The sequence below is a fragment of the Calliphora vicina genome, chromosome 1, assembly GCF_958450345.1.
Source record: "Calliphora vicina chromosome 1, idCalVici1.1, whole genome shotgun sequence".
Classification (NCBI taxonomy): Eukaryota; Metazoa; Arthropoda; class Insecta; order Diptera; family Calliphoridae; genus Calliphora; species Calliphora vicina.
This window is the reverse complement of record NC_088780.1, coordinates 122,178,967-122,251,055: the sequence shown is the minus strand read 5'-3', so window position 1 is coordinate 122,251,055 and position 72,089 is coordinate 122,178,967. Positions and strand designations below refer to the sequence as shown.

At 30.0% G+C, this 72,089-nt stretch overlaps 4 protein-coding genes across 7 annotated transcripts in view; 2 read left to right on the top strand and 2 right to left on the bottom strand.

Annotated features, from left to right (window-relative positions):
- Positions 1 to 13,498: 13,498 nt before the first annotated feature.
- Nmnat (nicotinamide mononucleotide adenylyltransferase) lies at positions 13,499 to 22,864 on the bottom strand. Of its 4 annotated transcripts, none has more exons than XM_065515688.1 (6): positions 22,636 to 22,864; positions 22,150 to 22,556; positions 19,260 to 19,361; positions 19,039 to 19,190; positions 13,899 to 14,307; positions 13,499 to 13,834 (listed from the first exon to the last, which is right to left on the bottom strand). In XM_065515688.1, the coding sequence occupies exons 1-6, from the start codon at positions 22,736 to 22,738 to the stop codon at positions 13,796 to 13,798; spliced, it is 1,212 nt and encodes a 403-aa protein (XP_065371760.1). In that variant the 5' UTR covers positions 22,739 to 22,864; the 3' UTR covers positions 13,499 to 13,795. The 4 variants fall into 4 exon arrangements, with proteins under 4 accessions (XP_065371760.1, XP_065371762.1, XP_065371764.1 ...); XM_065515690.1 differs by having other exon boundaries at positions 13,899 to 14,100; XM_065515692.1 differs by lacking the exon at positions 13,499 to 13,834 and having other exon boundaries at positions 14,071 to 14,089.
- A 2,223-nt stretch (positions 22,865 to 25,087) lies between these two features.
- Positions 25,088 to 42,729, top strand: ssh (Protein phosphatase Slingshot). Its single transcript, XM_065515687.1, has 8 exons — positions 25,088 to 25,702; positions 33,027 to 33,260; positions 33,320 to 33,960; positions 34,026 to 34,091; positions 34,153 to 34,347; positions 34,857 to 35,126; positions 35,186 to 37,903; positions 40,508 to 42,729. Exons 1-8 carry the CDS (start codon positions 25,640 to 25,642, stop codon positions 40,593 to 40,595), a joined length of 4,275 nt encoding a protein of 1,424 aa, XP_065371759.1. The 5' UTR covers positions 25,088 to 25,639; the 3' UTR covers positions 40,596 to 42,729.
- Positions 42,730 to 45,140: 2,411 nt separating this feature from the next.
- Positions 45,141 to 63,452, top strand: Osbp (oxysterol binding protein). The gene is made up of 2 exons (XM_065515686.1): positions 45,141 to 47,496; positions 62,650 to 63,452. The coding sequence occupies exons 1-2, from the start codon at positions 45,691 to 45,693 to the stop codon at positions 63,397 to 63,399; spliced, it is 2,556 nt and encodes an 851-aa protein (XP_065371758.1). The 5' UTR covers positions 45,141 to 45,690; the 3' UTR covers positions 63,400 to 63,452.
- Positions 63,453 to 71,932: 8,480 nt separating this feature from the next.
- Positions 71,933 to 72,089, bottom strand: part of LOC135963721 (uncharacterized) — a 2,394-nt gene continuing 2,237 nt past the window's right edge. The window contains exon 2 of the mRNA XM_065515685.1: positions 71,933 to 72,089. This exon is cut by the window's right edge and continues 2,009 nt beyond it. Within this exon, the coding sequence (XP_065371757.1) occupies positions 72,004 to 72,089 (86 nt within the window). The 3' untranslated portion in view covers positions 71,933 to 72,003.

Below are 72,089 nucleotides of genomic sequence, written 5' to 3'. Positions count from 1 at the left end.
ATAAATATTTGTCTCAGAGAAGATTCTCTAAAGGTCGGTTTCTATCCATTGGGTTTATTGTATTTACGATTTATATTCGTACTGCATGAAATAATTTTTCAGTTTGAGTTTGTGGTCAATACAAATTGCAACAAGTTTTAGTTTTCATGCATTTTTCTTTTTATTTAACTTGTAAGTAATTTAAAACGTAGTACAACGACAAATGACTGCTATTCCAGGGAAGCATAAATACACGATTTCCAAAAACAAAAAAATTGGAATTTAATTTTAAATTTTCATAATTAACCGGACCCTTTTATATCCCGAATTTTTAATACTAAACTAAGCAAATAAAAAAACATTTGTGTTATTATGTCATTAAATATTCGATTGGCATCAAACAAATCTATTTTATCTGCGCATAAATACTACTGCGACTTCAAGTAGAAAACTTATAAGGAAATTAACCACAAAAATGTTCCTGGAATTACCTACAAAAAGATTCCCGGGAAAATTTTTCCGATTTGGAACACTAGTATCGTCACTTTAAATGCAAACGGACGTAACTACACACAAATTCAAAATTGAGTTTTTGATTGATTATGGTTCTTTTTATCAAACTACATACATGCTCAAGCAAATTTTTAGACCCCTGCGATTAAAAACATGTATCCACACTATAAGTTTTTTGTCAAGAATACTTTATTATTATTGATTTTATAACGTGTTTTGGTTCATCTGTAAAAAAAATTTAAGTGTAGTTACGTCCGTTTGCATTTATGATGACGATATATTTGACAAAATATTGAATTACATTCATAAATACCATGTTCCTCATCTATTGGAAATGGTTTAATTCTGTTGTTGTTGTTTAGAAAAACTATATGCAACTAGGGAAGCCCTTGATTTACCTACAGACATAACACCAGAACAATTTACCTCGTACTCAGAACAGAAATATTCTTTTAGTTTAACTATAAAATAATATAAATTCATTGTGTTCTCGTACACAAGAAACCCAGAGCAATGTCAATAAACCCTATGAACTTTAAACAATATTATTTACTTAAATAAAAGTCAGTAAATGCAAAAAATAAAGAACAAATAAAGGAAAAGAAAAATGTTATACAAAAATTTAAAAAAATTACAAAATAATTTATAATAATAAAATAAAGCAGAGCACAATGGGACAGTGATCTGAAAATATGGTTAGGAAAAAAAATATTTTTTTATGAGATTTGCGCACCTGTTGTGGGTTTGTGGTACTATTTATAAGGATTCAAAAAACATCAATTGTATTAATTGTTGATGCAGAATCCATTGGTGACATTAGATTTGCAATATATTCAACCGTTTTTGTTCTACAGAAAAATGTGCTCAAAATCTACGTCTTTAGATGCGTTGAACCGCCACAAGGAGTGAAAATTTTCCAAAAAAAAGGACGCCATTATTTTTAATTACGCAAAAACCTTCAGTAAAATGATGATACTCCAAAAACAAATGAAATGAACTCTAATACATATGTATGTATGTATGTTAGAGTGTTGCTTAAGGTATTTATAGACGGCAATACTGAGTATTACTTTTCAAATTTAAAATATTATTGAAATCAGTCGGTATTTCAAAAAATCGTTTCGAAAAAACATTTACTGTTTACATGATACTATTACAAATATTTTATTTCTTTGTTGATATATACATAGAGAAAACACATAGAGCGGAAACTCTCCTGTCAAAGACCTAACTCAGTTGTCAAAAACCTAAGTGGTGAGAATGTATTAGTAAAAAAAACTATTTGAAAACAAAAACAACACTCGTATGTGTAACTTTTTTGAATAATTTTTTTGTTTGAGTTTTTTTCGAGTTTCCGCTCTATGTTCTCTATGGATATATATTTTTCTGAAAACTTTATTTTTATTTTATATTTTCTTGACATTTTTATTTGCCTTGACAAATATTAATACTGAGTATTGCCGTCTATAAATACCTTTAGAATTAAATGTTTGAAATGTTGAAACGGTACCCGCAGAATACTATCAAAAATTGTTTAGCTTAGAAGGGCAACCCGTGCAGCCGTCCTCAAAGTTTTGTGGAAAAAAATGCAATTTTTTCAGTTTTTGTAAAAATTCTGCTATTAAAGGTATTTATAGACGGCAATACTGAGTATTAACACTTTTCAAATTTAAAATATTATTGAAATCAGTCGGTATTTCAAAAAATCGTTTTGAAAAAACATTTATTGTTTACACGATAGTATTACAAATATTTTATATCTTTGTTGATTGATATTTTTCTGAAAATTTTATTTTTATTTTATATTTTCTTGACATTGTTATTTGCCTTATTTGTTTTTATAAATACATACCCGATACATATGAAAATAACAAGTTTTTGAATTGTTTTAAACAAATTTTCAATACCGACCGTAAATCAAAAAAATCATTTGTATTTTTTGAAAATCTAATAAATCTGATACTTGAGTTTTTGACAAATGGGGCATTTCATGTCAAGTGAACCAACTTTTGAAATCGATGTCTTCCGATCGGGATGAAATTTGCACCAAGGTTAGCTCTATTGGATAGTAACTCAGACACAATTTTTCAACAACATCGGTCGAGAACTCTCTGAGTTATAGGGGGTAAAATTTTGACAATTTGGTCAAACAGGGGTTTTTTCTTATCCATGTAACTTATTACCTATTGTTCTTAGCAAAATGTGTCCCAAATAGTATAGATAGCTATTTCTTCGATCTTTCGAAAAAAAATATTTAAAAAAAAAATAAAAAATTTTTAATATTTTTTTTCCGAAATCAAAAACTTTTTTGACTTTTTTTTAAAATACGCCCTTTTTTTTTTTTTTTTCTTAAAATAAAGTTTAGATATTTTCCTTGAACACCTACTTGGTCGCTTAGTGGGATGCGAGTGGGATATCTATCAAAATAAATATTTTGTAACTCAAAACATAAAATTTTTGACTTTTTTTGCAAAATCAAAAACTTTGTTGACTTTTTTTTTCAAAATGGACCCTTTTTTAATCTTTTTTTTTAGGTCAAACAAAAGCTTAGATATTATCCTTGAAGACACTTTTGGTCGCTTAGTGGGATGCGAGTGGGATATCTATCAAAATAAATATTTTTAACTCAAGACTTACAATTTTTGACTTTTTTTTTTGCAAATACGATTTTTTTCCAAATGGGCCCTTTTTTTAAAATTTTTTTGTAGTCAAAAGAAAGCTTAGGTCCATTCCTTTAAGATATTTTTAGTCCCTTAGTGGGATGCGAGTAGGATATCTATCAAAATAAATATTTTGTAACGCAAGACATACAATTTTTTAATTTTTTTTTGCAAAATCAAAATTTTTTCCAATATGGGCCCTTTTTTAATTTTTTTTTTTTTGCTCAAAAGAAAGCCTAGGTCCATTCCTTTAAGATATTTTTAGTCCCTTAGTGGGATGCGAGTGGGATATCTATCAAAATAAATATTTTGTAACAATTTTTTAATTTTTTTTTCAAAATCGAAATTTTTTTCCAATATGGGACTTTTTTTTAAAAATTTTTTTTTGCTCAAAAGAAAGCTTAGGTCTTTTCCTTTAAGACCTATTTTGTCACTTAGGAAGACACCTTGAAAGTATTAATAAATGTTATGAATTGAAATCTATGAAATCAAATCATAATATTTATGTTGAAACTTTTTTTTGTGTACAAATTGAGTTTTTTCTTCATTCAGTTATATTTAGCTTTTAATAATTTTCAAAATGAATTGAAAAAAAATACCTTAAGCCTTTTAGTAAAAGAAATGAATTCAATACATTTAACTGAATAGTTAAGATATAAAATTTATGTTGATCTCGAAAATTTCCAAATTATTGGATTCAAAGGTGAATTTTTATAATACAATATCTGCAAACCACACTCATTATAAAGATGTAATTTTTACCAAGGACTATTGCTGTATTTCCTTTCAATAAAATTGAAAATACCAAATGGTGTGCCGCCATCAAAAGTAGGGGCATATGTTCTACTAGTGTTTTCTGGAATAATTCGCACCGGTCAATCTTGGCATTAAAGATTATTCACCTTTATTTCTAGATCGTGCAGTTTTCCATAATATGCTGTTTTAAATGTTCATTCGAAAAACCCCAAATAAATAATAATAAGCGGTCTATTATTGCCGAGATATGAACAAAAAACTGTAAAAAAAACAACTTTTCACTTTTAAAAAGAAAAAATAAAGTTCTAACTTGTTTTCTTTGTAGTTTCGTCAGTTTTTAATTCCCGGGAATACCGACTAAAAATCCCGGGAATCGGGTAGTGAAAAATTGGCAAAATTCCCAGGAAATTAGTTCCGGCAATTCCCGGGTTAAAAACCCAAATGTATTTTGTTATTGTATAAGCCGTATATGTGAAAAGAAAGTAATTTTTTTCATTTATATTACTCTCTCATTTCCCTTCAAATGTGAATATCAACTGAAAAGGAAGCATAAAATGAAGTAACTTATATAATGAATAGCCCAACATATAGGCCATTACCATCCCTTTCTAGATCACAAGAACGTGATTAAACTGAGGTTAATCTCAGAGAGGATTGAAGAGGTGACAGAATACTGAAAGCAGTGGCCTAATTAGTATTTTTACAAACAATCAAGCAGAACATAACCAAGCCCACGGTGGTTTTTTTATGGACGCTGTCAAAAGCTTGAATGGGCATTTGATAGAAATTCCAAAAAAAAGTGGAAAAACGAGTATGAAATTTAAGAATGATCTCAAGTAATTGTCATTTGATGAAAATTCTGAACACTTGCAGAGAAAAACTATCGAGCAGAGAGCCAGCATGCTATGTATGCTAAATATTAATCTGCTTTAAGAAGACTACCTTAGGGGCAATTAAACGAAACACTGCGTTTAGTCACTTTGGGGCCAGCATGGACTCGGATAGGAAAGCCTTGAGGTGTTATATGGAGGATACAAGGCTCTTATCAAAGCTGGCATTGCTAAGGCGTATCGGAAACGGAGGATAGTTTTGGAAAGTTTCACAAATCTCACTTTTTTTGGAAGAAGTGAATTATTCTAAATTTAATCTCTACCAATCAGTCAGTATTGAAGTCCAAAATTACCTTTTAAAGCAATTTATTACCCATAGTGACCACTAAAACATCCAAATTAAATAAACTCTTTCAAAAAACGATGAAATTTAAAAGAAAGATGAGAAAATAATTAATTTATTTGACCAACAACAATAAACACCAGCAGCAGAAGCAGCAACAATAGAACAAAAAAGAACACAATTTAAATGACAACAATTAAACAACAATAAAACCAGCAACAAAATACTGCTTGTTGTTGGTGTTGTTTTTGGGGCAGTAGTAGAATGTTGCTGCCTGTTTGATTGTTTGGCATTAAATTTGGATGTTGCTGACTGACTGGCTGGCTGGCTGGTTAACAGTTTGGATGGTTTTGTCGTTTCCTTTTCAGATGATAACTATCTGTTTATTTGGTTTGAGCTCTGTTTTGTTTCTGTTGTCTTTTTAACACAGAAGAAGGGTTCATTGGCTCTTTCCACTCACACTGTGTTCATTTAATGGCTGTGAGGCAGGCAGGCGAGCAGCCACCACAGTCAAGTCTAATTTAAGAAATTGTTTTCAGAAAATTACCCATAAAAAAGCTAAATAAATAATCACCCCACTAAGAAACATATAAAAACTAAATTTAATTCAATTCAATTAAAAAAATAACGTTTCTTCTTCTTTTTAATGGTAGTGTGTGTGTGTGTGTTTGTCATATCTCTTACCTGTCACTTTTGTACAACTACAACAACTTAGTCTTGTTTTCTTTTCGCCTTTTCTTTCTAGAGGTAAAGAATCTTTGAAGTATGAACAAATTTAAAACCAAGTAATTGACCGACCTTCAGTGTTAACGGTTTAAAAAAATATTAAATGTTGGTTTTATTAATTTTGTTGCTGCTATTATTTATATTTTTAAAAACATTTTTGGACAACTAATACGAAAGATATTTGCAAAAAAACAAAATAAAATCTAGTTACAAATCGAAAATTTAAAATTGAAACTTAAATACGAGTAAAAGAAAATGGATTTTCTTTATTAATTCATTAGCTTAAGTTACGAATTTTACAAAGCTTTGCAAACTATAGTTCAATTTTAACACCTGTATCTCAACTTCCATTCTAATAGGATGGTCACAAATTTAATTTTCAGAAAGCTTATATCCTCTTGTACGATTGTTTTGTACATAATTTTTTAATCGGATCAGTAGTTTAGAATGGACAGATTTATTACCACTTTTCTTCCGGTCGACCGCACTATGCTGAATTTGAATAGTATTATTAAGGAGACTATAGTTGTAGTGTCTTGAATAAATACCTTGTAAACCTTTTTAATTAATGCATGAAATCTTTAAATAGATTCGAATAACATTTATTTAATGATGAACAAACATACTGTAAGTCATAGTCCCGCAAATAGAGGCATTAAATTTGTGTGCATGGATCAAGCAACAGATTGAAATATTTGTATTATTACTCTCTATCGTTTACATTCGGGTTGTGTACGTGTAAATTGACGAAAATCTTCGTATTCTGGACAAATTTTCTGAAAATGTTTATTTGATCTGAATAATATCAAATGAAATTCCACTTTGATATTCTCTAAATTATATAATGCTTGTTCAAATCAATATTTGAACATACATATCGCTGGCTTAACATGCAAAGGCTCTAAGTCCACTTTTTTAGAAATTGAGATCTTAATGCAGTAATGTACAATAAGTAAAAATACATTGATTACAAAGAAAAAAATTTGAGTTATCTCGCTTTTTGTTGTTGGTTTGTAGTGATGAGAAAAAGCGCTTAGTCCAATTTATCACAAGAAAAAGCTCTAAGTCCCTATAAAAAGTACAGTTTAACCTTTTCTGTCAAATTGTTCAATGACATATATTAAAACAAATAAGAAAAAAATGGTCGGTCAAGCCCAACACTAAGTAGATGAGCAAAATTATTTTTCTTTTAAAATTTCAATAATTTAATAGTTATCTAATTTTATTTGACCTTTTAAATTTATTTTAATATAATAATTATTTATGCTTAAGGTCTTTTTTATTAAAATATTTAATTTTTATTTCAATATTTCGCTACATCAATGTGTAGCATCTTCAGGAAAAAAATGTTGTTGAAGATGCTACACATTGATGTAGCGAAATATTGAAATAAAAATTAAATATTTTTATAAAAAAGACCTTAAGCATAAATAATTATTATATTAAAATTTCAATAATTTATTTTCGGAAGAGCGTCTTATTTGGGAGCTATGACTAATTATGGACCGATCGCCATGAAAGTTATTTACGTTGAATTTTATGTGTATACCACAATTTTTAAGATAATTATGCCCATTAAAGTGATTTTTGGAGGCGGGCCTTATATGGGAGCTATGACTAATTATAGACCAATCGGCATGAAATTAGGTGACATCATTTCCATAGTATAAAGTATTTCGGGAGGACATTTGTATGGGAGCTAGGGGAAATAATGGACCGATTTCAGCCAGTTTCAATAGGCTTCGTCCTTGGGCCTAAAAAAATGTATATACCACATTTTATCGAAATGTCTTCAAAATTAATCGACTCAGAAAGTGATTCTGAGTCTATCGGTATAATTTAAGGTGGGTGTTACACTAATATTTTTGGGCGTTACAAACATCTACACAAAGGCATTACAGCTATGTATATTCGGCTGTGCCGAATCTTATATATCCTTCATCAAATTGTACTTTAAAATACGAATTTTAAATATTTTATTAAAAATTGTTAATTAAAATTGTTTTTTTTATTTTTAAAAAATTATGGCGAAAAAATTTTTTGATGGAAAAGAAAATTCGGGTTAAAATATATACCCATTGTAGGTCCAACTTACTATAGCCTTATATACATCGTTACAATGGACTTTGAAATTTCTATCATTATATACCCATATTGTCTATATTAATCCAGATATAAAAACTAGTAAATAAGAAATGAAAGACAAGTTCTAAGAAAAAGACCTAAGTCCATCAAAAAATACCAACTAAGCAATAGAAAAAGCTCTAAGTCCAAAAAACCTTTTATCTCGGAAAATACTTATTTTGTCATTTTGCTTTTACGCACATAGAAAACAATGAAAAATACAAAAAAATTGCGTTTACAGAATTCAAAAATATTTACGCAAAAAAAAATTTTAATGTTTTTTGTCTCTCCTGTAAAATTTTAAAATATGGACTTAGAGCCTTTGCATGTTAAGCCAGCGATATATGTTAATATAAATTAAACCACTAAACTTACAGTTTTGAATCTTTTTTTATTTGATTGAAATTATTGTTACAATTTACAAAAAAAAATAGTTTTATAGTTCTAATCACTAATGATGAAATTTTGAACCTTTTTCGAAAACAATTCCATTATGGTTTTTATAGTGCTTTATGTCACTTTGTTCGAACAGGTTGTCCATCTCCGTTTAAAATCTAACACAAACTTTTGGACACCTTTTTTGTGCTCTTCAATTCTCTTTTAAAAATAGCCCAATATCTCTCCACTGGACTCAGCTCCAGGCAGTTTGGAGGAATTGCCTCCAAATACCACATTATTGTTCTTGTACCATTCATGACCTTTCTTACCATAGTGACAGATGCCAAATCAGGCCAAAAATAACAGTACACATTAAGAAGTCTTATGAATGGAAACATCCTTTTTTGTAAACATTCCTTGATGTAAATTTCGGTATTTATAGAGCGAAAAGTTTTCCATACGTACGTTTCGTCATCCATTATGCAGCAGGTATATTTTTTGTATAAAATATGACTTCAATTTCCGTGCTCTGTCTTTGGCGTCTAAATTTTTAGCAGAGTTCCTGTCAAGAACTGTTTGAGCCTTGTATGCTTTTAAACCAGCACACAGTGGTATGAGAATAAAAAAAGATGGAAATAAATCTGTAACTTCTAAACCCTTACGCCGATTTGAATGAAATTTCACATGCGCAAAGAGGAAGTGTAGTCGAATTTAAGTTTTGAATTTGGACCTCATGAGCCCACCAGGAGCGGGACCAGGGGTTCCCAAATTAGGACACCTCGGGTATGTTCAATTTTTAAAATGATCCTATTTCTTCGTTTGTGTTACGATTTAAAAAAAATTCAAAACTTAAACTCGACTAGACTAGACTTCCTCTTTGCGCATGTGAAATTTCATTCAATTCGTACCAAATAATCCGAGTACTGACCTAACCGAGCTGCTTTCCTACCGGAGGTGTTGGGAGCTCTTTTGAAAATGCTTTCTATTTTTTGGCTTTAGAAACGTCATGTGGACCATTCCTTCTACCTGAACCAGGTTTTATATCAACGGACAAGTTATCCCGGTACTGTTTAATAACCAGGGAAACCAAAATATGCAAATGCATGTTTTTTCTGGTGAGTCTAATGAGCACATGGATAATATATTTACACGTTTCAGAACTATTTAAGAATTTTGGCATAGATTTGTTAGTGCATATTTTTGCATATTTTACCCTTAAATGCATATTTTTGCATATATTTGTTTTAAGAGCATTTTTATGTCATATTTTTGCGTAAGCCTCTTTTAATAATAGCGCCATCTAAATATCAAATTTTAGTTCTAATTAAAACTTAACCGTTCTAAGTGTTAAAGAAATATTGTCTTTTAAATTTGCTCCTATAACATCAGTTGATGTCGAAAGAACATTTTCTATGTATAAAAATGTTTTCAGATCCAATAGACAACGATTTATGTTACCTTACCTTTTTAGAAATGAATTGTATTAGCGGTATTCACAATGTAGAGTACTTGGCCTAGTAAAAAAGCATAAGAGCTATTTATTGACAAACATTTCAATTTCTAATGTATTTTGTTTTTATTTTTTGGATATTGTTCTCATTTACTACATTGCCAGGCCAAGTATTCTACATTGTGAATACCGCTATTGATTTTTTTTAAATAAAAGTAAATTTTTTGGTTAAAAATTATATAAAAGTTTGTTTTTTTAAGAGCATATTTTTTAAATTTTAAGAGCATATTTTAAAGTTTTTACTGCATATTTAAAGCGCTTAAAACGCTTTTTTTAGAGCATATTTCCGGTTTCCCTGTTAATAACACTGTCCAACAAATTGAGACGTTTTGATTGGAACAGAATAGCGACCCTATAATTCTAAAAGGGCATGTTGAGTAGATCATTTTTGTAGAATAAACTTATAGTCCACCTGGTCGGAATTTTTTACAGTGGGTCAAAGTTTTCAATTTTTTATCGAAGGGAGCAGTATACTAACTGAAAAAAATTTTGTAAGTTAATGTCTAAGAGAATTCTTATTGTCAGAGTTATATTGTGGAATTTTGACCCTTTTTTCGAGAAAATATTCGACGAAAATTTTTGCCGGAAAATTTCAGTGGGGGTCACCAAAGATACCATAAAAAATACGGCCATTTTTACATGTTCCAACTTTGGATGCGTGTAAATTTTTATAGGGACGACATAACTGTTAACAAGTTATTTTTATAGTATTCGAAATTTTATCGGAAATATTGGTGATATTTTAAAAAACAATTTCGAACCACCGTAGGCCCGACATATCTAAAAAACTAAAAAAAATATGGAACAAATTTAAAAAAAATAAATAAATAAACATAAATAACTCTTGACCTAAAAGTGATAATTTACATATGTATATATATTTTTTGTAGATCTTCTCTAGGACTATTTATATTTTAAATATCAGCTCATTCGGATCATAACTAGATTTTTTGTGATTTTTTTTTAAAAATGTTGCGTGTAATCTTGCGAATTAAGCGTAAAGAGCTTTATTTACAACTTTGGTATCTTTGGTGACTGAATCCTTAAATGTCCTTTTTGAAAGGACTTTATTTGATTTTCTCCAAAAAAAAGGGTCAAATTGACCCCTAAAGAGAGATCTTCCACAAAAATTATCCCCTTAAAATTCCATAATATAACTCTGACCATAAGAATTCTCTCAGATATTAACTTACAACATTTTTTTCAGTTATACTGCTCCCTTCGATCAAAAAATGAGAACTTTGACCCACTGTAAAAAAAAATTAAGACCAGCTGGACTATAAGTTTATTTTACAAAAATGCTCTAACCAACATGCCCTTTCAGAATTATAGGGTCGCTATTCTGTTCCAAAAATGCTGTTGGACAGTGTAATTTTAGTACGCACTCTTTTCTGGTCACTCATTTTAATCATATTAACAACAAATGAACATAATTGATATTAAACCAGAGACCGAAAATAACTGGTTCACTTTCATTTCAATGGTAAATTCTCATTCGCAGCCATTTAAAAATAATTTTTTGTGATATATCACTGAGAGAGACGTTTTAGGTTTGGGGTTGAGAGAAACAGAAAAGAATCAAACACAAATAATCTGGATGAGTGATTTATAATTTATTTTTTTCGTAAAGGTCAGCTTGTGACTTTTATTTGCGAACATGAAAAATAAATCGCAGAAATGCATTTGATGCAAATCAAAGCTTAAATATATAAAATTTATCGAAAGATTAATAACAATTTAAAAAAAAATTATCATTTCTGTTGCTCAGACTTCATTACTTCATTACTTCATACTTATCATATTATTTCCATAATTTGTTAAAAATTACTAACAATATGTTATTGTATGTAAATAAAAGAGAAAGTAACAGTTATTAAGAACAAGAACAAATGAATTGCTTATCTCTCACCAAACCATTAAAAAACAACAAAAAAGAATAAAGGTCGTACCAAACCATTTAAATAAAAATAATTTTATAACTGTTATTTTCAGTGATTTATTTTTATCACAAAAATATAAATCACAATTTGGGTTTTTTGGTATATAGGCGAGTTATTTTCTATCTCTGCATTAAACATAATAACTGACAAACTTTACAAAGGTAAAAAAATCAAATATTACTTGAGTTAAAAGTTTTAATGAAAAATGTGTGTTAAGAATTTTACGATTTCAGTTAATTTTGACATTTTTTAAGACAACAGAAAGACGGAGGTTCCCCAATTATCGAAAGTTATATCGTACAGGGATCGTTTATTATGTTATAGGTCATGATATAGACCAGTAGCATAACCTTACAAATCACTACACAGTCTGTAAGTCAGAGATTAATCGCAGGGAAACCAGGAAAGTTAAGTAGCGATCAAAATGCTAAGTAGCGAGTAGCGACTTCGTTAAATGTCCTGGAATAATAGCAGATAAATAGCTGATAAGATGTAATCACTAAAGAGTATAACTGCTCGGAACAACATATTCCACTCTGCTAATTTATGACGGAGTTGAATTGAATCTCGGAACATGGTTTTGCACAGAATGTGCTGCAGGCGGTTCTGGGCTGGTGGGATATTGTTTGGTTTAGAGTCGCCTTAGCTACTGTTCCGGACTAAGTTATGAAAGAAATCAACTGCCAGTCTCCAAAGTTGCAACGATTACTAGAAAATAGCACTAGAAGCAAAGGCGGTTGCATCGCTTTCGGCATCACCAAACCGTGTAATTTGTCTTTGTCACTATTTGGATATGGAGACAAATACTTTGCGGCCAAAATGCTTATATAATGTAGTAACAAGCTGGCACACAAGCCTAATGAAAGACTAGGGGGACTGCCTGTGACGAAACAAAACGAAGAATTCAAATTCCGCATCCTGAATGATGATACCACCACACGGATTTTAGATAACTGCGATATTTCCCTTCATATTACTTGGCTTGGACTGTTTAAATGCACATTCTGACAAGCGATATTTTCTTTGTGATCAGACCACTTACCCACAAGCATTTGTCTGGACCGGCTTAACTATTTTATCATCTCTGAAAACCGAATTTACAGCCCCGAAAAGAAAAACAGTGATCATCTTCAGTGATCATCCGATCAGCCAGACTCGCGGAAGTGTGTGATCCAGGATCTGCAGATTGATAATGAGGACAAGTAGAAGAAATTTTTAAATCACTTAAATCACAGACAAGTTGTGACCAACAGCTCGATTTATTTCCAGCCCAATAAAGAAGGAAACTGTGTTTCAAACGAAAAATAAGATAATCTCTGATCACAATGATCAATTATGCACCGATAGTAATTTCTGTGCGATTTCTGCTTACATGGAACTTGTCCATGTATATGGATGGGTCCTTGGTGATTATAAGCCACTTAAATATGGTTGGAGCTTGGGCTAAATTTTATGGAATTATCCTCTAAACTACGAACTGTAGTCTGATTATAAGTTTAAACATATTCCTGCGACCAATATCGTTGAAACAACTTATTATAAAAAGCTCTAACGGAATAAATTATCATATTGTAGTTTATAATTTTTAATAGAATTGGTTTCCAGATGGAAATTTCTGATTTCTGTTGACTATTGGAATTGTACCCATTTAAAAAACCTGAAGCTCCACAATCATTCCAATGTTTAATATATTTCTGTATCTTCACTGGTGTATATTAAATAGTTAACAAATTAAAACATTATTTTCTATATGCATATTTTAGTTTAACATTTATTGATACTTTATACTTGAAATAATTAATAGTAGCAAACAGTTGTACGCCTTTGAAAACACATTAAAGTGCATAAATATGTTTAAATACAATTATATATTATTATATAGTATTTTCAATTCAATCACAATAATAGTAAAATTGATATTCGAATTGTTTATTGTAGCCATTACTTTGCAGTCCCTTTTTTAAGCCAGACCTAAGACATCTTTGGAATTCGATAAGTTATTTCGATTTTATGTTTAAAATACATGATTAATGGACTTAAACATTTTCAGCCATTTTTAGTTTTTTAGATTTCATCTGTTAGAAATTATTATAATTAATAAATTGTAGTGATTTAAATCAAATAGATCAAAAGTCTTACCTCATTATCATTCAATACAACTTCTGTAATGCCGCATTCATTGGTTATCACTTGCACTGCCTGGCCGGGCCCAGTGGTAGTAGTTTTCTTATTTTTATTATTGTGTCCCAACAATTTACCAATTACACCAGCACCATTTTTATCACCACAACAGAATACATTGGCTGCAGCACTCATTGTTTTACGATTATCTAAATTTTTGCTATTATTTATTATGGTTTTAACTAAAGAATAATCTGTTTCATCCATATGCTCTGCATCATCATCCTCGACATCATCGTCATCGTCTGAAGGTGTTGTCTCATTTGATGATGTTTGCATAATAACATTTTGTTGTTGTTGATTAATGTAAGCAATATTAAAGAGTTTATCTTGTTTTAAGGGTCGGGTTAATAATGTTATATACTTACTAATGATCCAACAATGTGTTAGCAATAGAGAGGGGAAAATGTTTAAAAAAGTTTGAAGAACATCTAATATTGTAATGATTTTAAATAGTTTTTCGAATTGAAATGTATGAACGGAATGTTTTAGTGTAATGAGAGGAAAAAATTAAAGTTATTTTATTCTAATTAGTGTTTAGTTGCAGGAAATTTATACTCTAAAAATTAAGTTTTGTAAATTCGAATATTTGTGGGCCATACATAGTTGAGATATCAACGAAAAAAGTTAAGAAGCAAGTTTACACATGAAATCGTTTTTCCAAAAAACCGATTATCAACAACAGGGTTTCACAATAAAGAAAAACGTTCAAGCAATTCACAGATACATATGAGGAGCCGCAGAACAAAAGGTACTTTTTTGAAAATTTAAAAATTTTGGGAAATTGATTTTTTCTAAAAGATTTCAACCCAAATATTATAAAAATACCAAAAAAAGGTACCTTTTGTTTCTGTAAATCAAGTGATTTCAAAAACAAGCGATTTACAGATCCGAATATTTGACAAATTGATGTCCTGCAAATCGCACATTTTGTACATTGAAATTGGACCCAGGTTTATTTACTCGAAAATAATGCTACGTTCAGACATACATACGTGTACCCTTCATCATGAGTGGCAAGAGTATACATAAGCCATGTCCGTCTGTTTGTTGAAATCAACTCTCCGAAGTCCTCAAATAACATCTGCGACTTTTTTAATTCCCCGGATATTAACTGAAACGGCAACACTGCTGCTGTGAACTGTATGTTGACTCCTGTCAAAATTTGTTCAAATTTGTGTTATTTAGTTGTGACAGCCATTGATATCAAACTACATACCTCGTGACTTGAGGAGAAATTGGAAAAAAGAGAATTTCGTCTGCACTGCGGAAAAAATTCATCACTTAAATAAATGCTAAGCTTGATAAATACTATGAGAACTCTGCAGCATCAATTTCAATTATAAAAAAAGTGATTTCCTGAATTTCGTTCTGGCCGTACAAGCATGAATGATGCCGAACGTTCTGGATGCCCAGTTGAGGTCTCTACACCCGAAACAATTGAAAAATTCACGAATAGACCAACAGATCGGACATTGAAAATTGAAGCCACACAAAATTGAAGAAACATTGAACAAAGTGCATAAAGCTCAAAGGAGACTATGTTGAAAAATAAAATAATTTTTATGCAAAAACCTGTGTTTCATTCAAAAAGGCTTGCCTTTGGCGAATAATGCACTTATTGATAAAACAAATACAATTTTGTAAATTATTTCTTTTATACTAAGCTTTATAATGTAATAAATTAAGAAAAACTTCTCAAAGAAAGAAAAACACAATAAATTAATATGTGAACGGTCATGTTTAAACACTGGGTGTTTTTTGAAAAACAAGCATTAAACACATACATATGTCCACTCGTAATTCAGCTCAGCCAATTTTTTCCATTTTTGTGCTGTTATTATAAATACTAGACTTAATGTTATATTTTTCGTAAGTTTCATCAAAATCGGCCCAAAAATATATAACATTTCGCTATCTTTCCATTAGAAATTCCAAATATTGAAAAATTTTACTTTTGACCTTCACGATTTAAGATTCACTTTCAGAGTATATTTAGAAACTTAAATCGCAGGTACGGAAAAACTATAGGATATATTTTTATAATTTATTCCCTATTATATTCTCAATAAATTCCAAATGAGATTCTGAAATTTGTTTAACAAAAATTTGAAAATGGAGTTTTGAAACTGCAGTTAAAAAAAATATTTTTTTTGTGAAAGGTTAAAGGAATTCTACTAAACCAAAAATTCATATACAAGTAAATATGGATATTTTTAAGTAAAAATTAGCTTTTATTTTAAGATTTCTCAAAATTTGTTAATTTTGTTCCCACTTTTATTGTTCTAGTGGCCTGAGCCACGTTAATGGCCTGCGACATTTTTAATAACTTCAAATTTTTTTAACCAATTTCTGTTTTTATGTCTCATTAGATTACGTACATACATACATACTATATTGCGCATTTTTATTCAATTATTGTTATTTTTTTAATTTTTTTCAAAACAAAATTCAAAGTTTTTTTAAAGTTTCATGAAGTTCTTTCGGTATTAGTTTGTGTTTTATAAAACTAGTCTACAACCAATGTGTAACTAGTTCTAGATTACAAATTCCTATTAAACTCTATGGAATTTTTAAGAATCACAAAATTGCACTTTGGTAAATTTGATTTATGTGGGCATAATTAATTACAGTCAAACGGCTGGACTGATTTGAAGAAAGACCCTTTATATGCTGCTGATATAATTGAGTATCGAAAGATAATAGGTCGGTCTAGACTAGAGATGCTAATCGGGACTGATTTTTGAAAATCCCGGGGATCGGGATTTGGTAAAGAATCCCGAAATCCCGACCCGGGAAATCTAAAATCCCGAAAATTATAAGAAAGAAACGTACATAATTATGTCTTTACAATAGAAAGTAAATTTTTTATTTAACAATTAATTTTTATTAGACACTAAAAATCATACTATTGCATCTATGGTTTCGTCTGCCATTCTGGAACGAATTTTGTTTCCGACATATGCTGCTGCCGAAAAACATCTTTCATATTGGCAAAACCGTTTGCAAATACTTATAACAAATCTGCAAGTATTTTCCTCTTGTTCCTTCAGAAATAGTGATCTATTTCTTTTGCAAGTTGCAAATCTACATTATAACTTGGTTTCGTTATCGTTATTTGGGTTTTTTACATTTATTAATAATATCTTTTATCCTTTGAGCAATCGAAATATTTTCATTTTGTTCGAGCTCCTCATCTGAGATAAAATCAATTTCGTTTGAAGAGGATTTAAATTGAGTTTTGTTAGATAACTTACAAAAAAATGTGAAGAATTGATTTTACAGAACTAAGGTCACTAGCATAGTCGTTCTAGAACTATTGATTTTTTATTATTTATTTGGTTTTTTACGATTACACTAACTTTACTGTCAAAAGTAAATACATTAATGGACGAAATGTAAAGATAGTGAGCTTCGACATATAAATTCAGTGTCATATGTTTCCAAAGGTCAAAGTAATAAGCTTTGAATAAGATTGGATTCTACAACCCGATATTAAGTTTACGTGTATCGGCGTTTTGATATGTCATTTTCACGTACTTACAGTGAAACATTTTAAATAAGTTGATAAAGATTGTATTGTTTACAAACATACATATTAATTTTAAGTTCTGTCGATGTCAATAAACTCAATTATGGAAAACAAAACTTTATGTTAATTAAAAATTTATAAAATAAGGGTAACGGTGGCTTAGCGGTAACCAAACTTGATTCTGGGATTATTACAAACAAAATTCATGGAGCAATGTGACGAATGGGCACATCAACAAACAAAATTGTCGAATTTGGGACTATACCAATCCAGATGCGATCCAAGACCGTCCAATGCACCCTAACAAAATCACTATTTGGTGTGGATTTTGGGCTGGCGGCGTCATCCGTCCATATTTCTTTGAGTACCGTCTCACCGTTAACTGCGAGCGCTATATGTCGATGATTGCCAACTTCTTCTGGCCTGAATTCAACAGAAGTGGAGTTAACAACGACAAAAAACTAGAGATAATAAAATGCTATCAATCTGGCAACATCAGCCGCTCAATATGAGCGGCTCATCTGCTCACGCCTGTGTATTTCTTATGGGAATGTTTGGTTGAAAGACCCGTCCAAATCTAGCTACGAAAAACTGCATATAAAAAATGGTTTAGCTGATGTCAGCACTTGTTAAGCAACATGCTTATGTGAATGAATAGATGTAAAATAAACGTTTAAAATAATACAGCATACTTTAAGGCGTAGTGCAAAATTGTAAAAAGCAGCCGTTAAATAAAAATTTTCAAATAAACGTACACTGAACAAATTAAAAAAAAACAAACCTTTTTTTAAATAACAACATATAATTGAAACTAAAATAAATGAAAATATCACAATAATATTATTTTAACAATTAGTTTGATCTTTTTTGGTTTCTTTTTGTATTTTTTTTTTTTGGTTAAATTTTGATTTTAGTTAATTAACTCACACTCCATATATAATTTCCAGGTAACATGTGTTAAATTATTGTGTTCAGGTGCTGATACAGAAGTATTGGAAGAGGTTGAAGAAGACAATAATAAATCGATGTTTAAATTTTGATTCTTATTATCTGAGTTTATTTTAACACTACCACTATTATTGGTAGCAGTAGTAGTAATAGTTGTTGTTGTGGTGGTGCTGGTGTTGCTATCAGTTGTTATGGTAGTAGTTGAAGTGCATTTTAAGGTGTTAGAGGGAGGAGGTCAGCTAGAATTGCTTTATAGTGTTTATAAAATATTAAAAATAAAATTAAAATATTGTAAATAAATGGGGAAAAAAGCAGACAAAAAATAAATAAAGACACACAAACAATAATAAAGATTATTTAAAGCTTAACAGAAATTAGTAAGAAGAATTACAACAGCAAATTAATGATGCACTGTAATAAAGATTTTGTTTGTTATAATTTGATAAAATGTTCAGTGTACGTACGTTTGATTTGAAATGTTTAATCAACAAATGAATATTGTACAAATGAAATGCTTTTGATGACTGCGTTGTGTTTTGTTTAAATGGGTTTTTATAAAGGATTTATTTAAATGAAAAATGTTAATGTTACCAAAAATAAAAGATAATATCCACTTACGTGTTTGACTGGTATAATCCAAATTGTTTTATATATTCCAAAACCATGTCATCTATAAGGTATTTGCAAGATTGACCACGACTTATCAGACGACGTATCATAGTCGAACTGACTTCATTCGACACCCAATTGGTAACCAATGTTATATTACGCTAAATTATTGAATAAAAATAAAGACTTTTAAGTTTAATTATTTTTACAATTAATATATTCAGACTTACTTGATATTTAGTTAAAGTATCTGAATCGAATATAAATTTTTCTGGATTTGAGCCACTGCGTGAAATGACTACCAAGCCATGATTGGAAATAATGTCTTCAATCTAAATAAAACAGTATATTAAGCAAATCATAAAAAAACAAGTAAGAAAGTATAGTATAGTACCCTACACCGAGTATGTATATATACAGTATAAATAGTATTTTTAAATTTATATGAGAGCTATGACTAATTATGAATCGATTGTCATAAAATCTTCTATATATATGTATAAAATTATTTGTATTGAATTTTAATTGGAAACCAACATTTTTAATCTGTGCTTGTTAAAATGATTATCGAAAGTGGGGCCTCTTTTACAATTTGGAGCCATGGCTTTTGTATATCGAGAGTTTGTATTCAAATAGTGCTATCAAACATTTTCTCGAAAATAAGTATAGCAACGTATTTCCTGACTAAATTGTCATCTGTCTTTTTAACTTACAAAAAAAAATATTCCCAATGCTTTTTTTTCATAAAATTTTGTATTATGCTATCTAACACACAAGTTATTTTGTTAGTAAAAAAGCGCTATCTACATAAGAAATATTTGTAAATATAATAAAATAATAAAAGTTGTTTTTTATAAAATATAAAATTGTATGACGACACTGGAAAACCTACATTTGAAACGTTTTGGGGTATGTCCTCAGAAAGTAAGCAAGTTTTTTTAAAGGCCCAAGTAGACAGATTTCTAAAAAAAAATTATGTGGAAAATTCTAGAAAGCAGATTAGCTATTAAAGCTCATTATTATTTTTGTTCAAATAGTCATATCTGCTTATTTCATTGTTAGAATCGATAAAACTTCAACTTGTAAAAACTGCTATCTAACATATAAGCGTAGTATTTAGACGTCGTTTTTAAATAACATTAGCTCTGTTCAATAATTAAAAGTTGTTACTAGTTAGTAACAATTCATTAACTCAAACGCTTTTCCAGAGAAAAAATCAAGAGCGTATAAATTTTAGAGAGTGCTCTCTCGTTGCAAACTATTACAAGTTCTATTTTGAACTCGTAACCCTCTCAATCAAAACCCTCTATCGAAAATTACTTTTTGATGGTAAAATACTCAGTAAAACATCTATGGTGTGAATTTCGTAACAAAAATATTTTTTTTAATGTTTTATTGCATTTTTGTTATTTCTCTATCTTATATAATAAATTTTTCCGAATGCAAAACCCTTTACTTTTTCAAATAATTAATTTTCCAAAAATTTTTTGGAATAATTTCATACTAATTTTTGCATTATGAACATGAATTTTACATTTTTCAATCTTTTATCAAAATAGCGAATGCCGATTCTGAATTGAATTACCATGAAAATATATTACCTTTTTGTTTTTGGAAAATAAAATGTCCATGGCATAAAAATAAATGGTTAAAGTTGGAGTTTGCTTAAAAAAGTGTCTACTATTACATTTCGATAATTTACACCAATCAAACTCCAAAAAAAAATTAAAAAAGCAAAAAAAAACATTTTGTTTAATATTGTTTATTGTTAATTTTGTATCTTATGTTGTATTATTAGATAAATCATCTTATCATTTTCATACATACACATTGAATATTTTGTGAAGAAAACTCCTCTATCTCTCATAAATTCCCCAATAATGCGAAATTTTAAAAACCAATGTGAGATTCAGTAGTTGCTTTAAAGAAATATTGTAGAATACCGAATTTTAATAACTCAAGTAATATGCGAAAAGAACAGTTTTTTGGCTCTTCTGAAAAGTTGTGTGTTTTAAGATAGAGGATTTTGAATATATAGTTATTGTTTATTTATTTACAATTTTATTTTTGTGGTGAAAAAATGTAAAAAAAAAGAATTTTCAATGAAATTGAAGAAAATGTGAGTATTAAAAGGAATAAAATAAGAAAATTGTGTGTATAAAACAATTGTTACTGGAAAAGCGTTAATTTACTTTTTACTATTTTTGAGAATTTAAGAGAGTAATTTTGTAAATTTTGATTTCATTCTCTAGTTGCAAGTATTAACTGGGAAAGTAAATGAAATGAACCTATTGTAAAATAAATTATAGTTATTACTACTGGAGTTAACTAAAAATCAGTTTTTTTGCTCTCTTTGAATATAAACACCCTCGATATATGAAACTTATATGTGTTGAATTTTATTTGGAACTGGTCCTATTATGGAAGCTATGACTAATAATGGACTGATTGTTATACAATTTGGTGGTTCAACCTCTAGTTCGATTACAAAGTTTACATAGACAGACGGACGAGCATGGCTAAGTCGACTGACAAATGATCCTAAGCAGATTTGTAAATTTTTGTATATTGGGATAATATTATAGCAAGGTACAAACATCAGCAACTCCCCACTATGGGGGTATAAATTTACCACACTTGAATCCCCGTCATTTTTGAAATTTCAAAGTAATTTCCTGATTCTAGATTTAATATTATAAAAAAAAACCAAAAAGTATAATTTTGAATAACGAAAAAGTACTCCTTAGTTTGCTTTAGTTCTTTTTTTTTGGTATCATAATACCATTGATCTCCCTATTCTTGATTATTTCTTTACTGAGATGTATATTAGCCAACTTTAATGTACATATATAAGCTAATATATTAAAAAATATCATTAAAATAACAAATTAACTTTTTTTCTTTATCCTCTTTGATAAATTTATAAACTGTTTATGCATATGGTGGTTAATTTTTATAGCATTTCCTATATTATCCACTGATTGTGTTTCTATAACACTAAATATTTAATAAATTATCACAAAACCGAAATAAACCGAAACCGATCGGTTTTCAATTTTTTAAAACCGAAACCGCGGTTTTGAAATACTTCGGTTTAAACTCTAGGTATAATAAACTTACATCTTCTTCCGCCCACAAGCCAGGCACAGCAAATGATTCTAATAAATCAGCACCACATAACAGTTTCAATTGTACTGGATCACGACGTTCCCTGAGACTGGTTGGCAACCAGCTGGGTATTACATTATCTCCGCCATTCATATTGTCCAAATCCGGTGAATTTATATAGTTATTCATAAAATTTTGATGGTACTGTAGCACAGATTGGGTGCGTGACCAGCCGTCCTGTTGCGTCTCCCATTCTGATAATCGTATCCATGGCGAAGTTTGCAATGCCAATTTTACCATAGAACAACGATGTTTACCCGGTGCCAAACCTTTTTTGCCATATGCATCATGTGTTGGCGAGACAATGCCACCAATTACCTTGTGGGTACCCTGCATTTCAAAATGATCTTTGGCAATTTCTATTTTTGGCAGAAACGTAAAGAAAATGTTTCAGTTCTACAAGACTTTTTTTCATTCATAAAAGTTATTGTTACTCACCAAACATTCGAAAATGCATTGGTGTTGGTGGACTAAATGATCCACATGCGATTAGTACGATTCGTGGTAATAATCGATTAGATTCTTCTATTAAAGCTGACATTTTCCACTTTATTTGTTTTTCAATATTTTCTATAATTATCTTCTACACTCTGTAAATAACTATAATTATTTTTTAAATAAATGTATGACTTTTGTTTCCGTTTGCGGCTACTGGTGAAATTCCATCAGTGGCTGAAAAAAAATATTATTGTTTATTATTTGGCACTTGCCAGTGATGATAATTTAACGATTTTCGGGAATTTTAGCGATTTGTTTAGTGTTGTCATTTTAGTATATTTACTGCTGTTAGAACGGGTCTTTTTGTTTTCCCATACAATTTTTCAAGTTGGTTAGACCACTTTTACACTAGGCAATGTAGTTTTGCGCAAGTCTCTTCCCCAACAACAAAACATAATGCTAAATATTCTTCTCCTTTACCCGACATTACTTACCTCTGGCATCTACAAACACAAGAGACTTGCGCAACTAAATTGCCTAGTGTGAAAGGGGTCTTACCGTTTCAAAACATTTAAAAGGTACATCGTTTTAGCTTATTTCGGTAATGATAACTTAGCGGTAACGGTATTTGCTGTTATTTCGCTAAGGGGAGCTTAGATGTAACGGTAATTTCTATCCGACTTAATGATACATACAATTAAAGCTAAGGTGACTTAAGTGAGTGACTACATTTTAAATTTTCTATACTGTAGTTACATAGGTAACGGTAGCTTAGCGATAACGTTGATCGAACATAGCCAACATAGCAACTTTTCAAGGTTGGCTTCCCAATTTTCTTAAATCAAAATTGCTGAATTGTCCAGTTTCATTAATACTCAAAACATTTTAAATATATTAGCTGTGATAAATTTTGTAATTCATTCATTCATTGTATAAAAATTGTACTCTAAAATCTTCTCCTAGTTAACATCACTGATTGAAGATAATATAAATTGTGGTATATGAAAGATCAATGTTATGAAATAGTAAAATACAGCTGATGCACTAAACATACTACATACACTTTGCAAAATAGCTTTTGCAATGGAAAGTGATATTAGAAGAACGCTTTTTAAAAATTTAAGCAACCAACTGCAAATTCCAGAACCCGAAAAACGAAAAATTTATTCTCGGTCACGCCTACTTTTGGGTGGGCGGGGCTATTAAGTTTCATAATATTTTGAACATTAAAGCCCAAAAAACCCAAAAAAAATTTCGTTGTTTGACTCAGAATCGAAAATTCTAATAACGGTGAAATTTTGGACGTGATAGGAAATGTTGCTAAACCCGACTTAAGTGATGTTGTTTTAATTTTTTTTAGTGTGAATTTATTTTTTTAACAAATATATTTCATTACTTTTAACTTACAAATATACAGCTTTCAACGAAAGAAATTTAATTTGAATTCCTGTATGTAGACTTTATTGGGCTACTTTATATGAAATATCAAAAATTGAATATGAAATATGAATATGTATACAAACAATAGTAATACATCACATTTTAAGTCGAATTAATATATAAATTCGCCTCGAGTGTAAGGTTGACTACCAAGGCGAATTTATATACAAGGTGGTGTTGATTCTACAACAAGTACAACATTTACAAAAACCACTTGGAATTTGTTTTTGTTTATGTGGTTTAATCTGTCAAAGTTTGTCTGTTGTTTTTGTTACTTTGATGTAAGTTAAGTTTGATGTAGCATTTGCCGCAACAAACACACGATAATTTGACAGCTCAAACATCTATACAACATTAATCAGCTGTGCCAAGGCTAATCTATAGAAGGTGACCTCAGAAGAACAGCTGATTATTTTTCATACTTCGTAAGTACGACAACATGATACACGTTACTAATTTCATACTTATACGATTTATCGTACGACTTATCGTAACGTGAATACACCTACATTACATATATGAATTATCGAAAGAAATTTATTTATAATTTGATAAAAACAGGCAAAATAACATTGCTTTAAATGCTATTATAACCATAGAGAACATAGAGCGGAAACTAGAAAAAAACTCAAACAAAAATATTATTACTCAAAATAATCACACATACAAGTGCTGTTTTTGTTTTCATATAGTTTTTTCTACTAATACATTCTCACCACTTAGATTTTTGACAAGTGAGTTAGGTCTTTGACAGGAGAGTTTCCGCTCTATGATTATAACTTTTAGTTATAATTTTATAAGAAAAGTCTAAAAATTATTTTTGTTTGTTTTTTGTTATTTAAGAGTGCTATTACTATTACGTAACGGAAAATATTTTATTTCTCTGAATTAGTTTTTATTCTATTATAAAAAACAAACGTTATGATACGGTTTTTACGCAATTAGGCTGTTCCATAAAGAAATACATTGCGTTTATATGTAGTGTTTGACGTGAGCCAAAAGTGTTTCTACTACCACTTTTTACAACCATATAGCTTGCAGTAGCAGCTGAATTCAAGAAGAAGAAGACGCGTCGTGTTAAATGTCTTCTATACGACCAGTGTGTGTGTGTTTGTGAAAAAAGGAAAAATTACGATATTTTCTTTTGTTAGAAGTTAAACAAGGAAAAAACAATATTTGCAATAGAATTTTGTAAATTTCTTAAAAATATATACATAAATAAAGTATTATCAATGAAATCAACAAGACGAAGTTAATATATTTTTATGGTAAAAACAAAAGAAATGAAAATGAATTTGTGCAACAAATGTAAAAGTTGAAGAGGGCCAGTGTGAAAAAATCTGTGCAAAAAAAAAAATTAAGGAAACGAAGACAAGAAAATAAGTGTATGTAAAAGGCAGTTGCTGAGGCCAACAACAGTTGTAGGAAACGACAGAAAATATAAAAAAAAATTACAGGGGCGACGACAACTTCAAGAAAATATATCATCGTGCAAGACGATAAAACATCACAAAAAAGGAAAAAACATCAAACCAACACCACGGACAAAGGATTTTTAGATAAAATGGCACTAGTGACAGTACAACGTTCACCAAGTGTCACTGGTTCACCACAATGTTCCAATTCGGTAAGACCTTTAAATAAAAATTCGATGCTTTGCATTTGTGCCATAAGCTTCTTAAATGTCATGGCAAAAACAAAAAACAATACAAATTAAGAAAAAAGTAATGAACTTTAAGATTCACTCGTAAATTGGTTAAATAGATTAATGCTAATTATATCAGGTTTCTTTTAAAGCTTGAAAGAAAAAAAATCATACATACATATATTTAAAAAAGGGTGTATTATTCATTCATATTTCCTTAAACAATGTAACTTTTATAGAACTAATAAAAAAAGTCCATACGTCGTTGTTTAAACGTTTTGGTATGATTTTCTTTATTGTATGTGCACAAATAAGGCAAAAAAGTGCGAGTTGCGCAAATATCCACAAAAAATTACTCATTTCTTGCATTTCTCTTGTATGTTATGGCTTTATTTTCATTTTTGTTTTGCTTTTGTTGTTGGTAATTTTTTTTATAGATGGATTAAGAAAATACAAAACAAAAATAATAAAAAAAAAAAAAATTGGAATATTGTCATCTTTGTAATATTACAAATTAATATGTATGTTCATGTTTGTCGAACCTTTGTAATATTTTGCCTTTTGGGTTACAATTTGTTTTTATTGTTTTTTTTATTGTTTCTTTAAACGTAAATAAGAAAACTGTGAAAAGGTATACATACAAATAAATTAAATAATTATTTTATCACATTAGTAATTTCCTGTTGTCAGGTATCGAGTTTGTGACAAAACTTCCTTTAGTTACCGTTATTAAAGCTATTTTCAGACGGCAATTTTGTGAACAATTATGTATGCATTTATTATAGAAATTCTTTAGTAAATTGTATAAAAATTATTTAAAAAAATGCATTATCTAATATTGATTTTTGTAAATTTTTCCAATAATTTACCACTTTCCTGTTAAATTAAAGTAGAATAGTAGAAACATCTGTATTAGTAAGATATACAGGTTTTAGTAAATATTTGCAGTAAAGCTTAACCGTACTCAAAACTCTTATGTACCTACATACATACATATGTTGTTGACTTTTGTCTCAAAAAACTATAAATACGAATATAAATCGAATTAATTAGTTATATTACAAGTCACATTTGTGAAGTATAACTGTAGTAATTTGCCCCCAAAACTTTCTGTAATTTTTAAGTAAAGATCAAACTTAAACTTTTAAAACATGATAACCCAATAATTCATACGTCATTACAGTGCAAGCTTGGTATTCGCGACTACTTATTATTACGACGGATTCATTTTTAACATTGCAGGTTCTATAATCGCGACAGTTTACGAAAAACGGGTTATATTTTCTCGACTTTTATCTGTTTTTTTTTATTAAATTTGATTACAAAGGGAAATTCCCATCTTTTGGTATATTAACCATTTTGGATGATTTTGAGTTTCAATTTTGACAGTTTATTAGTGTCATTTGTTGTGTAAATAAATCTCATAATATGGGAAAAGTTCAACATATTTTAAAGCCAACGATTTCTTAAAAACTTACACAAAACGTTGTGTAAGTCTTCGTTATACTGCAACAACACGGCCCTGGCAAATGTTGCACTTTTAAAAAAAGCAGAGTACCCAAGAATGGAAAAAATGCTTTATAAAAGGAAAATAAAATTCCAATATCAGCAACGATTTTACGGTCAAAAGGCAGTCGTCATTAGTATTCCAAAATTTATCAAACCAATTCAGGTTTCAATGCCAGTGATGGATGGTTGAAGAAATTTAAGCGGTGACATGGAAATAGATTTTTAAAAATTACATATGTTGACTCTTCACCAAATCTACAATGCCGACGAATCCGGTTTATATTATAAAATAAAATATATAAAGAGCGAATTCTGACATAAACAACTGGATTCAAGAAGAATTTCATGAGGAGCAAATGGAATTATCAGATACGGAATCAGAGGATGTATAACATCGATAAACATATGCATACAATGGGCTTTGGAAAATGATAAGCCGACAACACTATATACACTCAATTTAAGCTTAGAAACTTCAGCAACTTTCAGTTTGAGCTAGGAAATATTCTTAAAAAAACAAACAATGTTGTGTAAACTAATTATTTTTTTAATTGTTAATTATTATTCATAAGTTTATTGGACTCAAGAGGCTTTTGTTATTACTGTTTTAAATAAATACATTAAATAACTAAATCTTATAGAATACATGCCAAAACCATGTTATAAAAGCAAAATATATCATACGAATCATTTCGAACCAAATGTACTTTATACCTATCCCAAAAAATATTAAAAAAAAAACTAATTAAAATTATTAATTCTTCTTCAAATGAAAAATATTTTTACAGAATGCAGAATACTTGTATTAGGTAGATTTTTGGTTTAATCCGAAACATTTAAAAGGGCTTGAGATGACAATTAGATATACATAGTTAATTCTGTAAACTGGGCAACATTTTTTAAAATTTTAACGATTATCAAAAATTTTTCGAAATATTTTTTCGAGTTTTAACCTCCGTGGTTGTAAATTTTATTTTATCGATTGCGAATATTATTTATAGAATATATAGAAGGGATATAAGGTTCCCGTCAAAATTATAATGTCACATACTTTTTGTCTGTTTATCCAAAAATACGAATTCGTATTGAAGATACAAATGCAATTTTCAGATGTCGCAATACTTTTCGCCATACAATAATCGATTTTTAATTCGTAGTCTAAAGAAGACATTATTATCTTTCAAATGGATCTTACATCAATAAAATCCGATAACACAGCACATGTAAATTTTCTTCATTTTTTAATTTAAAATAATAAAAATAGGAATGTCCCAAATGTTTACCAAATATGGTAAAAATCGGAAGACTTGTGGATTTTTGTGCTATATGGTGAATTTAATGATATATGCGGTTATTTACCAGTTTTAGAAAAAGGTGTGACATAATAGCATTTTGAGAAGCGCTCCTTAAATAATTGTTAGTACTAAAATATTAAAATACGTAGTAAATAACTATCGATAGATAAGAGCTTTCATAAAATAAGTCAAATAATTTAAGCATTCAAAACGATTTTGGTGATTCATATCCATAATAGTTAATAATTTTATTCAATTATAATATTTTAGCGTAAAAGGAGGGCATTCGAATTTAAAAGGAACTTAATCGTAATGTAATAAATTTTGAAATGAAGTTTTTAAAGAAAGGAAACTTAATTTTCAGCAGGTAGCCGGTTACGTTTAAAATTTCTTTATTTGTTTGTGCTTCACTTTAAAGTTCTGTTTCACTGATGCCAATTAGGGGCTGCGCCTATTTTCTGCTACTTATTTATATTTTTCTTTGCCTTTAAATAGATTTATGCATAATTTGTAATATTTATTTCATTAGCCTTTTATAGTCATAACATAAACACTTTGAATAAACAAAACTCTCTCTTTTTGGTACGCTCTCTTACCATTTTTATTATATATATTTTTTTAATTTCTTTCATTTCCTCGCGCTCTTTGCTGATTGTCAAAATTTTGTTGACCTTGCCTCACTAATAATTTTTTGTATGTCTTTTATTTAATATTTTATGTATAAATTTTGTTTTGTGATTTTTGCCTTGAATATTATTTTGTAAACATTTACGTTTTAGTTGACGATTATTTTTTGCGTATTTTTTTTTGTCTATTTAAAAATAAATTCATCATATTCATATTAATGTGGTTTATTGATAAGATTTCAATGTTTTCATTTGAAATCTATTTAAGTTTTTTTTTTGTTAAAAAAACTTTTTTGTGCTGTAGTTGTTATTGTATTTTTATAAGCAAATAAATAATAACAATACAATTATTTTGATTTTTGTGTATAATAACTTCAAACAAATTAATGAACATCATTGTTTTTTTATTTCATTATTTAAGTTCACATTTCTTCCTCTTCTATCATTTCATTTGACATTTCTATTTGTAATCTAATATATCATAACAGTGTCAGTGGGTGATGATGACGGTGATGATTCACTAATATGTATTAACTCCCCCTATTTAAGTAGTTGTTGGTTGTTGTTGTTATTATATTGTTTTGTTTCGTCAATATTTGTATTTTATTTTTGCTAGACTATATCTCATCATCATTGATGGTGTGGCATTTTATTCCGTATTTTATTTGTTTATTTTTTGTTTTCTACTTGTAGTATTTAATACTTGAGGTGTATAGAAAGTAAACATTTATTTAATTCCCTTGATTATTATCAATATTAAATATGTATTAATGTTTAAATTCGACTCTGTATGAGATACATAGTTTGTTTATTTTTTTGCTTAAAAAAACACAATTTTATATTATTAGTTTATATTCTTCTGTGCTAAATTAAAATTCATATTGTTCTAATTCATATACGGTAATTATTGTTTATTACACAAATCGTGTATCTCTCCCAAAAATAAAATTAATAATTTGGCTTTGTATGCATTAATAATAAACAAGATAATTTTCTTGAGAATTGGTACAGGGAAGTGACACTACTTTTCTGGAAAGTTTTATCGAGTATAACAGAAATCTGTTAATCTGTAACAGGTTTTTCGTACCTTATGCACTTATAAGCTAGTAAATTGATTGTAGATAAACTGATTTTAAGTTTCTCAGCAGATTTAGAAAGAATAAACTGAGACCTTTGGATTTGTTTATTTGATATGTAAGTAACCTTGAGAAATCTGTGTGTATCTCTACAGTATGTTAGAGGATAGGAGAACTCTTGAACCGAAATAAATAGCCTGACAAGCCTAAAATTTACTTAAGGTATTTACAGACGGCAATACTTTTCAATTTTATATTTTCTTTAAATTTTTTGTTTTCGTTTTTATGTATTTATAAATGTGTACATTTCGAAGCGCCCAAATTTCAGAAATATTAAAAAAAAATTACTTTTATTTTTAGGGTTTTTTTTAGTAGGTGAACCCGGTCCGCATTGCTGGCCTTTAGAAATCATCTGTTTTATATTGCATTTCGATCTTGATTTTAATATACAGTGTCGGAAAAAGTCGGTAATCCAACCTTGAATGTTAATACATGTGGCGGCATTTCGGCTGGTTCCAATGAATTCAAAAATTCAGTAGGACAATTGACGACTTGTTCTTCGTTCAATACTGTGTCAATCGATTTGTATTTTATTGTTTCGCCAGACACTTTCAATTGTATTTGGTCATTGAGCTTGTTAACATCATCATTTTTTGATTAAAAGTTTATCACAGACCGAAAATCAAAAATCTGACTATACACTGTTACCCAAAAGGCTTTTCTGAAGATTCCGTGAAAATGTTATAAAAATCGGTCCAGCCATTTTTGAGTCACTACGGAACATACAACACACATCCATTTTTATGAAATATATGGCATTAGCGGTATAATGTAAAAAATTGGATTTTTACACGTCCCTCCGCCCACAGACCGAATATTAAAAATCTGACTATACAGTGTTACCCGCTGGGCTATTCTGAAGATTCCCTGAAAGTTTCATCAAATTCGGTCCAGCGGTTTTTTATATATGTATATATACAGTGTTACCCACTGGGCTATTCTGAAGATTCTCTGAAAATTTCATCAAAATCGGTCCAGCGGTTTTTTATATACATATATAGATAGCATTAGCGGTATAATGTAAAAATTTGATTTTGCCACACAGACCACAGACCGAAAATCAAAAATCTGACTTTAGAGTGTTACCGAATGGACCTAATGTACATAGTATTTTAGGTGTCTAAAACCATATTCAGAAAATTTCCTTTCCAATGATACCAGTTTGGAGCTAATCGGTTGGATGTTCTCAGAGTTTATAACGGACATAGGTAGAAACATTTTTTGTATTTTATATATGTATATAGAATAGATAAAAAAAAATCGGCTGATTTAATTTTTTTTTAATACATATTTAAAAAAATTAAATTAGCATAATCAAAGAACAATTAAAATTTAATTGGACCATAGAGGTTTCAATCAGATTCAAATCAGACTTTGAGGGTGACTAAAAACGCAATACAGTAATATTTTTCAAATCAGAAAAATTCCGATGGTTGGCTTGCTCATTTAAAGTAATATCATGCTATGTCAAAATTGCACATGAATACGAAAAAAAATTCAAGTGGAGAGAAATCAGAAACGCCAGGACATTTAATTTAATTACATTTCCAATAATGATATTTTTATTTACTGAGTTAAAAGTTTGAACTAATTCAAAAGAAACAACAAAACTAAATATCATGAAATATATCGAGGAGCTATATATTTTATGCCCTCTATCATAAGGCCCAACTATAATATGCATACACTAGCTTAAGTCAGCTTAAGCAACTGTGCGAATACATATGAAACATATGTGACAAACTATAATGTACTTAGGAGAGTTTCGTCAAGTTTCGTCAAATTTTATTTGCTTAAGCAAAGAGCGAAGCTGGTCGCACATTCCGTACGGAATCAGCTGTTTGTTTATTTTATACAGAGAAAAAAAAGAAATAATTGAAAAGGATGAAGAAAATTAATTTATTTTGATAAAATAATAAGAAATACATATTTTTTTAATTGCATGTTGCACATAAATGGTGCTAAACTGTTTTGAATACACGTAAGTACATTATAGCCACCTAAAAGTTTCTTCGGATTTCCTTAAGCATTTGACAGACTTTTCGTTCGGTTTTGGCATTAACTTAAGCTAGCTTATGCATATTATAGTTGGGCCTTTAGATTTTCATGAAAATTTGTTTTTGATGGTAAAATATTCAGTAAACAAACCCCCATCTGGTATAAATTTAAATATTTTTCCTTTTTCCAATTTTATTGAACAAATTTAAAATTTCTCTATTTTAAACAAAGCAAAACTATCTATCTTTTTAAATAATTTATTTTTAATGTAGTTAGTTTGAATGATTTCTACTTGTAAAATATATTTTCTTACTAATTTGAGCCTGCTGGTCACGACAAAATCTGACAAAATATTTTAAATTGACTAAACTATTTTATGTTTATATACAAATACATATTTGATCGGGAATAAATTCTCACTCCACCTCATGTTAAGAATGATGCCAAGGTATCATTACCATGATCACTTTTAAAACTTCCAAATTGTATTTCAGTTAACCCATATGTTTAAGGTGCCCGTAAAAATTATAAGGTCACACGAAGTAATTCCGTTATGGACTAATTCCGCAATTTTAGATTCTATTCAAATGAATTTGTTATGTTGGGTATGATTTTAGAGAAAAATTTACTGAAATTTTAAATTCTGAAATAAGATTTCAGTGAATTATGCTAAGATTAACATAATCATTCGCATTATTGTCCCGCAATCATGTTATTAATTTGTTATTATATTTATTTATAGGACAGTGAAGCCGACGAAGATGAGGGCAGCAAAAATGAAAAGAGCGAATGTTTCTTTGCTGGCAAAGGTACCGCATTAGTATTAGCGCTCAAAGATATTCCACAACATGCTGAACGTCGCTTGAGCACCGACTCAATCAGATCAACAAATAGCACACAAAGTAACAATTCCGATATACAACAACATTTGCAATCCATGTTCTATTTGATTAGACATGAGGAAACATTAAAAATGGTAAGAAACCTTTTTTTATTACAAAACATTTTTGATCGTTAATGTATTTTTGTTATTAGGCTGTTAAACTGGAATCACAACGTGCTAATCGCACACGTTATTTAGTAATTGCATCTCGTTGTTGTTATCGCTCTACAACCACCGAAAGGCGTAGTAAGATTATGCGTCATAATTCAGCTAGAATAGCGTCAACATCGTCATCATCAACATTATCATCATCATCTGCATCTGCATCTACAGTTGTGGGTAATAATCCCGTGGCGACAACAATGGGTACAGCACGTCAGTTATCAGTTGATAGTAATAAACCATCGTCGCAACATTTGCAGCAGCTTCAGCAGCAACTTCAACAAATCGATGATAATTGGGTGGAATTGCGTGATAAACGTTTTTCGTCTAATTCCTCCGCTGCATCGAATCGTCAAAGTCTTAAATGTGATGCAGCAGATAAAACTAGTGCTTCGGGTGATAGTAGCAAAAATAGCACCGCCACAATAACACAAACAACTGCCAATTCTAACATTACGGCTTGTTCCTCTACTACTTACTCAAACATGGCCGCCAATGCCACCTCCAGTAGTCAAGATTGTGTGGGCGTTGAAGAATCCTGTCTGCTCGGCATTGACTGCAATGAACGCACAACAATTGGTTTGGTTGTGCCAATATTGGCTGATACTACCATACATTTGGATGGCGATGGGTAAGAAAATTGGCCCCATATTAAAACAAAAATGTTTACACAGTTTAATTTCTATATTTAAATAGAGGTTTCAGTGTGTCCGTTTATGGCAAGACTCATATTTTTAAGCCAGTTTCTGTACAAGCAATGTGGTATGTTAAAGTGAATTTTGTTCATGATAAAACTGGTTAGTTAATAAATTTTTTTTTATAGGTCAGCATTGCAAACTCTACATAAAGTATCTCAAAAGGCTCGTGAGAATAATTTCTATCCCGGCGGTCCCTCGCATGATTGGTTATCATGTTATGAAAGTCGCATAGAATCAGAGCAATCATGCCTTAATGAATGGAATGCCATGGATTCAATTGAAAGTCGTCGACCACCTTCACCAGATGCCATACGAAATAAGTAAGTTATCTAACATACTGTTTTTATTAATAAATTTAATCTGATTATACTACTCGATAGCCAAAAAGGCTCCACGAGAAAAAACTATTTTTTGTATAATATTAGGACGCTGATCGCAAAAATGTTAAAATCGTACGTGTAGTTTTCCAGATATTTTCTCCTTTCATTTTTCAATAAAAACCCTGATTTTTAACAGATTTATCTCAAGAACGTGGAATTTAAATTAAAGTTTTAAAAACATTTGCAAAACTTGTACTTTTTACAGCTGTAATTTGAAGAGAGTAAATCGAATTTATTGATATTTGTACATTAGGTGTGCTAAAAGCTGCTGCCATTCCTGCAAGCTTTCTTTAGTTTAAACCTAAAAGTGAAAATATCTCGAAAACTACACGTACGATTTAAAATTGTTTGACATATTTCTGATCAGTGTCCCAAAATTATGCAAAAAAAGGAGTCCCTTAGTTTATATAGTAATGTTATTGGTTATTATTTAAAATTTTTTTAATTAGACCCACTGCAAAAGAAGAAACCGAAAGCGTGATTAAAATGAAACTAAAAGAAATAATGATGTCCGTTGATTTGGATGAGGTTACTTCGAAATATATACGTAGTCGTTTAGAGGAACATTTAGATATGGATTTGGGCGAATACAAATCGTTTATTGATGAGGAAATGTTAATGATATTAGGTCAAATGGATGCTCCCACCGAAATATTTGATCATGTTTATTTAGGCTCAGAATGGAATGCTAGCAATTTGGAGGAGTTACAAAAAAATGGGTGAGTTTCAGTATGGCTATAACTGGTCTTCATTCAACTAAATTCTTGAAATTTTTTAGTGTACGCCACATTTTGAATGTAACTCGTGAAATCGACAATTTCTTTCCGGGCATGTTTGACTATTTAAATGTGCGTGTTTATGATGATGAAAAAACCAATTTACTCAAGCACTGGGACAACACATATCGCTACATAACGCGTGCCAAAGCCGAAGGCTCCAAAGTTTTGGTTCACTGCAAAATGGGTGTCAGTCGTTCGGCCTCTGTGGTTATAGCATATGCCATGAAGGCCTACAATTGGGAATTTCAAAAGGCTCTGCAGCATGTCAAGCAACGACGTAACTGCATAAAGCCCAATAAGAATTTTCTCAATCAGTTGGAAACGTATCGAGGAATGTTAGATGCCATGAAAAATAAAGAGAAACTGCAGCGCAGTAAAAGTGAGACAAATTTGAAGAGCACAAAAGATGCCCGTCTGTTACCGGGAAGCGAACCCACACCACTAATACAGGCTTTAAATCAATCGAAAACAAAATCGGGTGGAGATAGTACCGATGTTGAGTCCGTGGTTAGTGCGGCCTCGATTGATGTGCCAGATGTGGGAACGTCACGGCCCACAGCACGTAGTGATCATAAACACAGGCGATTTGTAAGAAGGTCTAGCAGTACCTCACCACGTACCGTCCAGTCACCGATGGCCACCACAATTGTTATGAAGCAGCAGTCACAGAGTTTAGAGAATTTAACACCCGACCGTAGCATAGCAGATGAACCAAAAAATATGCGTTTTCCCGGCAGCAATGGGGAAAACTATAGTGTTACACAAAATCAAGTTTTGCATATACAGAAACATACGCCTCCTCTAAACACATCAATGTTTTTGGCCTCATTGGCCCGTAGAGATGAGCAAAAAATGCAAACATCTCCTTCAGCGGCCACATCAGTGCGTACAATTGTGTATGATTTGGAAAATCATCAAGCGCAAGATGCGTCGCGCAAAGTTATAGAGGATCGTAAGACATTGAATTTGCCATTTGAAAAAACTGCCGAGGAAGAAGAGGTTGCTGTAGACGACAGTGTTAAAAGTTCAGAAGCGGACATTGGTGGTGGTGGTGGAAAAGTGGGTAGTCCAGTTTGGACATCGTCGGCAAAGCTGATTACACAAACATCAAATATTGCTGCTACAAGTATACCGCCGTTTAATCGAGAAGAGGCCATACAAAAGCGTCAACATAATCGCAAGACCCAGTCATGGGCTGCAACCAGTGGTGGCATTATAATGGATGCCAGCTGCCGGGGTTCGAATAGCAGCATTGATTCGATTTCAACCCAGGCATCTGCACCTTCCTCTGTCGCTTCCTACGACGGTATAGTGCGTACACGTTCCCGCCAAAGAGAATTGCCCTCTCGTCATGCCTCCTGGGGTTCTGGTGACACTCGTTGTGGCATGCCCATGCGCAATAGCTCCTGGGGAGCTTTCGATACCAACCGTAACAGTTGCCAGTACAATTTTAGCCAGCATACAAACGCTAATGCCATTTTTGAAGGTCAAATTCATGAACTTAACACGAGTAATAAGACTGCCTCAACAACTCACTCTCAACAACACCAGCATCACTTCGGTACGGTGAAACGTACAAAACAGAAACTCGAAGAGTGCACGGCACTTAAAAAACTATGCCAAGAGAACGGCAGTGAAAGCGAGAACACAAGTATTGAGCCGTCGACTGCGACGGCCGATGAAAACTTGGAAAGTCATTATAGTCCCAAACGAGGCACCAATTTGTTTCGTTCAGCATCTGCCGCCTCCGGTACACGAACGCGTTTTGCTCAAAGATGTAATAGTGAGGAAATTGTACCCAGTGCTGGGGCACAAGTGGCACAATTAGGCGCTGGTAGACGTAGTGATGGCAATCGTCCCATAAATTCTGATATATTTTCAGCTTCGGCCCCCGAACCCTACACCATGTCTGATATCGAAAACAAAAACACCTTAACCGGCAGTGGCAGTGACGAGGAAAATGTTATTTTAAGAGCAACCGCAACGGGACAACAGATATCATATACCGAAGATCAACGCATATCGGGTAATGTGCAAATTTTAAAGAAAAGTTTCGAAGCCAAAGCAGGTAGTGTGGGAGGTAGTGCAGCAACTACTGCACAGGCTCAAGTACAAACCACTAGTGCTATGGCCCTAGGAAACGCTATCGCATGCAATAAACCCACCAAGGGACATCAATCGCTGCCATCGTCGCCTGTGGCCCAGCATGTAGATCATCAGACGACACAACAAACGACTAAATCATTTTTAGAACAAAACACTAACACACCACTAATGACTACATCGGCCTCAGAAAGTGATCGAAATGTTAAGGGTTTAGTACACAAATATCAGACTTCATCGTCAGCAACCACCACAACGCTGACGACGGCGGCTGTAGCAAAGAATTCAAATCCTACTCCTCCCGTCCCAACAACCTCCTCCACAAACACAATAACCACCATGGCGACATTTAAACCCCGACCCCGGTCATACTATGAACCACAAAGGTCTTTAACAGGGAAACCACATGAATTTAGTGAAAGTCGACCACCACCCGCACCTCAAAAGTTAGCGACAGCAAGCCATCATCATCAGCATCATATAAACGAGGGTATACTAACGCAACAGCAACAGCCGCCACAGCAGAGGCGCTTGCAACAACATGGAAAAACTCATCCACTCGCTAGGCTAAGTTTACCAAAGCAAAGCTTCAATGCAGCCGCTTATAATACCATGTAATCATCATCTATAAACATAAACACATACGTACATCCATACATACATACATATATTTATATATGCATACAACATATACATACATACAACAAAGTTCTATTCTAAATCTAATCTTCAAGAAAACAAAACTCAATACATATTGTCCACCATACAACAAAACCACATTATTAATTTACGCCATCAACAAAAACACAAGCAAACAAACCATCACCAATTTATTATAATTATTACCAACCAACCACTACTATAAATATTATTATTATTATTATTGCCACCCACATCCCTCCACATAGAAATGCATCATAATAAGTCTCCTTATCTTCATGATCCATCGCGTCTCTCTTTCCAACTCATCATTCATCACATTTTTTATATATTTTGTGTGTTTGTGTTTCACCACTTAACACCTAACCAACAACCACCCACCACTTACTCATTGAAACCAATCATTTTGTGTTATTATTTATAAATTGTCCTCTCGTTTATGACCCCCTCCCTGCTCGCTCTCTCTATTTCTCTAGCTCATTACTTCTCTAATATTGTATTTTTTTTTTATTCACTTGTGTCTCATTTTTATATGCTTTTTTATTTACTTTTTTATTTACGCTTTTTTTAAATCTTTTTATTTTTTTTATAAAACGATCCTTTTTATTGTATTTATTTAAATAATATGTTTTATTATTATTGTTGTTGTTGTTCTTAATATATGTTTATAATTGTGATTTAATTTTAACTCAATTTCTTCTCTTGACGAGAGATGTGAAAATTTTTGGTATTGTTCGAAATCAAATGAGATTGAAAATATTTAAATATAAATTTACAAGACATTCATTTATTGCATGAAAATGGCTCATGGTGAATTAGATTTTAATATCAAATTATTTGTTTGTTTATATTTTCTAAGGTTTCCTTTTCACAAAATTAAATTGGAATTTTCCAAGAGGTTTTTGTGGGTGTTAACAAGTTTTTAATTTTGTTTATTGTACATTTTATTTGCTGAATTGTTAACAGATCAACATTTAAGAGCCGTATATTGTTTGTGATTTTCTGATTTTTTTTGTTGAGAAAATGTTGGCAAATAATTAGGCAATCGGTTGTTATTGCTAATATCAGTATGAATAAAAAACGAAATGACGGCAAAATTTTAGTCTACCTATAGTCCGAAAAAACTTGATTCACTTATATTAATTACGGGATATTGGTTTTTCTGACCCCATTCTTAATTCCATAAATTTTATAGAAATCTGAACATCTGTTCGGAAAAATATAATAATATCAGCTAGAGTTCACGTTGCTGGTGAATTCCAAAACGTCTGTTTGCAAAGATATGACATATGACAAGATATGTTAAAGATATGACAGTAAAGTATTTTGATGTTTTGGAACTCTCCCTGTTTAGCTTATATCTAGGTCAATGTTTATTCTTGATCTAGAATTTGTCCAGCTCTTGTTACATTATTCGGCATCCAATGTCAAGAAATATATTTAGGGGCCAAATTTGCATGTCATTATCAAATAAATATATGCATGTGGAAATAAATGATGCTTAGCATTCCATAATTTCACAATAAGACTACAACATTAAAGAAGCTAACCTTTTCGAAAATAAAAATTGAATAACATAAAAAGTGAGTGAACATTTTTCTTTTTACAGAAAACCACCCATAAATTTAGTATTTCTCTATTGTATGTATATGGTAACAGCTTATCGCATTTTCTTTTCTAAACGTAATGACTTGTGCCATATTTTACAATGTTAACATTTTTGAGATCACAATATTCTCCCTGTATTAAAGTTTTGCCTTTTTTAGGATGACATTTTAAGAAAAGATATTTTTAAAAAATAACACAAACAAGTATAGTTTCTTAAAACCTGAAACTGAAAATTATAATTCAATGCGAATAAAAGTTAGAATTTTAACTTCTGGGCAAATGTACATTTAAATCAAACCTGGATTTGTTTTTCTATAATTTAACCAATTTTAAATTGTATTTTAGAAATTTCCTCCGATATTTTAAACTATATGATGATGAAAAAATGGTAACAAAACTTTTTTAATGACAATTTTCATATAAAAATATTCAGTTTTGTTATACATAAATAACATTGTCGTAAAGTGTGCAAATACGGAGGTTACTATTGAATTGTATTTTAATATATATTTTTTAAAGTAATTTTTAAGAAACTCACAATTGTATAAATCATAAATAAATTAATTCGTAATCATGGCTTAGAGATGTAATATTATTTAAATAAATTCTTAATTATAAATTAGAGTTTAATTGAGTTAAAATTTTATTTAAATATACACACAGTGTCCTTGTAAATTCCTGTTCTCTAAATGTGGTGTTTGTTTAATTTTTGTTATGTATACTTGTTCTTAAAGGAATACGATCATTTAAATACGAAAATGGAAATTTTGTTGTATCATAAAAAATGGCTTTTATCAATCTACTTCTTCTATCACACTGTCCTCGGTTAAAAAAAAAAAACCTAAAAAGCATTTCGTTTTCATAAACATTTTTTCCGTAAGATGATTTTTTTTTATAAATATTTTAACGAGTCTTTTAAAAACAACAAATATTCAATATATTTCTTACAGATTTTTTCGCATGTTACGCTCGGTCAAGTATACTATTGATTACAACAACATCATATGCTATTACAACAACAACAATAACACCAAATAAGTTTTAATATTATTATTTAACTGCTTAAACCAAAAAAAAAAAAATATTTGAAATTATCAAGTATAAACAACACTTTATTATTATTTTATATATTCCTTGTTATAATTACTGCAACAACACTCCCCGCCACCCACTCAACACTGTCTTCTATCTTTATTATCTCTATCTTTCTACTTCTATGTCAACGATATGTAGTTATTTTATTGTTTTGTGTTTAATGTAATCTATTATAATAATCTACTATACTATCTATACAATATTACTTTAATTTTACAACAAACTATTTCTATGTTTCAATCAGAGCTGTAAATGAATCATTCTTTTTTGATTTTAATTCATTATGAATTAGCTAAATTTTGAATTAATTCATTGAATTGAAAAAATGAATTGAATGAAATTTGAATCAATTCGAACGAATTAGGCAGAAATGAATTTCAATTCATTTCCAATTCAAATGAATTTGTAAAAATGAGTGGCAATTCATTTACAATTCATTTGAATTGAATTGATTTTGAATTAATTCAAATGAATTAGAAAAAAGAATAGCAATTCAAAAGAATGATTCAAAAATGAGTTGCAATCAATCAAATTCAAGAGCAGATTCTCCTACCAAAATGAAAATATCCAGTACAACAATTGAAAAGCCTTGTCCTGTATACGCACCTGATCAATGAAAACATGGTGTTTGGAGTTTATTTCTTCAAGAAGAACTGATTTTTATTTTGAAATACGCTGAACGACAAAAAATATTTAATATTCAAGAAGCAATTAATAATTTTTTAAATTTTGTGACCCACGACCACCCAACAACAAACTTTTTGCTAATATTTATATTATATTTATTTCAAAAAAATAAAACTATCTTCCAAAAATAATCAAAAATCAGGAAAAATAACAATGTATGTAGTTCAAAACACAATTGAGTTTCATAAATAAGGCTAATTCGATTTAATTAGAATGCATCATTCACCTTAAACAACAATAGCTTTTCAAAATTATCATCTGAAAGAAATCCACGTGACGATGGTAACGGCGCATTATATTTAAAGGAAGACTTTTTAACCGTCGATTAATTATACTGCATACTTAATGACATTGAAGAATCTGCTAAATATGCTGCGAATTTCGCGTCGGAGTTGGAAATGAATTGCTAATTTTTTTTTTAATTCGTTTGAATTAATTCAAAATCAATTCAATTCAAATGAATTGAATTAATTCAAAATCAATTCAATTCATATGAATTGAATTAATTCAAAATCAATTCAATTCATTTGAATTCTAAACGAATTGCAATTCATTTTTACAAAATTCATTTGAATTAATTCAAAATCAATTCAATTCATTTGAATTGGAAACGAATTGCAATTCATTTTTACCAAATTCATTTGAATTGACTCAAATTTCATTCAATTCATTTTTTTGTGTGAATGATTCGCGAATTAATTCAAAAATGAGTGATTCATTTACAGCTCTGGTTTCAATACAATTTTAAAATCTTTATTTAGTTTTGTTTGAAAGAAAATATAATTTTGTTTATGTAGGACATTTATTTACAAGCAATTTCAAACAAATTCACAGCTACAATCAATACATACTATCTAAATAATTAGTGGCATTTTCAGTTTCCTTATGGAAACAATTTTTCAAATGGAATTGATTTTCGTTATTAATCAAAATGTTTACCAATTTAAATTTTGAACAACATAGTATTGCCTTCTGTGACATGCCTGCATTTTGAAATTTTAAAATGCAAATAACTTTTAAACACAACAAAACCACTACAAAAAACACAAACTATTTACATATATTTTTAGTATTGAAACCAGGAATGTTTCAAATATTTTCTTTCTGTGTTTCAATTTTTTTTTTTAGAAATTTCAGTAAAGAAGAGATAACATACAATATAAACAATTAATTATATCTAGTTTATTCGAATGCAAATGGAATCCACATCAACTACAACAAAACAAAAGTACTCTATTTTAGCTCTAAATATTAAAAAAAAAACATTTTTTTGTGTAAATATTGTAAGATTTTTTCTATTTTTATGTTTGTATGAAACCAATGGTTTTTAAAAAATTAATAAATTATATAAAATTAAAATTTTTAATTAAAAAATGCATTACAATAGAAACTGTGTATGCTTTTGCAAAACAATTTTTTGGAAATGGAACATCAAATACTACATTGACAGATTTTTCGAGCATATGTATATGACAATTAGTTTGTATGGGAGGAAACTTTTGTAAGGTTTTCGGGAAGAAATATCATATATCGAGAGCCTATATTCAAAAGCCAACTTCTCAGGATAGCAAAAAAATGTGTTATTTCGCTTATTATTGTAAAAATAAACAATGTACCGTCCGTAACTTTCATAAGATGCTTTTAATATTCTTACTAATATAGACTGTCTCAAACAATTATCCGTACCCAATACAGCTGATAATATAATTGATTATAATTCGAAAAATACTTACCCGATTCGATTAAAGTAAATGTTTTTTAAAAGTCCAACAAGTGATTATATAAAAATTGCCAATTAATAGACAAATATTTTTTAGACGAAAACCTTTGTTAGTACCTTCTTTATTTTTATATACATAATTATGTATTTAAATTTTGTAAATAAAAAATAATATTTTTTAGAGTTAGCATATTTTGTCGGAAAATACTTTTTTTTTAAAGATATTTACTATTTAACCATTTTGTGACATGTTATTAGATATACAAATTTAAAAACTACAAGAAACAAGTAAGAAAGTATGGTAGGTCAAGCCCGACCATATAATACCCTACACTAAGTAAATGAGCAAAAACATTTTTCTTTTAAAATATCAATAATTTATATTCGTGAGTGATTTTCGGAAGTGGGCCTTATATGAAAGTAGGTCGTGTGATTTATGTCTATATGAAAGTTATTTATGTTGAATTTTGTGTGTATACCAACATTTTGGTATAAATCAAGATCAGCGAAACAGCTTGCATTTTTATAATTTCTTTGGTGTTGATAGCTCTCATAATTAGAAGCACAAAAACGTTAATATTTTTGCCTGCTCTCTCTTAGTTTAAGAGTTATATGAATTTAAAGTCAATACATATAATAGTACATTTCTCATATACCTATTTGGAAAACAAACTGATCGTTATGGGTATCATTGAGTAGTGCTTCACAATACCTTTAATATGATATATAATATGGTACAGTTTATTAATATTGTGAACCAAAAATTCCTTTTTGATTTTATATGACAGTACTTCAGAAAATTTTGATATACAGAAAAAGTGATTTTAGCGAAGCCAATGTTCGATACACCCCAGAGTTAAAAGTCCCTTCACCCGGCCGAAGGCCGGCAATACAGAAAATGTGAATATTAACAGAAAAAAAATTATGAAAATATAAACTGTTACGCGGATCTTGATTTGTTCCCCGATTTCAGCAGGTTTCAATAGGCCTCGTCGTTGGTCAGAAAAAATTATGTGTACCAAATTTGATCGACATATCTTCAAAATTGCGACCAAGGTTTACATGGACAGCCAACCAGCTAGACGAACGGACGTCTTTTAATCTACTCAGAAAGTGATTCTAATACACATGTATTTTACATACACAAAGTTTCATATGGATCACACGGTATGTATATGTAAAAATGTCCCAATACCTGGCACAAAACACAGGCAATACATGCCGTCTGACCCCCCTTTATGCTGGCCCCACATGGGTGATTTGTTCGTGTTCGACTTGTTAATGGTGCTGTGCGCGCACAAAATCACAAATCAGGCGAACAAATCTTTCCGTGTGTGGCCAGCTTTATTGGGACAAATTATTTTTTGCATGTCAAACCAACAAATGCAATTCTGTTTGAAAGGCTGCTTGACAAGCTGATATTTTTAGTGCTGCCGTTCCAGTCGTGGAAAATTTGTAGACACAAATACAAAATACGACTCTGTTTCTAGACAGTGTTGCCACTATGTGATGCGGTTGTGATGCATAAAATATCAACTCTGATTTATTTTCTTATTAGATAATTTTAATGCTGGCAATGCCATTTTCCCCAGGTATGTATGATTCAAAACGAAGAAAAAAAGGTAGTGCCCAAATAAAATACCAATACTCTCCCCTAAATTAAAGATAACATTTTTTTTCATAGCAAATAATCTAATAGCGAAAAAGTCATGTTCGACTAATTAATACACAATTGGCTAATCTATGGCCATTGATTATAAATTAATTGATAATAAATCATAATCTTTACAAATATGTATTAATTTTACAGTATGAGAGCCACAAATACTATGCTCTCTTCGACAGAGATAAAATTGACATTATTCAATTCATTTGTCAAAATTTTTTAAGGCACAAAGATTTTCACGAAAAAAAAAATAAGAAAAAATACGGAAAAATTTTTTCTTAGCTTTCGTTATAATAGACTGCAATACAAAATTTAATGAAAACAATTAATATATACAAATTTAAATGGTGATAATTGCACAGTTGTAAAATAATATAAAACAAACTTAAAAATTAAGTTGAAAAAGATGAACAAATTATTAATGACTTTGTAAAGCAAAGAAAAAATCCGAATTGGAGAGTGAGAGTTGTGTGTGAAATAGAAAAAAGTGACATACTCTAGTAGTGGAAGTAGAAAAGATTTTTGCAATTTTTTATTGACTGGTTGATTTTTATTTTTTACTACTCGCGTATGGAACAAATTAGTAGTACGTGGCGTTAAAAATTTGTGTTTTTCGTTTTAATTTCTTTATTTTCTTAATTTGTTGTCTTCAATTTGGTTGTTTATTGAACAAGGAAAAAAATTCTGTATGAAAAAGAAAACTACGAATTGCTGTCTCGAAAATTTGGTGACCAGTAAAAATCGTTTTATTTTTTATTGTTTTTACTTGCTGGAGGGGAAAGTAAAGAGAATATCAATCAACCAACTCATCTGCATAAATATAATCAAAGTCAATAAACGATATTAAATAAAATTGTCAAAAAAACCGAAATTATTAGGTAAAATTAAACAATAAATTTAAAACAAAATAAAAGTAAACACGAGACGAGAGTATAATAATTGAGTGCTGAGCTGGTGGTGTGATAATGACAGATGTTTCCGTATCTACTAAAGTGACACCCGGCAACGACAACGATAATGACAATGACCCGGAGATGAAAGGTTGGCTTCTCAAGTGGACCAATTACTTGAAGGGCTATCAAAAACGCTGGTTCGTATTATCTAATGGTGTTCTCAGTTACTATCGCAATCAGGCCGAAATGAATCATACATGTCGCGGTACCATCTCTCTGCACGGCGCTCTTATACACACCGTTGACTCGTGCACTTTTGTTGTCTCAAACGGCGGTACTCAAACATTTCACATCAAGACTGCGAACGAGGTAGAGCGTCAATCATGGGTTACAGCTCTGGAGCTGGCCAAAGTAAAGGCCATTCGGGCCATGGAAAGTGAGGAGGAAGAAGAGAAAGAAACCTATCAAGTGGTGCCCAGTCAAGAGATCACAACAGTAGTGCGCGACCTCACCGATCGTTTAGAGAGTCTTCGCACCTGCTACGATTTAATTAATAAACACGGTGTCGCTCTTCAGGGTGCTCTCAACGAAATGAAATCAATAAATTTGGCTGCTAGTGACGAGGAGGCCGTTAACAGTCGCATTAAAATTGTCAATGAACGCGCTACACTCTTTCGCATAACGGCAAAAGCAATGATTAACGCCTGCAATGATTATTTACGCTCGGCCGAATCGCAGGGTCACAAGTGGTCGAAAGCCCTACAGCATGAACGTGAAGCGCGTCAACGTTTGGAAGAGATTGTCGAACAGTTGGCCAAGCAACACACCCAACTAGAACAAGCCGCCAGTTTGGTGCAACACAACAAAGTAGTTCCAAATCCACCGCCAGCTGTTCCCCAAATATGTGACTCAGACATGCAGCAGAATTGCAACTTTGCCTCCGATGATGAAACGGAATTTTTCGATGCCGAGGGATCGGTTATCAATAACGAAGAAGATTCGCCACAGAATGGCTCTGATAGTGGTACATTTATATTGAAAATGCCCAATGCTGGCTCCAATAAACAACAACAAACGGAAGTCTACAGTAGCAGCAGTTCATCAGAAGCTGATATGACAGTGTTACGTTCGTTACCGCAGCAGGTCTGCGTGTTGGAGGAAAGAAAAGCAATGGATTCGCCCGATATGGCTGCACCGGCAGGTGGCGATCCACGCAAGGTTTCTACAACAGGTAATAATACCTCCACAGGTGATCAGGGTGATGGTTCCACGTCATCTAATCATCCTAATAATCCTCATAATTCAGGTGAGGGCTTTGGGGGTGCTGCTGGTAGCGGCTTCGGTGGCGGAGGTGGCAGAGACCCCAACCGACCCGGCGGCAATCCCAAAGCTTCTGAAGATGCCAGCTCATCAAAGGTCGTGCGTCAACGGCGCACCCGAGTTCCGGAGAAACCTCATTATCCTCTTAATCTATGGTCCATAATGAAAAATTGCATTGGCAAAGAATTGTCCAAAATACCCATGCCCGTAAATTTCAACGAACCATTGTCCATGCTGCAACGCCTTACCGAGGACTATGAGTACTCGGAAATCTTAGATGCTGCTGCCCGTTGCACCGATGAATGTGAACAGTTGGCCTACTTGGCAGCGTTTACGGTAACAGCCTATGCCACAACGGCCAATCGTACGGGCAAACCCTTCAATCCCCTATTGGGTGAGACCTACGAATGTGATCGCATGGATGATTTAGGTTGGCGTTGTATTGCCGAACAAGTTTCACATCATCCTCCCATGGCGGCTATACATTGTGAGGGTCATAAATGGAACTGTTGGCAGGAATTCACTATGACTAGTAAATTTCGTGGAAAATATTTACAGGTAAGTTCACCTGCTCTCGATTTAAATACATAATGTTATTTTTTATTGTAATTAAATAATTTCGTTATATCATTGCGATGAAGTTGTTATATACATGATGAATTACAAATCTGATGAAAGGCTTAAAATAAATACGTTATCAATCTAAAATTAATAAATAATTTTTTATGACTATATTATAATAATTATAATAAACGAACATTTTATACTCAAATGCTATATTCAAGTAATTAACCAAATTATTCAAAACAAAAATATACTATTACTATTTGATAGTTAGTGTTCTTTCAAGTCTCTGTACTTCGTAATAAGTAGTATTAAGATAAAGTATTTTTTGTCAGTACACTTCGTTGGTTCTTAAACATTTTCTTTATTACACCAGACTTGAGTGTCATTTTATCAGAAGGCATGCGAAATAGATGTGGTTGGCAGTAATGTTTTGTTCAAAAATAACAAAATATCAAACAAACTAACAAAAGATAAACCAGATGTACATATAACCATGAGATTAACTGCTGCACAGGCTTCTAATTCCAATCTGACTCACTCACTTGATTTTTATTATCATTTCAATATCGGTATTATTTGGAAAGTAATTTTTTCGTTTTTATTTTTATAAATTATGGTATACATACAAAATTCATGATAAATAATTTTCATATAGGCACAAATCACACGACGTAATTTCATGGTGATCGGTCCATAATTGGATTTGTAATCCAGTTATTAAGCAAAATATGGTGAAAAATTGGTAAAAATATGCATTTTTGAGATTTTTAAGGCACTGGATACACTTTCGGGTAGGTATGTTCCGCTTTTTTTTCTTATTCAATATCTACAACTTTGCTTCATGCACAAAAGAGATATTCCGTACGGTATATCGAGATATAACCGTGTTAAAATATAGAAAAAGTGATAAAAATCCACCTTGAGCAAAACAAATTCGTATGGCCATTAAATTATTAATGCAGCCAACTTGACAAAACTAATGATGCAGAAATTCTTATTTTTGGGGCTACTTTCACATGCAATTATCAGAATTTAGTCCCAAAATCATGTGCTGTACTGTGTTATGATACATATGTAGTTGACAAATATTAATACTCAGTATTGTCGTCTGTAAATACCTTAAAAAATATTGTGTAAAGGAACATACTTTTAATGTTTGCTTATGCATATAATTGTCAATTTTCACTTCAACTAACAGAAGTTTTCGTTATTAATAAAATTTTTTGCTCTTTCAATTGTATAAATTTTTTTTCTTTTAGCTATAGAACGATATCTATCAATTCAAATTAATTATTGCACTTAATTTGAATAATTTAACTAATTTCCTATTGTAAAAATATTTAATTCTTTAAAAGTTCTGCAATATGTATTATTACTATGATAAATACTCCTATTTCTTTTGTTATAAATTTTTATTTGAAATTATGTGATTCACCTTCTTTCGCATTTTTTTTTGTTCGTTTTGCATTGTACGAACTAGAGTATATACATTAGGCTGGGTCGATTTGTATGGACGATCAAAAAGTAAAAAATCATATAGCAGAAACGCAGTCTACGGAAAAATCTAAGAAAGTTTCATCATCTATCTTGCGTATTTCATCTTTTATTCAATAAAAAAACTATTAAAAAAATATATACTGAAATATCATTGGATAAAAGGCGAAATGCGCAAGATAGGATTTGATTTTACACCTATGGTTTCTTGGGGAAACTTTCTTAGAATTTTCCGTAGAATGCGTTTCTGCTATACGATTTTTCGTGAAAAAAATCGACCCACCCTAATATACATATATATATTTATAAATGTACATACATTGGTTGTTTGTATGTTTATCTATAATGTTTGTATATAATAGATTTATTCATAATCTAAATATTCTATGTTCTGTTTGGGTTTTATATTTTTTTGTTAATTTTTGTCGTTGATAAAAAATAAACAAAGCTGGTAAAGTTGCAACAATTATTACTATTAGCGTTTTTGTTTCTTTTAAAATTAATAAGAAGAGGGAGGCCATATAACTTACATATACAAATCTTTACACATGCATAATAAGTATGTAGATATAATTCATATACATATACATATGTATATGTATAAATTAAGTTTTTTTTTAATATCAGTTATAGTAAATAATGACGTTATTAAGCCCTTCGTGGTTTTTTTTTAATCGGCCCATAAGTTGTTAATTATATTAAATGAAATTTGAAGGGGATTTTTTCAATGTGAGTTTAAGATATGTACAGAGGAAAATACCAACCAATCCATTTTGTCAATAAATCATTTAAAAAATACATTTCTTGTTCACACGATAGTATTCAAAATATTTTTTTGTTATTTACAAAAGTTTTAAAAAAATATTTATTTTTATTCTTTGAATGTGGACAAAAAAGTAGGTGTAAATTTTTTTTAATTGGAACAGTATAATATTTTTATATTTTTACTTATTTTATTACATATTTCAAGTTTATTTATTTAAAAATTAACAGAGTGTTAAAATAATACTATACTTAAATAACTTTTATGAAATTGAAAAATAAGATTAAAACAAAAATCTGTACACGAGGGTTTGTGTTTTTTAATAAATATAAAACCAATCCGCCATTATTTTTAAGAATAGCATCTATTCTGCTGTGTGTGGCCTAAATTAAAGTTCTATAAGATATGGTATAATATCCCGGTAGAACTGTTTTTTTTTTTTAATATTTTCCCAAAATTATTTTTTATTACAGCGTGGAAGCTTGGACATTTGTCGAGGGTTGACTGGTCCATTTAAGAAAGTTTAATGTGTGATCCCGAAACCAATCACTCACAAGTTTTGATGAGTGCTTTGGGTCGTTATACTGTTGAAATGTCCATACTATTTTCCTCAGCATATGGTAACATAACTGTCTCCTTATACATATGTATGTCTATCCATAGTTTTTTCAATAAGGTATATTGGACCTACTCCAATAAGTCTACATAATAAGAAGTATTATGAATGGAAGCATTATTTTTTGTAAATATTCCTTGATGTAAATATCGGTATTTATAGAGCCCTTAATAACAAATGTTTGGATTTTTTGTCACAACTGCATATTGCTTGCCATATCAAGAACTTTTTGGGTAAATTTTCTGCTTCTGGATCTAAACTTTTCTACAACGGCAGATGCGAAAAATTCGTAATCCATTATGTAGCAGGTATATTTTTTTATATAATTTGACTTCAATTTCCGTGCTCTGTCTTTGACGACTAAATTTTCATATCTGTAATTTTAGGAAACATTTTGAATAAAATCCAGGAGATATTTATTGAAAAAGAAAATACTAAAAATAACACTAAAATTGGAACAAAAAATTAAAAATGAACAGTGTTATTTCTGCTTTTATAAATATTTTCACTTCTTTCCCTCACGACACACCAATTATATATCATGAATATGCTTTTCCAATTTTTTTTTTTTAATATTTAGCGAAAAAAAAACTTTTGGTGAAAAAAAAATTCGGGTTAAAAAATATTTTTTCCGATTTTGACCCATTGTAGGTCCAACTTACTATGGTCTTATATTCGTCATTGCAAAGGTCTTTGAAATATCTATCATTAGATATCCATATTGTCTATATTAATGACTTAGTAATCCAGATATAGGTCAAAAACCGAGGTTGTCCTGGTTATTTGGGGGCTTCGGATTTGACTATTTTTATTGTAAACTTGTATAATCAGTTGTGTTCGTAATTTCACCTTATTGAATACACCTTGATACCGACCGTAAATCAAACAAGTCATTTGTATTATTTTAAAATTTTTGTTTAGTTAATGAAATTGTATTATGAATGCCGTTTGTAAATATATCTTTAATAATATTCAAATATCAATGTTTAGATGTATAGAAACGATTTTTATTTACTTTATAGAAGCAATAAAATTAGTCAGACATTTATTGCCCTATTTAACGATATCAGGACTACCCGTGCATATACGGAGTAGTACAACTGAAACGTTTAAAATTCTGCAAGAAAGAAGACTAAAACAAAAGTAATATGTATTTCTAAAAAAAATAGTTTTGCGAAAAAATTACAAAAACAAATTATCAAAATACAATAAATACTAATAATAATAATAAATAATAATAAAAAAATAAAAAAAAACACATGATGCTACTTTTGTTTTAGTACTCTTCTTTGCGGAAATATAAAAGTTTCCATAGTTCGGCCAATGCTTAAAGAGAATAACCTTTTTTTTAAATTTAAATGCTTTTAACTAATTTAAACATATAGATAACCTAGTAAATTTGAATTTATCTTGGAAATATACATTTAGTTGTTAAAACTAAATTACTGAATAAAGTTTTCAAAAAGAGAACATTTATAACACGGCTGATGGGAAAGAAACTGGATCTCAAATACGCGGTGTGTCGCTTTATACGCTGATGAAAATATGCCCTTAGTTTGGAGATTCCAGCTCGACATTGACACCAAACACAGCGTTGTAAGCAAGTGGTTACCATCCAATGAGGTACAAATGCAAAATATTTCAAAAGAGGCGATTGATTGCAACAAAAAACAAGGGCTACACAACAAAATACTGAAACACTGGACCAATACGATTAATACAATATTTTTACAATTAAACAAATGTATGGGTGAATTCCAAAATGTATATATGCAATGCAGTCATATCTTTATCAAGACAAAGCATGCAATCGCGTAGTTAAAATCTAAAAAAAACTTTCATACTACCTGTTTTTACTTTTTCCTACATTTTGCGATATGAAACATTATCAAAGTTTACACGGTTGCGTTAAGAATCGCTCGACTTTTAAAGGTTGCATTGCATACATACATTTTGGAATTCACCCTATATGTATGTATGTATGTATGTATGTATGTATGTATGTATGTATGTATGTATGTATGTATGTATGTATGTATGTATGTATGTATGTATGTATGTATGTATGTATGTATGTATGTATGTATGTATGTATGTATGTATGTATGTATGTATGTATGTATGTATGTATGTATGTATGTATGTATGTATGTATGTATGTATGTATGTATGTATGTATGTATGTATGTATGTATGTATGTATGTATGTATGTATGTATGTATGTATGTATGTATGTATGTATGTATGTATGTATGTATGTATGTATGTATGTATGTATGTATGTATGTATGTATGTATGTATGTATGTATGTATGTATGTATGTATGTATGTATGTATGTATGTATGTATGTATGTATGTATGTATGTATGTATGTATGTATGTATGTATGTATGTATGTATGTATGTATGTATGTATGTATGTATGTATGTATGTATGTATGTATGTATGTATGTATGTATGTATGTATGTATGTATGTATGTATGTATGTATGTATGTATGTATGTATGTATGTATGTATGTATGTATGTATGTATGTATGTATGTATGTATGTATGTATGTATGTATGTATGTATGTATGTATGTATGTATGTATGTATGTATGTATGTATGTATGTATGTATGTATGTATGTATGTATGTATGTATGTATGTATGTATGTATGTACACATCTGCTCAAAATAATAGATACACCAAAATTTATTTTTTAAAAACGAAAAAAAATAATGGTATATTGTAAAATTATAAAAAAAATTCAGTCGATTTTTATTTATAGTTAAAAGGAGAGTAAAAAACAAAAACAAAATATTTCATAATTAATAATAAATATTATAAAGTAAATTAAATTTCTTAAATTTCGAAAAATTTGGTGCTCATAATATTAGATACATTTTTAAAAATTCGTATTAAACAAAAGCTAATAAATTTTATCTTAAAAAAATTAGTTTATTATTAAAGTAAAGCTAGTATCCAGTATATCCACCTTTGTTTTGTAAAACTTTCTCCACTCTTCTGGGCATACTGGATATCAAGTTCTGACACTTCTCCAATGGAATCTCGTACCATATTTTTTGCGTTTTCTCCCATAAATCGTCTTTATTTTTGAAAACTTCCTTCGAAAGCCTTATCTTTAATTCACTCCACAAGTTTTCTATTGGGTTTAAATCAGGGGATTGGCTGGGCCAGCTTAAAACAGGTACGTTATTCTCCAAGAACCAGTTTTTAACTAATCTTGAACTATGTTTTGGGTCGTTGTCCTGCTGGAATGTCCATATTAATGGCATATTTTCCGATGCATATGGAAGCATTACGTTTTCCAATATGTCTCTATACCCACTAGCATTCATGGTATCTTCTATTCGGAATATCGGACCAACACCATTCCATGAAAAGCAACCCCAAACCATTATGTTTCCCCCGCCATGTTTTACCGTATTTTTTGTAAATTTAACATGGAATTCTTTTCCTTTTGGTCGGCGTACATTTCTTTGGCAGTCGTTTCCAAACAAATTTATTTTTGTTTCGTCGCTCCATAAAATATTTCTCCATTTTTTTTCGCCTTCACACCCGGACCATTGTAAGTGCTCTTTAGCAAATTCTAATCTTGTCTTGATATTTTTTTGGCGCATTAGTGGCACTTTTCTGGCAATTCTTCCCGGCAATTTAGCTTGTAAAAGACGACGACGAACTGTTTGTGGACTGATTTCGTTACATAGCTCCGCAGAAATAGCTTTCGATGATATGAAAGGGTCTTTTTTAACCATAAGGACGATCCGCCTATCTGTTTCTTTGGTCTACCGCGAGTTTCTCTTTTTTGTTTTTTAGATAAAGCATTTTGGACAAAATGTAAAGATCTTCCTATGCTCTTTGCTATTTCCCGTAATGATTTTCCTTGATTTCTCATCGTTTGAACAATTTTTTTCTCATCTTCGGTACAATGATGATTTCGTCCCATTTTCTTCAAAAGAGTCCTATTTTTTATAAAATTGTTGCTAAAATTTAAATTATACTTACTGTTTCACGTAAATAGGAACAAAAAATTGCACAAAAAAAAAATTGTATATAAACAAATTACAAATTACTGATGTGTATCTATTTTTATGAGCAAATAATTTTTTGTAATTCAAATAAATTCGTTTTTAAAAATCAACATGAAAGCAAATAGTTGCCAGATTTTTGACTGACATGACATTGCCAGATAGAAATTTTAATAATATGATGTATTCTTAACGCTTGCGAGGAAATTTTCAATGTTACCGCCATTTAAATTTTTTCCAATTAGGTGTATCTATTATTTTGAGCAGATGTGTATGTATGTACAGTTGCGAACAAGATAATAGCAGTACCACGAAATTTTGAAATATTTTAACTTTGTTCACAGTGTACTGTTTGACATACAGAAGAGGATGGACGTCGAATATATTGACTATTGCGATATTTGCTTGCAAACCAGTCGGCATTCAGCGTACTCCAAACGAGTACCACTATGTATTTTTGTTAATAGTGGCTTTTTCCTTGGACTTCGTTCTGTGAAGTTTGCATCTAGAAATCATCTCCTTACTGTCATACCAATAACTTCTAAATTTCATTCGGTTTTTATTTGCTTGACAGATTAAATGGATTGCATTTGATGATTCTGACGATATTTCGTTCGTCCTGAGGAGTAGTTTTCCGTTTGCAGTCCCTTTTTTTTATTTTTTTCTTTCTATTCAATAGCGTTTGATATAAAGTTGAATATGTGGAAAAGATTTTCCTTATTTTTTTAACTTTAAAATTAATTTTCCCTAAGCAATAGTGCAATGTATTGCGCGACCCACTAAAACAGAAATTATATAAAAAAGAACTGTTTAATCTTAAATATACAATAAATTCAGCATATTTAACTAAATTGTACTTTAATCTTAAAAAATATTTGACTTCTTTAAAAAAAATTCAAAAAAATGAATTCAATAATCCGGCACTGCTATTTCAATGTTAATAAAAAAATACATATTGTCATATATAAGAGCCTTTATGGACATTATGTCAATGGACACTGTGACACTGTATAATATACATATAAACTACAGTGTCAAATAATTTCGATAATTGTGTTTTTTTAGGAAAGGAATTTGTGATAGATGATAATAAATCCAAAAATTCCAAGACCAACAATATCAGTTAAATATGTTGCTTATTATTTTCAACTTGAAAATAATGTTAAATAACATTTAAGCGGGTTAAGGAAATAACATATTATAATATTCAAGCACTCAAATTTAAGTTGAATGCAAATACATATATAATTTCAAATTGAAAAAATATATACAAAAATATTTTTATACAACATAAAATATTTTGTTTTAAAATATGTATTACTTTTTATAAAACCCAAAATATTTGGTGGGAAATTTTTATATATAACCTAATACAACTAAATATAGTATATCAATTACTTGACATTGGATTCAAGGCCGGAATTACACTTGTTTTCAACTGAAATTCCATAAAATATATTATTGGTAACAAATTCATTTTTTCACTTTATAAAATGATTAACTCACTTAAAGAATTTGTTAAAATTTGATTGACAGAGAACCCAATTGACCCCTAACTACATATTTATATTTAAAGTAAATATAAAAATACAAATCATAAAATAACAAAATATGATTGACCAATAATTAAGTTGAAAAAAACAAGAGTGCTATATTCGGCTGCTCCGAATCTTTTATACCCTTCACTAAAGTATATTTTAAAATAAAAATATTTAAATTTCCACTACAAAATCTAGTTTCGAATAAAATGAAAACATTTTTGTTTAATAAAACTACAATAACAAAAAATGTTTTGTGTGATATTGTCGGTACATTGTATGCTAATTTTATAATTATTTTAAATTGGTAATAAAAAAACCAGTGACATTTTATTTTTCTTAAGAATCATTTTTTCTAAAATAACAGGATGACAATATGTAATTCATACAAAATCTTTAAACAAAAAATGCTCAAGAATGTAAAAATGATACATATTTTTATTTCATAGCTGTTAATTTTGGATTACGATTAGTAATCAACTAGATTACATTTTAAAAATAATTTAATTGATTATATAATTCTCTTTAGAACAATTTCTGATTACTAATTGATTACGATTATATATGTACAGTGGTTGACAAAACAATGGAAACTTTTCCAAATATTCCATATGTAGCCCAAAATTTAAAATATATTTTTAAAATTTACTTGTATAGTTTTATTTATATAAATTAACTGAAAAACAAACAACATAATTAATTATATTCTGAATAAAGGGAACAAAATTAAAAATATTCACTATTTCGCTACTGATAAAACAATGGAAACTTTTAAACTTCTGCAAGAAAGAAGTATAAAACGAAAATAATATTTAAAATAACGATGTAAAAAGCATCCTGTTTACAGTTATTTTATTTTATTTTTAAATTCTGGTAATTTTTCACAATTTCTTTTTCTAAGTTTTTCGCATAATTGCTTTTTTTCAAAGTTAACGAAAATGGCTAAAGTTAAGACTTAAAAAATAAAATAATTAACGATTTTAAAGCTGGTTTAAAACAAAAAAGAATCTGTGACAAATATTCAATAAATAAATCAGCAATTTCAAAAATTATAAAGAAATTTCGTGACATCGGTTCTGTAAAAACTCAACATTTAGGTGGAAGACCTCGTAAGACTACGCCTAGACAAGATAATTTAATAGCGAGAGAGTTCAAGAAATTCCCAAAAATAACTCCTCAAGAGGTTGTGAATAGCCTAAAATTAGAAATAAGTACCGGAACAGTTAGTCGCAGGGCAAATGAGGCTGGTCTTGGTTGCTATCGTCCTGTGAAAAAACCACTCATTTCTAAAAAGAACCGTTCTGCTCGTCTACAATTTGCCAGGGATCATTTAAACTGGTCGATACAGAAATGGAATACTGTCCTCTTTTCCGACGAATCCAAATACAATTTAAGAGGCAGTGATGGGAGAACATTTGTAAGACGACCAAAGGGAAAAATATTAGATCCAAAGTACACAAATAAGACTGTTAAGTTTGGCGGTGGCAATATTATGGTATGGGGATGTTTTTCAGGGCAAGGTATGTGCCCAATTCATATTATAAAAGATACCATGACAGGTATAGGATACAGAACCATAATAAACGATGTTATGTATCCATACTCTGAGGAAAATATGCCCCTAGTTTGGAGATTCCAACACGACATCGACCCGAAACACACCTCTAGGGTTGTAACCGAGTGGTTACAAGAAGACCCAACGAGGTACGTGTTTTGAAGTGGCCTGCCCAATCGCCAGATCTCAATCCCATAGAAAATCTATGGGAAATTGTAGATCGTAAAATAAGGACCCAAAATTACACCAGGAAGGAAGATTTATCGGAGGCGGTTATAAGGGAATGGCAAAATATTTCAAAGGAGACCATTGACTCTTTAATTGGTTCAATGCATCGTCGATGTGTAGCAGTTATAAAAAATAAGGGATACCCAACAAAATATTGAGTTATTGCATATTTGTTAAAATAATACCTACGTTTCCATTGTTTTGTCAATGCCGTAATAAAGAAATCTTTTAATTTTGTTTTCTCATTTTTAGAATTTAATTAATTATGTCCTTTCTTTTTTGTTAAATTAAGTTAATAAAAGTATACAAATAAAATACTACAAAAATGTTTTTTAAAGAATTATTTCAGATTTTAGGCCACTAATGAAATATTTGGAAAAGTTTCCACTGAATATCAAGATTACTTGCGATTACGATAGAATAATCAAAAAACAATCCGACAGCTTTCAATAATTATCAAAAGTAATCATTGAAAGTATTCGAATTATTTTTTGATTACTTTTAATTCTTTTTGATTATTTTCTCTTAATCGTTAGTAATCTTGAATATTTTTGATTATTTGTAATTGTAATCAATTAGTAATCGTTATTTCACCTTTCTAATTACTAATACATACTTATGATTAATAATAATTTCTTAACAGATACGTTTTATTCATTTTACAGGAGTTTAGGGCCATTATTACAACTTGGCTTTAGTTCGTAATAGTAAATGTTAACTTAGAGTAATAGAAAAAAGTACCCTTAAAGTTAACTTTTACTATAACCAAATTAAAAGGCAAGTTGTAATAATGACCCTTATACTAGCTAATAATTTATAGAATTATAGAATTTTAATAAATTATATTCACATTATTGATTTAACGTTACGTTGATAATTTAGTTCCGATAGAAAAAACTAAAGTGATAAAAAGCGTTAAAAAGTGATAGCCAGTATAAGTTTAAATTTTCTAAAAAAAAAAATGTAGGTTGAAACGAACTTGACATTCTTCTAAAATTTTGTTTAATTCACATAAATAAGTCGAGAATAGTATTTTTTAACAAATTTAAATTGAAATTGACGTGTCATCTTATAATTATAAAGTGTATATTCACAATCATAACTAAACTAAATACGCGACGTTTGGTTTGAGCGATGTCACGATAATGAGCCCGAAGTCCATACAAAGTAAGAGCACCTCAAACATTGATAAAAAATACAAACATTGACGGACAATACAATAGAATCACTACATATGAATTCGATTAAAGCGGTAAAACTACAAAATTTGATTTCAAAATTTAAAATTTGTTCATTATAATTAATGCTCATAACGTAAACAATAAATAGAAAAAAATAAAATAAAACAAGTAAGAGTGCTATATTCGGCTATGCCGAATCTTATATACCCTTCACCTTTGTTGTGGATGCATTATTATTTTTTATAATTAGTATATATGTATGTATGTACATTGCCCACTTTCAGCGTACAGCATCCTAAATTTATCAAGAACACAAAAAACAACAACAACGCCAAACGAAACAAAACACCAAAAGAAAAAACAAAATACGCAAGCCAATGAAACCAACACACGTCCAAACATACGTTTAATTGTATAAAAAACAACAACGCCAAAAGAAACAAAACACACATACGATTTGTTGCTTTTTTGTCCAAACATACGATTTGTTGCTTTTTTGTCAAAAAAACCAACACACAACCAAACAAACGTTTAGTTGTTTAAAAGACAACAACAACGCCAAAAGAAACAAAACACACAAAAAAACAAAATACGCAAAGCATGCACAACCAAGCATACGTGTTGTTGCTTTTTTGTAAAAAAAACCAACACACAACCAAACAAACGTTTAGTTGTATAAAAAACAACAACAATGCCAAAAGAAACAAAACACAAAAAAAAACAAAATACACAAAACTTGCACATCCAAACATACGTTTTGTTGTTTTTTTGTCAAAGCATGCAATACATTGTGTTTTTTGATGAAATTTTCAGAGGTTGTCTCGGATTTTTGCTCATATCTCCGTTATTTATGGACGGATTTTGCTGATTTTAAATAGCAAAATTCTCGAAAGTATGTCTGACAGAATTGTTGAAGATTTGGATCCCGGAGATATCTGGGGCCTTCAGAAAATTGATTTCAACAGACAGACAGACAGACAGACGGACATGGCTTAATCGACTCCGCTATCTATAAGGATCCAGAATATATATACTTTATAGGGTCGGAAATGAAAAATGTAGAAATTACAAACGGAATGACAAACTTATATATACCCTTCTCACGAAGCTGAAGGGTATAAAAATAACACATTCGTAAAATTACATACCATACTTCCTGAATTTTTTGCCAAAGTTCTTCCTTGTTTTTCAATTTTTCAGGTCCGAGTTTGTCTTTTACTATTTTCCATAGGATTTAAGTCTGGTTATTGAGACGGCCGGCCATTCCATAACATGAATTTTGTTATATAAAAACCATTTTTTGGCAAGACCTGACGTGTGCTTTGGGTCATTATCTTGCTGGAAGAGCCATTTTAAGGGCATATTCCATTCTGCATGTGGCTTTATAACATTCTCCAAAATATTTACATACAAGTGATTATCCATATTTTCTTTAATCCAATAAATTGGACCAACACAATACCAAGAAAAGCATCCCCATATAATAATATTTCCCCAACCATGTTTAAAAGTTTTTGGTTTTTGCCATTTTTTGGACGTCTAACCCATGTCTTATCATCACTATCAATTAAATTAATGGTCCACTACACATTTTGCCACTTTTTTATATTTTCTGGACCACACCAATCCTTATGATTGCTCCTGGTTTTAAATGAAATATTGGTAGTGATTATATTGTAATGTCCGTCACTGTATATTTGTTCCCCGGGAGTTTTTTCTCATTAAAATTGAATAGGAAAAATGAGAAAAGGGAAAAAACTCCCGCGGAATTTTTATTCATAATTGGGCTGTATATGTATTCCGTTTCGTTAAGTAAATAGTACGTTGAGATCAACTGACGCAGCCTTAAGCTAACGAAATATCTTGTAGTATTTAAGAAGCATGTATCAGAGAAATTTACATTATACTCTAAGTACATAACTTTTTGTTTATTTTTTTATACGTATTACAAATTCTATGTTATACTTTAAATATGTATACACAATAAGTTATGTACATATTTATATAATAACTATATAAATAACGATTTTTGGTCAATGTTCAGAAAATATCATTAACGACACGCAATAATTGACAAACCATATTTTGTGTTGCTCTTGTTGTTGTTCATACGCCATGAGAGAATATAAAAAATGTAGGGTCGGGGTCAGAACTATAATTAAATTGTAGAGCTTTGATTGCGAAAAAAGTAGCCTTTGATATAATTTTGTAAATTTGTGGAATATACATACATACTAGGGTTCCTACGCGGGAAAAATTTATAACCATAAGGGTAGCTCCTAAAAAAAGTATATTTCCTTTGCGAGAAATATAAATAAAATTATAAAAATCGTAAAAAATAAATTTTTTATCCTTTGATCCAGCTCACCAATACTCAACTAAGAACAGTAATTTTGAGAAACGGTATTTTAGAATCAATTAAACTTTTATTTTATTTCGGAACATCGACATCTTATTTTTCCTTCATATAAACGGGCCACCCAAATGCATGTGTATAGAAATATGTGTAAAAAATAAAAAAAAAAAATATTAATACATTAGCACATTGTACTGTAAACAAATTTCCATAACAAACAGTTATACATAGTCATTACGTACTTTATATGATGTCGATGATGATGATGTTAAATAATAATAAATAAAGTCAATAAAAGCATTAGTTTATTTAATGTTTTAAAGAATGTATTCATATGTTTTTGCTTAATATTGATTATTATGCATTCATACGATATTCGTTAAACATAGGCGAAAATACATACAGTGGTTGATATTACAATGGAAACTTCCAAATAAGTCCGTGCCTTTTTGAATAAAACAAATTTTTTTGGATGAAAAATCATTTTATTTTTCAACATAGACTCCTTAGATATATCATACTTTAAGATCCGACTGTAAGTGGCAAAGATATAACGAAAAATGTAAAAAGGCGACCCTTACGTTCGGCAAAAAAATAAAACAAAAATTTGTAACTTATTAGGGGGTGTACGATGTATTTTTTTTTTGGTACGGTCTAGTGTCCAAATTTTCTCCAATTTTGTATCTCCTTCAAAATGTAAGATTTGTCAAAGACATCAAAATAGGTATTTTTTGTGAGTTTTCATCGTTTGAGTCAAATCTCTTTTCAGTGAGCCATTTTTTCAGGTTTGGAAACAAGAAATAGTCACTCGGGGCTAATTCTGGGGAATAGGGTGGCAATTCGTAATATAATTCATAGATTATTGCCATAGAAACTGCACATGTGTGCACCTGATTGTGAGGAAACGCGGCACACATCTTGCGGAAAGCTTTCTTTTACCAAAATGATCATTCTAACTTTAAACCACTGAACCATATAAGATATCTATGGCTTCCACAATCTCTCGTACTTTTAATCTCTGATCGGCCATAAATTTTTTGTTTCAGTGGTAGAGACTTCAACTGGGCGTCCAGAACTTTCGTCATCTTCCTCACTTTTACGGTCACAACGAAATTTAGTAAACCACTTTTTTATCATTGAAATTTATGGTGCAGAGTTCCCATAATATTTATCAAGCTTAGCCTTGGTTTGAGAAATGTTTTTTTTTTTTAAAGTTACCTTTAACTATTACGAACATAATGGCAAGTTGTAATAATGACCCTAAATATTGTCTTTAATTATCTTTTTTATATTCGTTACTTTTGTTTACTCTTTTTTTTCTTCGTGCATATTATTTCCATTTCTTCTAACTCTGTTTGCATATCTTATTACAGATTATACCATTGGGTAGTGCCTATTGTCAGTTTCCAGCAACGGATCACAAGTACACATGGCGCAAAGTAACAACAACTGTAAATAATATAATTGTGGGCAAACTGTGGGTTGATCAACATGGTGAAATGGAAATTACTGGCTTAAATGGCGCAGCAGGTCTAAAGTGTATGCTTAAGTATATACCCTACTCCTATTTTTCACGTGAAACCCAAAGACGTGTTAAGGGTGTGGTCATGGATCGCAACAACGAAGTCAAATGGGTTATACGTGGCGCTTGGGATAGTAAAATTGAAATCGCCCCGGCTCTGTCGACTTCTGGACCATCGGATAGTCCTGTCTATGAGACGGGTGCATATAAAACTGTTTGGCAAAGACGCATGCCAGCGCCAGATAGTGAGAAATTCTACAATTTCACGCTATTAGCGGCTCAACTTAATGAAATGGAGGAGGGTATAGCACCTACAGATTCACGTTTAAGACCTGATCAACGTTTAATGGAAGATGGCCAGTGGGACGAAAGTAATCGCGAAAAATTGCGCCTCGAAGAGAAACAACGAGCCAAAAGAAAACAACGGGAAGGGGAAGCTGAAGCAGCTGCTCGCCGCGGTCAACCCTTCCCACCCTATACACCCATCTGGTTTTCACAAGAACGCGAAGAGGGTACCGACAATATTGTGCACATACATACGGGTAACTATTGGGAGCACAAGAATAAACAAGATTGGTCAAAATGTCCAGATATTTTCTAAATAATTATTATACAATATTACTATGAAAAAATTAACTATTACAACAACAAAAATATGGAAAGAAAACAAAACTTAAAAAAATCTAAAAATCATTTAAATTTAAAACTGCAAAAGAAACGTATATTAATTAATAATAAAAAAGTTAAAAAAAAACATTTGTAGTTAAATTAGGCCTTAAAATAAACCAATAAAACGCATAGAATTATACAAAAATAAATCAATAATTACATATGTTACATCCCACACAAACGGATTACGCATCAAGCATGCATAAACATGTTTCATTTGCATACGTATTCTAATCGTTAATTGATAATGATAATGAAAGCACTTAAAAAACCAAATTATATGTACATACATCTGCAGGTGTACATTACACACACATCTCCTACTATATTGTGTTATTCTTCCTAATCTTCCACAAATCCTCCACAAACAGATTATAATCCTTGTCTATTTGGTCCTGTTGGACGTCGCCTACACGCCTAAAAGCTTTTGTAATGAAACAGAAAAATAACAAAAACCAATAATTTAAAATGTAACAAATTATAATTTTAGGAAATCTATACACACATCTTAAGTATATTAAAGCCATATTAGGTACAATATTCATTATACTATGTATGTATGTGTAAAACACCAATATTATTTAATAAGAATACAAAAAAAAATTAATAAAACACAACATATAAAAAAAAAACATTTTAAAAATATATATGATTCTATGTTAAAAAACAAAATACATATGTAAGAAATAATAACTATGGATATTGCAAAGTTTAAATTATTCAGCAGTGTTATAAAAATAATAAACAAATTACTAAATATTCAAAATTATAAATTTCGGAAATGATTAGTTGCATAATCTGGAATTTCCATAAATAAGCTTAATATGTAGCGAACAAAAATTATAGTGATTGAGTAAAATTAGAGGTAATTACTCTTTTGAAATGAATGACGTACACGTAATCCATACATATGTATTTATAACAATCACAAATGCGCTCTGGAAAATTCATAAAAAATCTGACAGTCTACTGCGTAAATCAATTCGAAAGAGATAATTTACGAATTTAAATATGATAAATTCAAAAGTTTTTATAATAAGAAAATTATCTCTTCTGTCAAATTTAATTGTGACACGAAAATATGCTTATTAAAACGTAGATTAACTTTATTGTGATTTAATTTAGATTTCACTTAAATTAAAAATACAAGTAATATATGTCTAGGATTTTAAGATTGAAATCTAAACTAAAGAAAACAAGAAATAATGCGGTAAGTTAAACTCGTTTCTCGATAAGAATACATTTAAAAAAATCATCGTCAAGGTTTACTATATTTTTGAAACATCTTTTGTAACCGATTATGACTAAGAGGATTAAGTACCCTGATAAATAAATTATTACGTAATTGGATTCGAAATGAAAAAATAATTTAATTTTCACAGATTAGTTCTAAGTACTCTGAAATTATACTGTAACGTATTTCAAAAATTGGTCAACATTTGTCCCTAGTCCCCATACAAGGTCCCCCTTAGAAAATTACTTGAACATTCATAATTGTGACAAATATTTGACGAAAAAGACGTAACAACTAAATAAAATACATTTGAATTCATTTATTTATTTCAAAAACTTATTTTACTTAGTATGATTCAAAACAAAAAAATTAGTTTTGTTTTATTTGATGCTGTTTGATCTTACAAAACACTTGTAAGAGTAAACACGTCAAACAAATTTGTGCTAAAAAAAATGGTTACGCTTTTTTGAGCAAATATATTTGCCATGTTAGATTTACTACAGTCGAGTATTTCCACCAGTGTTCCATCCATCCTTGAAGTCGGGCAATTAGTTAGAATATGAGATACGGTGTAGACGGATCAGTTTTTTCGAAGTAGTGTTTGGAGTTGAAGAATCTAACAACGTATGCAGAATAATGTGATGTCTACAGCAGCACAATATTACGGAAGTTTAGGTTTTATTTTATAAGTTTCTTTCTTCAAAATTCACCATTTTCAGAATTATGCTTTTTTATTTTAATCTTTTTTAATTAATTTTTTTTTATTTCCTGGAATAATTTATTTTATTCTTTATTTTCATCACTATGTATATGTACTCTATTTTTATCTTATTTTGTAGTTAATCATAATACGAGCGCTTATGGTCTGGTTACCGGCGCCTTTTTTGTACAGTGAGTGTCACTCAAAATCGTACAACATATTTTTTTTTAAATATTATGAAATTATACAGGCAATAATAGGTGATTATATAAAAAATTAAAAGTCATTTTATTAATTGGAACAAAAAATATGTATTTCAACAAAAAAATTAACAAAACCTCGTTAAAAAAATATTGATGAAAATTAAAGAACATCACAAAATTCATATTTCACTTAAATTCGTACAATTATATTAAATTATAATTAAAACTTTAAAAATTAAAAAAAAATTTAATATTAAATAATCCTAAGACTTTGTAGGGTATCATTTGCTATTTTTTAGTGCCTTTACGATTTTAAATGAAGCGTTGATATTCTGGGCACTGACAGTCTTACCCAATTTTTTTATTTGTGGATAAGGGCAATTAAAATTATACCCAATTATCTGATAGGTAATAGCACACACAATATAAAAATATTTCCAAAACATCAACTTTCTAAAACTAATGAATAAAATTTGACTACGATGGTGTACGATTTTAAGTGACATTCACTGTATATATTTTATAAATTCATTTGTAAAGTATATTATAGATAAATAAATATTTGCCATGTGTGACCCTACCTTAAGTTAATATTTATAAAGTTTTATTTTAATGATAAAAACTTCAGGTATTTTGGTGTATACAAATTATTTTGTATTTTTAAAAAAATGTTTAACATTCTTTTCAAATTGGTAAAAAAATTTGGGTATTTTTCATGTTTGATGGACTAAGTACTATAGTAGTAAAGTATGGGATTTCTACTTCAAAATGCAAAAAATAAATTTGCTTTGTTGCTCCATTATAATAATACTTTTGTGAAAAAATTTGGTTTGAGACAAATTTTATGATTTTATTTTCTTAATACACAACACTTATGATATACATACAGTGCCGAACTTAAGTATTGGCACAGGATGCTCATTTTACTTTAAGGACTATTTAAAGGCCTCGAGTAGCTTAGGCATGAATCTACCAACTTGTTTGTGATATCTAACCCAATACTTTGCCATTATTCAACTAATGCCTTTTTCACTCGCTTATCTAGCTCTTCCCGCAGATGCTCTATTGGGTTGAGATCCGGAGATTGTTGAGGGTGTGGTAGGACATGCGAAATATTGTATGAAAGCAACATACGTCCAGTATAGGCCGAATGTTTGGGATCATTGTCATGTTGAAAAGTGAAAGAAAATGGTAAATTTAACTTTTCTGTACTTTTCTTGAGGTGTGTCCATTATTTCGTCAATGAACACCAGCTCTACAACCCCTGAAGCGGACATACAACCCCACACAATTACCTCTCCAGCACCATGTTTTACTATTGAAGCAATATTTTGTTTTTCCAGCTCTTTATTGGTTTTTTTTCTATACCGTTTGACGGCCATCAGAGCGAAAAATATTAAATTTGTTTGCATCAGAGAATAGCACTTGGTGCTAAAAATCATGTGGCTTACGTAAATTCCTAAACGGCATATACTAAACGCTTCTTTTGGTTCACAGATGAAATAAATGGTTTACGCCTAGCAATACGACAACTATAGTTTGTCTTCTGGAGCACTCTTCTGGCTATTGCTGCGTGAACTTCTTTCCCAAACTCTTCCTTAATCTCTACAGCAACCTGTGTTGAAGATATTTTTGGACATAACTTGACCTTTTTGATTATATGGCTGTATTTACGCTCACTTAAGAATCTAGGACGACCTGTATGTTTAGCACTTTCAAGTGTTGATGTTGCCTTAAAACGTTGCACGATACTCCAAATTGTAAAACGGCTTCTTTCCATAATCTCTACAATCTCAGCATATGATTTTCCTTGATTGTGCAAGTGAAGTATGATTTTGCGCTCAGATTCTGTTGTTTCATTTTATTTGATAGCTATTTTCAGCAAAATTGATAATTATTGTGCTCATTTTTTACAAATTGACATTAACAGTTTTAGAAACGAAAACTGTTAAATAAAAGAAGATAAAATCGCATTTTCAAAGAAAAAAAGTGGATAGATCGATCAAATTTGAAGAATCTGGTTAAGTGTGCCAATAGTTTTGTTCTACGGAATTGTGGAATTTTTTTATTTTTAAATAATATTGCAAAATTGTTGAAATGAAGTTGGTGGTATTTTGTAGGAAATTCATCAATCTATCTGATAAATATATATTTTTATTAAAAATGTCAACAATATGGCCTTTAAATCGACCTTATAGAACAATGAGCATCCTGTGCCAATACTTAAGTTCGGCACTGTACATATCTTTATTTAAAATTAGATTTTTTAATTTTTCCCTTCTTATTCTAAAGTTACAGCTAGAATTGTGAATCAAGTTTTGATACCGAAAAATAAAATGCGTCTAACATGGAAAAATAATGTTTATTCTAATTTTGTTTTGTAAAACTGTTTTTTTTATAGGAATTTCATTGTTATTCATCAATAAAAAATATATTATATTTCATTCATCACTTTTTTGATATAAATTTTTATAATTATTGAATTTGGTCAAAAGCAAAAATCGGACTTTTATATTAAATTCATTTTAATATTAATACAGAATACATATTTGGTCGATTCACAAGGTATTCTATCATGTCGTAATGTTCTAATATTGCACAAAAACCTAAGTCTGGTGTAAAAACCTAACTCTTGCAACAACAAAATACATACTAGGACCCCTTTCACACTAGGCAATTTAGTTGCGCAAGTCTCTTGCCCAAAAATCTACAAATTGCTTAGTGTAAAAGGGGTCTAGCACTGTATTTTGTTGTTTTATCAAACATATTTGTTGTATTTTTGTTTGACAAATCGGAGTGTCTCATTTCTATGTATAATTCTGTATGGTTACAGCGATAATTGTGAGTTTTAATAAAAATGATTATTAATAAAAAAAATATTAAAATAACGGTTTCCATGAATTAATCGCCACTTGATACACATTTGAACCCACTGTGCCATGAGGGAAGTGACCTCTAAATTGTTTCTAGAATGAATTTTTTTTAATTTCATACAGATTTCGTTTTTATTAAATTTAAAACAATTGGCTGACTTCATAATCGCAGTTTGCAATGTAATACTGCAAAGAAATTCGTTTACAAGGCACAGCAATACTTTATAGTAATAATGCTTTATCAAAATATGCAATGAATCATAAAAAAACAATGCACACATTTTACAAATGTTGCACATTGAAAAGCACTGTCATGCAATAATGAACTTGCGACAATCCCAAAACAACATCTATTGCTTTGCATACTGCGTTTATGAAGTCAGCCTTTGTCACGTAACGTCATCTGGCAAATATCCTAAGTGCAACCTATTAACATTTTTGCAAAAAGGAAAAAACTGACTTCTACTTTTGTCACATTATGTCATCCTCTTCAATTGCTTATATTTTAGGATAATGCAGTTGAGCGTTTGATCTACACCAGATTAGAAAAATTAGTCAAAAGTATTTCCAAATATAAAATATTGTTAAAATGCTAATTTTTTGGAGACTACGAAATATTTAAAAATTTGCAATAAAATTGCTCGTAATCCGTTGGAATCGATTTTGGAACTGAAAATGTTCTAGTATGAACTAAATTTTTAATAAAATTAACCAAAATCAAGAAAGGTATGAATAAATAAGTACCTTCAAAGAAGAGGTTTTCCTATTTGATATTACCAAAAATTTGTTTGCTGATTACGTGATTTCTGAATTAATTTCTTAGGAAGATAAATATAAATTTATGTATGTCCAATATTTTTAAGTTATAGCCATTAATTATTAAAATTATATATACTTATTAAATAAATATGTATGTATTCATTAAAGCTATGTAAAAAAATATAATGAATAAATTAGGGAATTTTTCCTTAAAATTTTGTAACTATGTATTTTCGTGAGATGTTTTATTGTTCTTCTCTCAATTGAAAAGAATAAAACTCTTATAAAAATATTATACTGCAAAGAAAAATATAAAATAAAAACTAAAAAATATATATTACAAAATATGTATGTATGTATATGAAAAAACTAGTGTTTGAAAAATTAAAAATAACATAATAAGAATCATTAAATAAAGTTATTAAAAAAAAAACGAAAAGAAAAGTTAAATTCATTCAAAACATATTCAAGTAATACTGGGGAAATGTAAAATAAATCAATTTTTTCATTTATTATCATAATCAATGGTCTTATTCTCGCATTCGTATACGGGCGACTACTTAAAAACGTGCTAGTTTCTCTAATTTTTGGAATTCCCTTATTCAATATCGAATACAATGTTTACGAGATAAGTTGTTAATTGAATTAGAAGACAAAATCGAAATCGTATGCGGAACAAATTTGCAATATAATATATAAAATCGTAGAATATATTAATTTAATGTAAGCAAATAGATCATATCCTTTGTACTTTTGTGGCAGTTTTGAAGGATTTTATCTACAAGTGTTTATTAATAAAATACTTTCCCACTTTTTTGAGTTTGATGGTCTTATTTTTCTTGGTTTTCATTTCCATTTAAAAAATCCAAAAACCATTTTGGAAATTTTTTCACTTTAGAAATGCATGGAATTTTAAGAGTGTTGAAAAACACCGAAATCGTTTGGACGTGACAGTTGGATAATCTTAAACTGTATTAAACTAAATTGAATTATAGATTGAACACCTCTGGATTGTGAAGAGTTTTGAAGAGTGGGTGTTTTTCTAATAGTGAATCAAGGTGTTCTGAATTTGGTGTTAATGATATCAATATTTATTTTTCGCTAGGTACAATTTATATAAAACCAGTTTCCACGAATTATTCATAAAAAATGCAGTACACAATTAACGTTTAAAGTGCCTACACTTCACTACTATGAACACATACCTGTCAAATGACACAAAATATATAAATTGGAGTCTAATTGTCAGACATTAGTGACAATTACTGTGTATAAGGGATATATTCAGCCCAATTATAAAAAAAAAATTCCTGGGAGTTTTTTCCGTTTTCCCATTTTTCGTATTCAAATTCAATGTTAAAAATAAGAAAAGGAAAAAAACTCACGGGGAATTTTTTTCATAATTGGGCTGCAGCGTTGTGTAAAGTTAAATCCAAGTATTGATGGTATGTTTATGCAATTTTTTAGGATAATTTACTGGTATCGTGAATTCCATCAGACATCAAAAACAAATTGAGCATGGGTCTTCCGATTTTTTTTATATTCGGAAAAGACATACTCTTTAGATTCGATTAAAATAACGATTTATTCGCGATTTATATTTTTTATAAAAATAAAAAAATATGATATTGTTTATCTATTGTTTTTCTATAGATTGACATATTAATATTTTATTAGGACTTCCCACTACGATACTGAAATTTATTTTAATAAAGTACCAAAAAGCGGAAAATTGAAAATCAAGCTAATTTTTATAAAATTTTAAACATTGGATCCTACAAAAATCGATTTTTTTTTTTAAAAAAAAACTTAAATATCTTGAAATACGCCCAGTTAGAAACATGAAATTGCGCATATATAGTTCTGAGTGAATGAGAATACAAAGTAAGTAATAATTGCAACTTTTTCTTTATTCTTCTTTTCAGTCTAAAAAGGGTGCTTTGTTGGCATATAACTGTTTATAGATTATTGGCTTGCAGAAGCACAAATAATGGTACATAAATCCTTAAAAACTACAGAAAAAGGCGTTATTAAATAAGTACAATAATTTTAAATAATTGCTAATTAAAATCTTGAAATAAGTAAAAAACCACGACTACCTCGGACAGACTATGGGTCAATTTCGGGAAAAATAATTGTTTAACGCGATTTATTTTACAAAAACATGTATACGTTTCTAATGAAAAACATATCCAGTGATATCAAGGAGAAATTCGAGTCAGCAGTGGACCAATTTCGGGAAAATATTTCACTAAAATTTTTAACCAAACTTTTTTTATTGTTATCGTAAATTATAGTTTGACTCTTAAATCATTAAAATATCTTCGATGCTTATAAAAAAGTCATGCCTCTCACCAATGAAAAAACGTTTGAACATTCATTAATTCTAATCGGTCATTCGAAATCTCATTTTGTCACATAAACCAATGTCACCAAAGGCAGGCTAAAGTGATAATGAGGCATGATTTATCACACTTTATCATATGTTAACCTTCATCTTTATAATGTAATTTTTTGCTTGTACAACAAAAGTAATAGTCATGTTTTTATTATTAGTACTCCTAATTTAAATTTTTATTTAGTTTTTTTAATCAGTAACTAAATTTAATTTAGTTTTACGATTTCGAATATGATAATTTTAAATCGATAACACTTCAACACTACTACTTCTTGTTTAGTTATTGATAAATTAAATGTTTAGATTTATCTACAACAAAATATGTATTTATTAAAAAGTTGCGTATTTAAAACAAAAATAGAAATGTCGTTACAATTCGCCGGATGTTTGTGATTCACGGAATATATCCAATGATCGAAGTAGTGCTTCAACTGAGGGATCACGACCACGGAAAC

Bases quoted from the DNA above. Each gene is read 5' to 3' on its own strand.
- Nmnat (XM_065515688.1), bottom strand. From the start codon at position 22,738: ATGTCAGCTTTAATAGAAGAATCTAATCGATTATTACCACGAATCGTA. The intron at 19,362-22,149 runs GTAAGTTTATTA...TGTTTTATTTAG, and splicing joins GCTTGTGGGCGGAAGAAGAT to ATTGAAGACATTATTTCCAA. The intron at 19,191-19,259 runs GTAAGTCTGAAT...TCAATAATTTAG, and splicing joins ATACTTTAACTAAATATCAA to CGTAATATAACATTGGTTAC.
- ssh (XM_065515687.1), top strand. From the start codon at position 25,640: ATGGCACTAGTGACAGTACAACGTTCACCAAGTGTCACTGGTTCACCA. The intron at 33,261-33,319 runs GTAAGAAACCTT...TTTTGTTATTAG, and splicing joins ATGAGGAAACATTAAAAATG to GCTGTTAAACTGGAATCACA. The intron at 34,092-34,152 runs GTATGTTAAAGT...TTTTTTTTATAG, and splicing joins GTTTCTGTACAAGCAATGTG to GTCAGCATTGCAAACTCTAC.
- Osbp (XM_065515686.1), top strand. From the start codon at position 45,691: ATGACAGATGTTTCCGTATCTACTAAAGTGACACCCGGCAACGACAAC. The intron at 47,497-62,649 runs GTAAGTTCACCT...ATCTTATTACAG, and splicing joins TTCGTGGAAAATATTTACAG to ATTATACCATTGGGTAGTGC.